General features: G+C 34.5%; 1 protein-coding gene across 1 annotated transcript; it reads left to right on the plus strand.

The window, feature by feature from the left end:
• Nucleotides 1–17,569: 17,569 nt before the first annotated feature.
• LOC135840355 (segmentation protein Runt-like) lies at nt 17,570–53,801 on the plus strand. The gene is made up of 4 exons (XM_065356841.1): nt 17,570–18,423; nt 26,771–26,884; nt 36,880–37,092; nt 51,832–53,801. Exons 1-4 carry the CDS (start codon nt 18,012–18,014, stop codon nt 52,302–52,304), a joined length of 1,212 nt encoding a protein of 403 aa, XP_065212913.1. The 5' UTR covers nt 17,570–18,011; the 3' UTR covers nt 52,305–53,801.
• The last annotated feature ends 18,288 nt before the right edge of the window (nt 53,802–72,089 follow it).

The raw sequence follows: 72,089 nt of genomic DNA on the forward strand, positions 1-72,089 counted from the left end.
AGGAGCTCAGGGTCTCTAAACTACCCGGCTAGCTCCAAGGTGCTTGTGTAGATGTCACTAGAAAGCAACGGGAAACTACTAGTGGAAGCTCGAAACAACGTCGATTCCCCAGAATAATCGCAGTGGCAATAGGCATTCGCCTCGCCCTGTTAGGGTACCACAAAAATGTGATTTCCAATGTCCTGTAAAGGACAAGGAACCACGACGACGACGAGAACTACACTATCTATGATCGAGGAGGGATAGTGACCTCTTCATGAATGCTTGAACATTATGAAATGCCAGAGAGTGCTGCAATTTGACTGTGTAAAGCTTTTCGCAGCAGTAGATAAACCTACTTTGATATTTCTGCGGGAAAACAAGTCTACTGCTAATCTTTGCAGGATGCAACTATTTGTTGACAAAATATATCGAGAAAGAATATCAACTTCAGCAGAAATTTCTCAAAACTTTCAGAAGTTCAGGGTTGCATGGTTGAACAGCAGTTGAAAGCTTTTTACTGAAACTCAAATCCCCTGAATCTAGTAGTCATAAGCTAGACACAATCTCATGATTGGAAACGACGACTTGTGCTCATGCAATTTTCATGGTGTAGAACTATGCTATCTATGATCGAGGAGGGATAGTGACCTCTTCATGAATGCTTGAACATTATGAAATGCCAGAGAGTGCTGCAATTTCACTGTGTAAGTGTGTAAAGCTTTTCACAGTGGTAGATAAACCTACTTCGATATTTCTGCAGAAAAACAAGCCTACTGCTAACCTTTGCGGGATGTAACTATTTGTTGACAAATATCGAGAAAGAATATCCACAGTGTGATAAACAGATTTGATGGGTGGATTGTAGATTTTCTGAACTTATGTCCTGTCAAGAGCATTTGTGCTCCTTTCAATTTTTGTTTCTGTCATTTCAAACCTATTTGAGACAGGGCTGTTAAATTACCATAATTTATTCGCTGGTAAAATACGGTAAAATACGGTATTTATGGTACTTTACTAATTTGGATATGAAGAGTTATTTTTTGTAGTTTGACTTCGAAGTTCTGAACTTCTGACCTGCCTCTGAAGTAAATTTTCATCTGTTTTAGGTGTTATTAAAGATTATAGAAAATTTTCCATGGCCTTTTTTTGAAAATTTATGGGGAAAATTTTTGGTAACTTTTAAATCATAAATTTCCATGGAAATTTGGAAATTTATGAAGGAAAGATGGAAAAAAAGTGTTAACTTGGCTTTTTGGTAAATTTTGGTAAAATTCCGGTAATAAACTTTTGGTAAAATACCGCCGTAATTTACCAACATAAATTACCTTACAGCCCTGATTCGAGAATATTTTCGTATTATGTACTCTGCGTATTCATGCTCGGTTTTTCAGTTTTTTTCCAAAATAAGTTTATCAATTTGTAAAAAAAAAACGCTCTGGTCCACCCTGCACACACCTTTCTTGATTTAATTTTGTGAAAGCTCATCCATCAATATGTTCATCCAAAAATGGAGCATGGGCCCCTGTGTTTTATCCCAACTTTTATCAATGTTTGCCCCCCCCCCCTGAAAAGGGGTGAGGTGTTCTTTGGAATTATGCTTTCACTCATTCATTAAATCTAATGAAACTATATCATTCAGTCCAAAGATTGACCCAATTGGATTTTTTCCTTCCTCGATTTTGGAGGATAATAAAATAAATAAGTCTATGATTTCCGAAGTGGCTTCAAGGGGCGGGGGGGAGTGAACTATGAGTAAAAGTGATACTTGTGATGATCTTATTCAGGAAATTGAAAGCATTTTTACATAACATCTCAGGATTTGCCTGGGCCTTCAAGGGTTAATGAAGTTTTCAAAAAAAAAAAACAATGTTTTGATTTAAAACATGAAAAAAAGTTTTGACTGGTGAAGTCGACCCATTGTTATAAAAGTTGAAAAACACTTTTAACTCGATGAAATACACTTATCCAAAAAATCAAAATTCAAAAAAATTCAATTTTCAATTCCAAATATCAAAAAAAAATTAAATTTATTCAGTTGTCTCATTTTGACCTCTTTCTGGCGTAATTTCATGAAAAAGTTGATGAAAAAACACTCTCATAGTAAAAAAACTAAAACTCGTTTATTTTTTGAATTTTTTCGAATTTTGATTTTTTTTTGTGATGAGTTTATTTCATCGAGTGAAAGGTGTTTTTCAAGTTTTTCAACAGATAAGTACGTAAAAATAAGGGTCAAATGGGTCGACTTCACCCGTCAAAACTTTTTTTCGTGTCTTAAATCAAAAAATCGCATTTTTTAAAAATTTTTATTTTTTTTAAAATTGACTTTACGACATAATGCCATCCGAATTTTTTTAATATGTTGTTCAGCATGAAAAGTTGTCCATAATATTTTTTTTTTCAGAATTTTTGAGAGTCGGAACGATATGAAAACTACGTTTTGAAACTTTTCGAGCTCATAGCTCATTTTTCGTACGAAAAAAAGTGGAAACACTGATTTTTATGATATCACCAAAAAGTCTTTCAAAACCCCTAACTATTGGAAAAAGCTCCATTTTGATAGGCATCGCGATTACCGAGTAATCCGCTGCTGAAATGGATGATATTTCACGTTCACTGAAAACTTTGACACCCCCTAGCAGTCTTTAAAAAAGAGCTAGAGGGCTGCGATTTGCGCCTTTGGACATCCCTTCAAAAGGTCTTTCCACAGGAAAAATTTCAACCTAAATTATATAATAAATCCAACCATAAACCGTCGTTTTCGACCCAGACTTTTCCAAGATATTCAGGTTTAAAATCCTGCCCCTTTAATTTTCATCTTTAATAATTATACCTGTTATCTTTATGTGATAAAGTTGTGAAAACTGAGCCAAATAAATGAAATTGATTGATTGAAAAAAAATTGTCAACCCCTCCCCCTTCCACTTCTTGGTCGAATTGACGTGAAATGACCCTGTATATTTTTTTCCACTTCTTATTGGCGATTTTTTTTTTGTTTTACTGATTTGTTGAGAATGTCGAAAATTTGTCACATTTTGTGATTATTTTCTCATCATTTTTAGCCAAATGTGTTCAGTTAGGAGCAAATGTAATATTGGACCCTCGTTCAAAATTCAAGAAACTTCAAAACTTCTGAAATTTTTGGCTCTTGCAATTCTGGAGAAAGGCTTGGCTATTTTGTTATTGAGCTTTTTTCCGACGTCTTCATCAATTTCCACATCGCTGTGATGACATATCGGAAGAGCTCGACGAATTGTTGCAGTACTTGCACGATACTCATCACCAATGCGAGATCCAAATTGAATTATGAAAGTATTTCAATTTACGCGTTGGCGAATCAACAGCGAGCGAACGAAGGTCAATACGAGGTAATTAGAGAACAAACGAATTTCGCTGTGCGCTATAACACATTGCATCAGCAATGCGGCCACCGCGCGTTTTCCCAAGTATGGGTAAGACTCGTGGTACCTACGTGTGTACGGTAGTATTAGTATTATGGAAACAGTATTCGAATTGGACTCGTATATATAAATAGCGCATCGTGTAAGAGTTAATGTGTACGTGTGTATAAATGAAAAGGGTACAAAAGAGCGGAAAATCGGCAGGAAGTCGATGAATTGCACTTCGGGCGGTGGTTGGATATACACGGGCACCATATTAATGACCGCACCATAGATGTGCGAAGCGCAATTAACAATTGCAAACATACATAAATGTATAGAGAGACAGAGAGAACGAAGAGGTTGATGGGAAAAGAGGCTACAAATTGAGATTGGGACCTCCCGGAGCTGACAAAACGTAGAGCAGTGCGCTGATGGAGATGGAGAATGGCGGTGATGGCGAGGTTTCCAGTAGTCTTTGGTTTTCGTGTGTGTTGTACGAGTATACGCAGGCTGAGGCAGCGCCGGCTACGGCTCCGGTTTCGCCGCTTGTAAATTCGCTACGTTTTGCCTTCCTTTCTCCATTCGCCGTGCTCCGGCTCGCGCGTTTGCATTGAAAATTAATGCAAACGCAATTACATCAATTTGTACGCGTTAAAAGGACTGCACGACCAAATTAATATTCGAGCACAGCGTTTGCTTTTGTGCCTGTGTAATACGACGTAGACATGGCGTTGGCATGTACTGACTGTGCTGCCAGTGTACATATTTTCCATGTCGTAACCGCAAAGCTGTAAACATATACACGTTCAAATTTATAATTTCGCTGATTAATCCTGCTTGATGCAAGTATATAAACAAAAGGGATCGAATATTTTGAGGAAAAAAAATTAGACTTTGGGTGCAGTTTGTTATTTGCTTGTTTGCAAATGTCCTTCTGCATGCCTTCTTTTTTATAGAATTACCAATTGCATTGAGTTTGTCTATGTCTGGAGAGGAGTTCCATTTAATTTTACTTTGCCCATACTGTTCAATCAGCATGTTAAAATTTATATATGGAGTAAAATTTGACCTTTCAACTTTATTTTGTAATATTTTGCGGGATTTTCAATTTTCAAAAATCTGCTGGAAGCTCAAGAACTGCACAAAATGGTTTGAAATCATATTTAGTCAATTTGGAAGGTCAAAAATGGAGCACAAGCCAAATGTCAGCTTTCTAGATCGATTTGGTAAATTGCTGAATTTTTAAGGATGTTTTTCTAGTATTGTTAATGGATGAATCTGGTTTAGAATTGGGCTGTTGTGCATTTAAATTTAAAAGATGTTGATTAACCACAGATGAAAATTTGACAGTTTTTTGAAGCTGGATTTACATTATTTTTCTGGCAGCAACAAATTTAATCTGATGTTGATATCTTTTTGAAAAACGAGTTGACATGGAATTTGGGAATTAGACCATTTTCGAGAGGTGCGATGCAATATTTTTGCAAAGTTTGAGTATGATCAGAATAATAATTGCTTGAAAAAGTTTTAAATCACTAATATCGATGCACAAATAAAAATACTTGGTTTTAAAACAAAACAAAACAAAATATAATGAAATGTAGGTAAAATAATGGCAAATTTTCCTAAAACTCGCTGAACTTTGGCTGTATTTATACGAAAAAAAAGTCATTGCAAATGAGGTAAATATTCATAGGTAAAACATTTACAAAAATATGTCTTGAAAAAAAAAAAAAGAGTCAAGTAATACCTAATGTTAAATATTTCAAAAACTGTCCAAAACATCAAAAAAGTTTCCAAAAATTGATGATATTATGTACTTAATTGCACATTTGAAAAAAAATCAAAATGAAAAGTAAAAACGAAAACAAAACTGAAACCCCTGAAAATAGAAACTGAAAACTAAAAACTAAAAACTAAAAGCAAAAAAAAAATGTTTAAAGAACCCTGAAAAAATGTTACTAAATTTACCAAAAAATTGGTGGAACTCATTTACCAAAAAAAAAAGATTATATTTTTCTGTCTGGCTTCTAACGGTCATTGACCTGTCTGGCTGGCCTCTCAAGGTCATCTGTATTCCTGTTTGGCCTCTTTAAGTCATTGACGGTTGTCTGGCTGGACTCTAAGGTCATTGACCTCTTTGTCTAGATTCCCAAGATCGTTTGTCTACATGTCTGGACTTTCAAGGTCATTGACCCGTGTGTGTCTGAACTCTCAAGGTCACTGATCTACCTATCAAGCCTCTTAAAAAGTAATCTGGCTGTCTGTCTGATCCTTCAAGGTGATTGATCCGTCAATATAGCTTCCCAAAATCATCTGTCTGCGTGTCTTGGATCTCAAGATCATTGGCTTCAGAGACTCTCAAGATCAATGACCTACGTGTCTAGCGTCTCAAGGTCATTGAACCACCATAATGACTTTTCAAGGTCGTCAGTCTGCCGGTCTCCTATCTTAAGGTCATTGACCAACCTGATCGGCCATTCAAAGTTGTCGTGAGGGTCCATCTGGATGTCCTAGGTCATCTGTCTGGCCTCTCAAGGTCATTGACCTGTGTCTCTGAATTCTAAAGGTCACTGACCTACCCGTCTAAAGTCCCAAAATTGCCTGTCTGTCTATTTGACCGGTCTATCAAGGTCATTGACCCGACAGTACGGCTTCTCCGGTTCGTCTGTTTCCTTGTCTGACTTCTTAAGGTCATTTACCTGTCTGATTGACCTCTTCAGGTCACTGACCTACTGTTCTAACTTCTTAAGGTCGTCTGTGTTGACATTGACCCAATTTCGAGGCTGTCTGAGCAGAGTGTAAGTATGCCTGTTCGTCATTTTGTTCCCTGTTTGATGAACTTACACAGATTGTTGCAATGTATGAGAATTCTTCGAACTTTAACCACGTACTTACTTATTAGGCTAGGTTTTTCTTCAATAATGATACACTTTTAGAACTTTTTCAAAATATTTTTTGAAGGAGAATTGAAAGAAAGTATTTCCAAATTTATAGGAACTTAGGTACATTTTTTCAATTTTCATTCATTTTACACATTTTTTAACTCTTTATTTTCAAGTTGAAAAAAGTTTGAAACTGTGTGAAATTCAACGAAAATGCTCTAATTAAATATTATATATCTCAGGATCTTCACCTTTATTCATGGGAGCTTTCAGAAAAGCGGGACTTACGCAAATTATCCGTTTTGTATTCTGCTGTCTATGACTCTGTAGTCTGTACGTCCGTACCTACACAAGAGAGAAACCTGAAAATTTTCAATCTGAATTCTTGCCTTTTTCTAAAATTGATGAAAAAAGTTGCACAATTTTGGAGATTTTCAAAAAACGAGAATAATTATTTTAAACTCGAAAATGCCACCTTGACTACCAGATTAGCAACCTACTCAAAGCGTTAAATTAGTATAGGTATAAATTTTTGGTTTGATTCACAGCCGTAAGGCCGAAACAAATGTGATATTTTCTACCTAACATTTCCCCCAATTGACGGAAATAAATTTCGCACACCATCGCATAAACGTTCAAGCCTCCCCTCTCTTACCAACACAAAAAAAAAGTCAAAATCTCAAAACTTTGAAAAAAAAATCAAGCTGCAAGAATCAACTTTCTCCGTACAAAAATTTCCCAACAACTATTCAATGCCATTCGATTACCTCATATTCAAATTTTAAAGTAATCAGAGCTGATATCTAGTGGTTATTTGCGAAAGTTCAAGCTGAAACTTTAACGTTACGGTATCCACCATAGTACATTTTTAATCACGTACTTCAAAGGCTACTTGGACCGATACCAAGCACACGTAACCTCGCAACCTTTCTTATACTCGTACATGTATCAACACACACATGCGAAACATTTTTCAAACCCCCCAATCAACCCAACATCGATACACCAACTATACCAACTTCCCAACTTCGAGTCCGCGAAACCCTCACAATGAAGACAAAATCGCCATCTGCATACGCCATTAAGTAAAAAATAAAATGAACAAACAAACTTACACGCTAATTTCATTCGGAAACGATATAAAACGCAGCTGAAAGGTAGAAAAAATATTATAACGTTTGGCAATTTATAATCTAAAAAGTTGCAGGGATACGCGGACATGAGTTTAGGCAAGATGGGGGTGCGGGGTCGAGCTTGTAAATGATTTCGAGTTCGCGTATAGTGTATGTATAGTATAGGCTATAAGGTTGGCTGGCGCGAGCTGTAGCATAGAGTGCAAGATGAAGTGGCGGAAAGTTCAGGGGATCCGCTATTTCCTCCGCACAAAAGGCTATTACTGTTATGTTAACAGCAGTTTGTAACACGCAATTAACTATCAACTATATTAGAAAGGGTTTGAAACGCGTAAAGGGTGAGATCGTGGCCGCCATTTTAACTATCCGGTGTCAGAACAAACTGACAAAATGTAATTAAGTGTTGGTGTAGAATTGGGCGCTGCTACTTCAGTTTCACTACCGTATTACTGTGCCGCGTTATAGTTACTCTATAATACGGTATAGGTAGGTGTATTATTAAGTATACTTATACTATATGTACAAGTAGGTATATGGGAAATTCGAGAATGCTCGTACACTTCTCCGATGACGTTAATAATTTATTTCTATATGCGCGATTTTTTCCCCCAACGTTGTAAAAGGGTATAACATATGAACGCCGAACAGCATCTGAAAGTTTTTTGTAGCGTAGGTATGAAAGTTCACCTAGGGTAAAAACATAAGGTCCAGACTGTTCGCGCGAAACTTTCAGTAACAAAGTTGAAGTTGCAAAATGAATATTACCCAACACGAGGTGTATTGCTTATAATATCTTGAATAACAGAAGAGAGTATTATATAAAGAGCACTCACCCTTATATAGTCAGCAACAACATTAAACGTGGAATCATCAGGAATTGACACCTATCTTGGACACTCCATACTTTTCATCCATAACCTGAAATCAATTTTCAAAAATTAAGTCCTAGGTACCCTATGGCATCAGTTTTCATTATTTATATCAAAATGAAAAATATAGGTCTATATAGAATACTCTAATTTAGGGAAGCCTGGGGTGGATTCGAACAAAAGCTATTTGGGAAACTTAAAATATTCAAAATTCGTCCATTTTCACAGTGAACTTTCATTATACGTTGTTATCTACCTATACATACTCATTTATGCAAAAACAAAAAACTTTTTAAAAGTCATTTATTACTGTATTTTTTTTTTTTACTCAATCACCAATATTCAATTCCCAAAAATGCAAATGTTTTCTAATTTCATGTAGAGATATTGAATCTAATCGATTTTCATTAGGTAGGTTGGGGCATTTGAGAACAAATAGGTAAAGTATTTTTTGTCGTTTCGGCTGATTGTCGCTTTATGTAGAAAAATTGTGAAAATAGTATGATGGGAGGATCCGGAAAATTCATTTTTAAACTCAGCAAACCTCCAAATTAGTATTAATCGCGGCTTTTTTGTGGGAGGAAAATAAAAGTTCACAAATATCAAAAAATTGTCATAAATGTCATAAAAACTAAAAAACTAAAAAAATTGAAAAAAAAAATTTGATTTTTTTTGTTTAGGTCAAAATTTTATTCAAATACAAAATCTATCAGGGTTGCCACATTGAAATTTTTGAATCATGGAACATTATTATGTATCTACTTATAAAGAGTAAAAAAAAGTGACCAAAATTTTCTATTTCAAAAAAATTGAATTGCGAAAAAGAGATTAGTGAAAATTTGGAAATTGCTCTAGGTAAATCTAAATTTAGCATAAATAAGTTTCCACCTATAGTAGTCTAGTACGTTAGTTACTTTATAGCCTACTTACTTGAATTGAAACAAAATTTACTTTTTTATATGTATTTCCAAAAATATTTTTTAAACAATGAAACACATAATTTAGGTAGGTAGGTACTTTGATTTTTTTGTCAAAACACAATAGCAGGGGAGATGAAAATTGGGGACTTGCAACTTCAATTTAGCGCCCCCCTCCCCTAAGGAAGAAAATACAAAAAAAAGTCCTGGTAATTGATATGTCAGCACTTGACCTTTAAAGTTTCCTCATATTTTCATCGAAATTAGGATTGATGACTACACTTCAACTCAAAATTAAGGGAATAAAAAACGGTTTTAGATGGTTTTTGACCACATCACATGAAAAAGGTACTACTAAAGTACCAAAATCAAAAAAAAAATCAATTTTTGGGCAATATTACGTCTTGTCGTCTTTTCCTAATCTTCCCCATAACTCATCCGAATTTTCTCCCCCCCCTTGCCACGCCAGGTCTCGGATTTGAAAAAAAAAACATAATTTTTGAAATGTTCTTTGTCATGGTTATAAGTGAGGTAAAAATGAGAAACGAAAATCATTTTAAATGTAAAAAAAAGTCTAAAATGTCCATGGTGTGATGCAATTATCAAAAACTTCATCATTTTCTCATATATAACAACAAAATGCAAAAACGGTTCGAATCCTCTCCAGTACAAAGTTTCCAACAAAATTTCAAATGAAAAAGCAAGAATTTCATTTTTCAAATAGTATCTTCATGACGACTTTCCTCTTTTTTACAAGGTCTGTAGGGAGGGAGGGAGGGAGTCAGAATTTTACGTAAATTTTTTATTTTTTCAATTTCGGTGTATTGAGACATTTCAAGATTTTTTTTAGAAGAGAGAGTGTCAAAAAAATGTACTTTCATCATTTCAATTCCTTATTAGTTAGTAGTTACCTATAACAAGGCATTTTTAAAACACTTCACGACATTTTCAGGGGGGGCGGTTGATGGTTGATGGGATCAAAATTTCACACGCCAGTTTTTCACCTTTTGAACGTCTTTGTACATTAGAACAATTCAGGGGGGAGGGTTCTGACAGACCCTTTGCCATTTCAACTTTTCGTTTCTCAAATTTTCGAACTTCTTTTTGAGCGTTTTCAGTGAAAATTTTATCATACTTTTTCAACAAATTTGGCCTAAAAATTACCTACTTTTGAATAAAGGAAATTTACGGTTTGCCATATCAAAACAAGCGCTTATATTATATTTTTTCGAAGGATTCATTTTCGAAAATATAATATTGTTTTTCTGAAATCACCCGTTACAAATTTTTTGAGAATTATCTGATTTTTCATTTGTTAAACGAGAAGCTCTGAAAAATTGAATACATTTATCGAAAAATTGGCAAAAATAGAGAATTTTGCAATAAATTGATTTCAAAATTCCACAAAGGAGAGATAGGAATTGAACAGTTTAAGATTGGATGGGAAAAAAACCAGGGACACAAAAATAAATAAATAAGCTGAACAAAAGCTGAACTTGCGAGATCAGCAAAACTGTCAAGTGTTATTAAGACACCCTATAAAAGGTTACCTATTCTTTTACAAGTTCCTTTCATTTATCTAGACATAAAATCACACAATCCTATCAGAGAAAACATTATTTTGCCCCGTTCGCATGCGCAAAACTGGACGTGTTTTTGAGCGCACGTAGGGGTTGTCGACTAAAAATTCTCCGACTAATATAAGAAAATTTGTTTTCGACTGATACCTACATTTTAGATTCTTGGAAGCTTCAAATACTTTTGGGCAATTTTTTATTTCGAAAAAGAGAGACAAACTAGGCTGAGCGAAGTGGGAACAAAAACTTTCGAAAATTTGTACTTTGAAGAGTATAAAAACGACATTTTTTAGGTGAGAAGTTTATTTTTTTGGCTTCATTTTATTGAGTTTGGTTGATGGTTAAAGTATCACTTTTTTCAAATAGAAATTTCAATTTTGTAAAAAAAAATCTAATAGGCCCTTCGAGTGAAGCGAAGGAAAAAGTTCTTGAAAATTCGTGCTTCGAAAAGTATATACCTAAACAATGATTCAATTTATTACAGGCTCGTTGGAAACTGTCCCCTTTGTCCCCCCTCCTCTCAACGGGCCTTGAGCTAACCTGTTTAACTGCTTTAACGAGAATAGATAGTGGGTTGAAAAAGAGTGTGCAATTCAAATTTGGAAAACCAAATTTCAGCATTCCAGATCAATTTGATGAAATCATAATTTTTTCGAAATCTGATTTTCAAATGCACTTTTGATTTAGCTTCGTCTGATTCAGAAATGTTCCTGCCCGTTCGGATCCCTCCATAACTACTTATCTCGGACTCCATCGAATATATTAGCTCATTTTTTTCAATTCAACATCAGTAAATCCCTTTTTCAAAACAAACGGAAAATGAAAATTTCTGTTTTGAGAAATTTACCCTGGCCACCCTTTCCGCACCATCACCCCACAACCAAACCAAGCAAACAAATGAAAACTCAAACTTCAATTCCGAAAATTAAATTTTACCTCTAAAATCTCTCAACACACTCTACATACCTACCATACAGAACAAAATGACCAAAAATTCACACAACGCGACGGCTACGTCGTCGTTCGATAAAACACACTTCAACCCCTCCATTCTCCAATCACAAAACACCATCTCCAGCACGGTGAAATTTACCTCCATCCACGGTGGTCGTTCGGTCCGCCTCGCCTGGACTGGAACACGAAAATGAAAATTTCGAGCGCAAAAAAGAGATCTCGTTACTCGTTAAAAGGAGCAAAAATATAGCCCACTAGACAACAGCAGTAGCAGGACTATAGCAGAAGCAGGGACCAGGGAGCACCGAGCAGACAGGCACAGCGACAACGCAGCGCGACGCAGAGAAAAGCTTCAAACCGCGTGACTGTGGCGTGTTGTGGTGCTGCGGTGCAAACGGTGAATTATTATATGCGGCTATACGAGAGGCGGCAGAAAGCGTCACATTATGACAAGCTTAATTTAGAACTATCCGTAGGAAACATGGTGTACTTTTTGTAAAAGTAGTTACCTAATACCTACGTCTATCTATGCGCATTCATTCAATACATATACCACTTACAAACTTGAATTCGCTGTTTTTGGTGACCATTTGGTCGATTTGGGCACAAATTTTCAAAAATTATTTTAAAAAGACCTTTTTAAAATCAGAAAGGGTGAGAAATGAAATACAATAAATTCGAGTTTATTGCGGAGTCGAGTTTCTTTTTGTGACCTTGTTTACAAATCTGCTGGAGGCTCCAAAACAGCTCGTTACCATAATCTAATTTACTAGGGAAAGTGAGGTAAAAAATAGGATACGAGAAACCAAATTTTAGATGTTCTTATTCACTCTTCAACTAACTGCGAATTTTTTCCTTTTTTCCAAAAACACCCCCTGGAGAAAATTTTGGATTCGAACTGGCACAAACGGATTTTCAAAATATGCGACACAACATCTCGAATAAACCATCACTAATTGATTTGAAAAGTCGAAAAATAAAAAATGCACCAAATTTTGGGACCAATTTTTCTCTCATGGGAAACAATGAGCCTTTGTAATTATGAAAATTCACCAAAAATCGAGAAACACAAATATTAGCAGTTGAAAATTTTGCTTAATATAGAGCACTTTGGGGCTCCGTTTGATTCCTCTTTATTCATGTTCCAATTTTTTTGGGGTTATTGGTTGAGATCTTATTGCTTTTAGGATCTGGAAATCTGTACCTTTTCACGAACTGCATAGACTAGGTAGATACAATCTTTTTGCAATTATTTTCCAAAAAAAATTTGAACGTCAGTGCTGAGAGCTTCAATACTAAAAAGATAAAGGATTTATATTTGAAATCAGCGTCACGAGATGTGCATTTTGAGGTGCCATATTATTATGCATATTTTGTAAATAGAGAAAATTTGAGAATATTTTCATTTTTGAAGTTGGAATATTTCGAGAAATTCCCTACCCAATAAGTACGTAGGAATATTTTCAACTGAGAATATTCTCATAACATCACTATGCATGTTCTACGATTTTTTTTCAAATTTTGCAATGATTCATCGACCATATTAGTCATTTTTATTGTGTTGATGGTGTTTTAACCTAGAATTACTTCTTTAATTAATTTTTTGATAGATTTCAGTGATGTAAAAAGATTAGATTCAAAATGATGTTGCTATGATACCTATGATTGGATTTGGATGTACAATTTGATATTTTCACGCAATTTGATTAAATCTCACCTTGACTTCTTTTGAGCATTGAAAAGTTTTCAGTTCAAATTTAGGCTTCGAGTTTGTTTTTCATGTATTCACTAACGCAAAATGTCGATTTGAGAATATTTTCATTTTTGAAGTTGGAATATTTCGAGAAATTCCCTACCCAATAAGTACGTAGGAATATTTTCAACTGAGAATATTCTCATAACATCAGTACTAGTAATTAGAATGCATTGGAGGAGTGCGGTGCGGCTACGTTTTCAAATGAAAGGAAAATAATTGCAATTTCGGCATCTCCGGTGAGGGGAGGGGGTGAGGATGATCTGTTAAATTTTTTAATTTTAAAAATAAAAATGAAAACAAAGAGGCTATTAACTTTGATAGATTTGAACATTTTTAAAAGATAGATTAATGTTTTCATTAAAAATGATTTTTTTTCTTCATTAGACATGTTTTGTTTTTGTATTTTATATGTAGGTATATTTTTTTTGAGTAGGTATTTGGTACCTACTGAATTGAAAATGATTGAAAAACGGATAACATGGTCCAAAAGTTTTTAAAAAAAACACTTAAGTTTACTATAGGATTCGTTAAAATAAAATACAGCCTAAGCTGTTGGTATTTTTTTTTTTTTTTTTTTTTTTTTCAGAATTATATGCCAGACACCGATCTCAAAGTAACTAATGAGAGTTGCCAAATAATTTATACTTACAGAAATACACAAATTAATGATCGATTCACACAATAATGTTGAATTTTTCTATTGATTTGGCTATGTTTCTGGAAGTTTGCATTCCTGGAAATTTTTGAAAATTTATGCAATAAAATTCAAATTGAATCAGCTCAAGCAAAGTGAGGCCAAAAGTTCTAAAAACTTGATCATTCGGAAAATGGAACAATACAGGGCTTCCATGTAACGTGCAGCTCCGCACATTTTGTGCAGCTCCAAAAAAAAGTTGTGCAGTTGGAAATTGGTTGATGCAGTTCCCTTTTTTTTTCAATTTTGAATTTTTTTCAAATCATTCGAATTTTGAAATTTTGAAGCAAAAATAATAAACTTCTTATTAGTAAATCATCACACTAAAAACATTGTTTTTTATGCCTCTTGAAAATCTGATTTTTGAGAGCTTTTGCTTTGGACTTGCTCCGGCCATTTGCTTTCGTTTCTCAATTTTTAGATTCCAAAAAAAAAAAAAACATTTAAATTCCATTTTTTATGCTTCCCAGAATACCTACCTATTTTCGAGAGCTTTTGCCCTCGCTTCGCTCAGGCCCGTTTGCTTTTTATATTCAATTTCGAGTTTTTCAAAAATAAATTAGGTATTATTTGAATTTCAAAATTTTGAAGCAAAATGATAAACTTCTTAGAAGTAACTCATCACACAAAAAAAACATCGAAAATTTCAAGGGAAAAAATCATGAGATTGATAGATATTTCCATGTTTTATCCCCCCCCCCCCATCCGAATAAAGTTTGATTGTAATCATAATCGAAAATTGCTTCAATTTATTTAAGTTTGTGCAGCTCCAAAATTAACTTACAGGAAGCCTTGGAACAATATTATTCTCAATACAAGGAATTGATTTTTATACGTCCTTAAAATTTTCAAATTCTAACCTTACTTTTCATGGAAATTCCGACGTGTTCGAAAATATGAGTAAATTTGGTCCTTACATGAAGCAAGGGAAAAGATTTCTCAAAATTAACATGTAAAAATACATTTCATCACCTCGACTTTTCAAAAATTTGAGTCAATTTTTTTGAACTTTTCGAAAAAAATGGGTTAATTGAACTTTAAAAATTTTCAAAAATCACTAACCCCGACGCTCAGGGTTTCCCACGGTGTTGTCGTGGGAATAAAATTCTGACCCACGCGCTTGCACAAAATGATTTCCTTCATTTTTCAATTCAACTAAATTTTTCATAAATTATTACAACTTTTAAGATTCGAAAATAAAGATTTTGAATAATCTTTGAAAAATATACCTACTCAACATGAAAACTCTACACGGGGTTTGAATGAAACGTTGGCAATATGTAGTTAATTTCACAATAGATGCAACTCGAGTAGACGAACAAAAAACGTTATTTATGATAAGTTGCCTATCTTGTAAAATGAAGGCGTTACGTGCTCCGTAAAACCGAAAATTAACCTATTTTGAAAAATTCATCAAAAATTGAATCATTCAAATGATGCCCCTAACCCATAGTACTCGAGTGGATGAACAGACACGTTATTATGACCAATTGCCTATCATCAAAATTGAAGGGGCAACCCTGATTCAAAATTTTCAAACTTCGAGTACCTCAAATTTGGATTTCTAACAATAAATTGTGTTTGCCCCTTCAATTTTGAAGATGGGCAATAGGTCATGATAACGTTTTTTGTTCGTCCACTCGAGTACTATGGGTTAGGGGAATCATTTAAATGATTCAAACATCTTATTTTTGATGAATTTTTCAAAATTGGTCAGTTTTAGTTCAAAAATGGAGAATTTTTTTCAACTTGCAGGCAGTAAGAAAATATTTGTATTATTTAAACAATGCCCCTAAACCATAGTACTTGAGTGGACGAACAGACACGTTATTATGACCAATTGCCTATCATCAAAATTGAAGGGGCAAACCTGATTCAAAATTTTCAAATTTCGAGTGCCTCAAATTTGGATTTCTAACAATAAATTGTGTTTGCCCCTTCAATTTTGAAGATAGGCAATTGGTCATGATAACGTTTTTTGTTCGTCCACTCGAGTACTATGGTATGAGTTAGGGGGATCATTTAAATGATTCAAACATATTATTTTTGATGAATTTTTCAAAATTGGTCAGTTTTAGTTCAAAAATGGAAAATTTTTTTTCAACTTGCAGGCAGTAAGAAAATATTTGTATTATTTAAACAATGCCCCTAAACCATAGTACTTGAGTGCTTGAACAAAAAATGTCATTATGACCAATTGCCTATCTTCGAAATTGAAGGGGCGAGCACAATTTCAAAATTCAAATTCGGGGCAACTTATCATAATAACGTTTTTTGTTCGTCTACTCGAGTTGCATCTATTGTCAAATTATTGCCCACGTTTTATAAAACACCCTGTAGTTGAAAGGGAAAATAAAACATTCCACTTGGTCAAGCGCGTGGGTCAAAATTTTCCCACGACGACACAGTGGAAAAAACCTGAGAGTCGGGGTAGCGGTTTTTGAAATTTTCCAAATTCAAAATTTTACTATGGGAGCTATAAACTCAAAACTGGCAGCTAAAATTTTGAAAGTGTGGTAGGTACTTGGTCCAAGGGCTACCACTGAGGCCACTTTCCATCCAAATCCCTGAGGGACACTTCATGAGATTCCTATAGTAGTAAGTATCAAAAAGAAACGCGCGACTTCTCCCCCAATTGGGACAAAGTGTGCCGGGCAAAAGTCCTGCAAAGGTACATTATTGATCCGCAAATTAACATTCTAAGGACCAGCCTAGTATACAAAACACTCCAACACCAAACCCATACAAAAATATATAACCTGTAGCATCGAAGGATATAAAGCACATAAGCGCAACCATAGGGCAGGGCAGGGTAAGTACTCGAGCAAAGGGCACAGACACAAACGCATACCCTCTCAGGCTGGTGGGCACCGTAGCAGCAACAAAAAAAGGGGCAAAGGCGATGCAAAAGGGCCAGCCAAAGCAGCGCGAAACGAAACAAAGTAAAAGTGTAAAAAGCAAAGCAAAACGAGCCATAGGTACGTATGAAAGAGAGACCAAGACGAAAAATAAAAATTTATTACCCTCTCGGTACACCGACTTCCTTCATCGACATATTCAACCGCGAAAAGTATATACCAGGACGTTTGAATGGGTGGGGTTTGAAGCCAGGCCCTCTTTGTCTGTTTCTTTTAAAAACCGGATATGGAGGACCGTTGTGGAGGGAGTGCAAAAAAAGATTTTTAGTTCGCCGGTTGGCCACAAAGCAAGCGGGTGGCCGCCGACACGACCGCCGAGAAGAAGGGGAATGCATCCGTCTTTGTCGCGCTCACCCACATTGGGGAAAAAACTACCCGCAATCTAACGCAGCGTCAAGGGTGGTGGTGCAGAGCGAAGCGAAAGAATAGTAGATATGAAAAAAGGGGGAAGGGTCGTTATTGGGAAAAAAGTAGAGAAATTTCTGTCGTTTGCTTTGAACGACAGTATCGTCCGCGTGGTGTACGATAACGAATCATCGTTTTAAATCTGCGAATCGCTACCTTTTTTTTTCCTTCTCACATTCAACTCGCATTCTTTCTCATTTCTATACTACGCTCGTCGTCGGCTTTTTTTTCTCTAATTTTTTCAATAATCGTGTATTATACGATGAGTGGTATGTCGTCGATGATATAATTCGTTAACGTATTAATTACCTCTACATGCCATACACATGTACGTTGTTTTTTTCACGACGAAAAAATTGATCAATTTTTAAATGATAAAGTGTTCATCGATGCAGTGTAAATTTTAATCGTATATTGGTATCAAACTAAACAATTTTCGTGAATCGTGTACTTAAATAACGTTTTAAAATTTTTAATTAATTAATTAACGTATAAGTTAATAAATATTCGCGAATTTGATGATATACGATGATATAGTTCCATGTGTTTAAATGAGCCTGTAATCGCCACCCCCTCTGACGCGATCAAATTTCATTTTGATATGGTGTGGAGGCAAGAGTGCACCCTGATGCCTCCCTCATCCGAAGACCAATTTAATAACGAACTCTACACCAGATGCTTGGAGTTATTGCAACAATACCACGGAAAATTGGTAACCACCGCGTGTCCTGTAATTTTATGCTCCGCTCTGCCCACTCACCATCGTTCCAACAAATCCTTAAGGAATCCGTTCAAAGTTATCGTTTTGGACGACGTCGCCGACGGCACGAAAGTCACCGTTAGTGCCGGCAACGACGAAAATTGTTGCGCCGAAATCAAAAACTACGTCGCTTATATCAAAGATCAAGTGGCCGTTTTTAACGATATCAGATTTATCGGAAGAAGTGGAAGAGGTAGGCTTTTTATTGCGTATTTTGTTATTTTAAGTATATTATTTTCATTGAGTGGTTCCTATACCTAAATAGATACATAATTATCTAAATGAGCAAAGCAAAGCTGCTGAAATTTGTTGCTCAGTTAATGCCCAATTAAGTATTCAGATACTTACTGGCAAAATGATCGATTTTTTTCGCCAACAGGGGTATCAAAAAATTGAGATATTATATGAAATTATTGATCAGAATATTTTTGAACCTAGAAATTTTGATTGGTTTGCTTATAAAAAGTGTGAAAAATTTTTTTCACATCATGTATAAATCCACGTCTTGGTTTCGAGCTCTCTGAAGAAATTGTTCAAAATTTTTAGAATCAAAGAAGTGAAAATCCCAGTTTATAATTTTTTTCTCTCAAATAGCAAATAATGGTTTTTTGTACGTAGAATTATTAATACCTACTTTGTTGAATTCTGACTTGAATACGAGCACAGATTTCAAAATGATCACAGAACAAAACTACCTAAATAATTTCTGAAAATGCTCCCAGTATCGATATGGCAGCTGATTTTTCTGCATGAGAAAATTGATCTCAAAATAAAATTCAAATTCTATTCAATTTGTTTGATTTTTTTCTACTTTAAAAATTTTTTTGAATGAATTTTTGGCTAGGATATTGAAATTATTAGAAATAATGTTTTTTTTTGTAGAATTATCAATAGGTACTTTGTTGAATTCTGACTTAAATACGAGCACAGACAGAATTTCAAAATGATCACACAGCAAAATTTGACAACTTCTGAAAACACTTCCATCAGTGTGGAAAAGGCAACTATGATTCTTCTTGCATTATGAGAAAATTGATCTCGAAATAAAATTAATAATTTATCACACTTTTGAATTATGTATTTTCAAAATCACTATTCAATTTGTCTGATTTTTACAATTATTTTTAAATTTTTTTGAATGAATTTTCGGCTGGGGTTTTGAAACTACTAGTGGTGGGAGGTCCTTATTGAGGTTTAAAAATCCTGTGATAGAATTTTCAGATACCTAGATCACGCTTAATCCCCAAAAATCGCGATGAAATTGGCATTTCTTTTTATACTCGTAAAAATTTCAACTTATGGTGGGGGCATTTTTTTCAAATTCGAATATAAACACATCAGATGAATAATTAGAACGACAAAGTTGATGATTTATAATTCTATTGGAATTGAGATATAAGATGTACTTCGAGTTGATACTTATCAGTCAAGAGACGTGAATTTGAACTCTGTAGATCACCCAAAAAAGGTGCCAGGGGTGGCCAAGATAACAGGATTTCATTTTTTTAAAATAAAAATCATGAAAAGTGGAAAAAATTGACGAATTTGGTCCAATTTTATGATTCATAGGTATTGTGAGAAAACAATTTTGATCAAAATTGACGACTTTAGATGGAATAAATCGTAAAAAAATCAGTTTCTTACATTTTGGAAGAAAAAGTATACCCATATAAAACATTCTGGAAAAATTTGTCTTTCCTCCAGTTTTGAGATTGCACCCCTGAAGAAAGTTACCAAACCAAAAGTGCCATTGAAAAACTAAAAATTTTCATTTCACTGGGAAGATAAATTTGGAAAAATTTCAAAAAAAAAATTCCACGAATTATACATTTGATAGTAAGTAGGTAGATATCTGGCATCTCAGCAAGTTTAAGAAAAATTGGTTAAAAAGTACCCAAAGATGGAATTTTTTGATAGAATATAGTGTCATTTGCACCTAGTTTTGAAGGATTAGAGGTGAAAATTTCATCAAAGAAATTTTGGTCCACAAATACTAACTTCAATGGGTCAATTTTAAAATCCCATCCGAAGGCCAATTCGCTCACTACAAAAATCCATCTCAGACGAAGTAAAATTATAAACTATAGATAAGTATTAAGTACTTTTCAAAACGCAATTTTTGCTAGTTTGGTTTTCCAATTTTCTTTAAATAATTTGGCCAACTCTGACATTGCATTATCAATTTTTTTATTTTTATTTTTTTGATCATGATTTTCATGAACTTGAAACAATCAATTTTCTACAAGTCAGTTTCAAAAATTAGTAATAGGTTTATCCAGGGCTGTATTTATGGGAAGGCGCAACATAAGCACGTGCCTATAGGGCGACAAATTTTGCCAAAAAAAATAATTATTTGAAAAAATGGGAAAAAATTTTAAAAATGATATATTTACTTGAAAAAAAATTGAAAAAAATTAAGACTGCAAATATTGGACGTTGACCAAAAAATGCGTCTATATCGACTGTCGAATATTATTAATGGTCGAATTCGATCGCCATTTGATTTTTTGTGACTTATATTGTGGAGTTGGGAAAAATCAAATTTTTCAAAAATATAATTTTTTTCGATTATTTTAGCCAAATTGATTGAAAATTGCCCAACATTTCAATTCAACACTTCGTTACTTATAAGTAATTGATACCTACCTAAATTGTGATGTATTTTTTCACTCACTTCATTAATTGATAGGTACCTACGTTTTCCATTAAAAAATTACCCTTTCACGATTGGCTCATTTTTAAAATTAAAATTTACCAGAAAATTGGGGATGAATAAAATGGGGGGGAGGGCAAATTTCCGACTGTTTAAGGGCGCAAAAATGCTAAATCCAGCCCTGGATTTACTTATATCTAATTCAACTTCATAAAATAACAGGGTAGCCTAACTTGAAATCTAATTGACAATTTGGCTAACATTTTGAGATTGCATTGTTTTTTCACTCAAATAAAATCGAGTTTTGGCTAATTACCTACTGAAAAAAAAATTTAGAAATTGAAATTTTGCTTTTTCAAAGTGTCATTGACTGAATTAATTTTTATGCAGTACCATTTTGAAAAAATGATCAAAATTAACTTTTCTGATAAAGTACCTACAAGTAAACTTTGATAAATTCTTGAAATTAATGAATTAGGTACTAAAGTGATGAAGCAATGAAACATCAGATGATGGGATTACACTTGAAAAAACGTACAGGGCTCTAAATCTCTTTTGGATCTTCCTCTCTTCCCGTCCCCTCCTCCAAAAAACCAGCAGAGCATGATTTTTTTTGGTTGAAAAAACGATAATTTGATATTTTCCAGCAATTAAATATAACAAGGTATTTGAAAGGAACGAATAGCAAGGGAATAAAATTCGATGCTGGTACAATTTTTTCAGAAACTAATATAATTAATTACTTATTCACTCAAAAATATTGTCCTTCTCTTCACCTGGATCAGCTTCAATTCGGGATCATAATCTCATTCGAATTCAAACCATCTACTCGTAAATCACAGAAACATCCTATTCACCCATCTGTGTTCACTAATGAATTTTCGAAACCAGTTTCTCTCGATTACAATATCGTTTACTAACCACAGCTACAAAACCTCACAATTCACATCGTCATCGCATCTACATATATATGAAAATTAACACTTCCTAATTTCATAATCCAAGACTATCCTCGTCCTCGATAAAACATTACAACCGTTTGAAAATACATTAGAAGGGCTATATCCCTTTTATCCATTAAACAATTTACCGATCAGCTCATTACCATAACAAAAGGCAATCCTTTAAAAAGCAATTCATTCATCATTGACTTCCTGTACCTACTAGTACACGATGAGCCAATACATAAATTGAGATTTCACTCTCACGTCTCGTCTACACTTATCTCTGTACTATTCGCAATCTTCCAAAAAAATGTCACTGTTGAAAAAAAAACTAAAACTGAATCGCGACGCGACGTTTCAACAACGATTAATAGAAAACGAAACTCAAAAATAACAAACAAACAAATCCAGCAAACAAAAAAGAAAGAAAGAAGAAAGAAAACGAAGAGGTAACGTGACAAAAATTACAAAAGAATACCATTCTTTAACTTTGAACGTCGAAACCCCTGCTGATTTGTAACGCATAAGAAGCGAAAAAAGAGGCAAAAAATCGTGTAAAACGTTATGTTTACTGTTTCTGTCGTTGTTTTTTTTTTTCACTTTTACTCGATAGAGTATAGTATAGTTAGAAGTGAAACGTTTAGAGGTTCGAGGATGCGTAGATAGATATTCGTATTTTACACATTATGGTGTACTGTGTATTATATGAGTAAGTTTTATAAATAAAGAAGAAGAAACATTGTATTTTGTGGAATTGGTTTAACGTCAGCAGCAATGAAACCAGTTTCGAATACTTAGTTACTTTATGGGCCTTAATTGGCAGAATATTATGCATTCGTCGACTGTAATTCATACTCTATTGGCTTTTAATATCAATTTAATGATTACAGGCGAGGTTGGAATTTTTTTATTCTATAATCGTTTTAATATTATAGGCTATGTCTGCTGTGGGTATTTTTTCCAATTTCATATAACGAATTGAATATTTTTTCGTTTCATAAAAATAGTTTTATACCTACACCTGGGTCACAATTTGATAATTTTTTCAATCGCAATGTGAAGTAAATTCATTATTTTTGGCAAATGAATTGATGCTTGGTATTTTTTAAAAAGGGCTTTAGGCGATTCATACTAAAATCTGTGCTCCTACTCTCATCCAAATTTTATTTTAAGAAAAATAAAAGCGAAATCGCTTTGCAGGTGCAACTCGTAAAATTCGAACCTTTTATTTGGCGAAAAAGATATGTTAGGAAAAATATTCAAAAAATGATCAAAATAACGAAAACCTAAATCCCCTCATTCACACTTTCAATTCTATTAGGTATCTAATTAATAAAAGTAGGGCTACTCTCTTTTAAAATCTCTCACGTGTGATAAAATTCTCACCCATCAACGCGGCTGCGGCACATCCCAAGACCCAAATTTATGCCCACACAATTACTAATCAAACTTCTACTCGGCGGCGAGCCGCGATCCGCGGCGTTTTCACGCACAAAATACGTACAACTAGATGCTCGAACTTGTTTTTTATTACGGCTATAAAAACTATAAACGAGTTATTAAGTTGAGCTGAAACTAAAACTTGTTATAAAAGTTTTAAGTACCAATATTTCGCCCAGATTTCACCAAACTTCACCATCATGCTCGCTTACCGGCTTCTTATAAATGGTTATCCTAGCCGGAGTTATGTTCAATTATTTGTTTTTAATGCTTTTGTACGTACACGTAGTGTGTTTTTTTTGTAGAATTGTGTATAAATCATTGTGGCGTGATTTTTGCATCTTGATGAGTGGTGGTGCATCAAAACTGAAAATATATGCACCATTCATAAGAAAAAAACTATTGTACTACAGCAACTGGTTTTTTTTCGAAATTTTGAATGGTGTTTTTAGGCATAAATATTTTTATATCAGACAAAGTTTGAGAAAAAAAGTTGATCGAATTTTCAAAATTTTTAAAACTGAAATTTCGGCAACGTTGCTTCAAGATTAAAGTATCAAACAATATTTGTACTCTGTCCTTTCTATTCAGTTTTTGGGAAAAGAGCAAAACAATCAGGGCCCTCGAAATCCGAAATGAAATCGGAGTAAAACGTCATCTCTCCTACCTCTCCACCGTGAAAATCAACTCGTAGAAAAATAATTAAATTTGAAAATAAAATTTCAATCAATTGTTTATAATATTTTTTTTTTTAAATGAAACACTGTTGAATTAATTACCAAGTATGAAAATATCTACAATGCCTGTGAAATTGACAATTTATTACTGGCCTTAGGTCTTTCTTTTTCTCAAGTTCTTGAGAATCGAGGCCTCGAGCAAATTACCCCTCCTCTCGATCCCTGATCTTTCACAGCTCTGTCCTCAAGGTCTACTATGAAAAAAACAAAAATAGGCAGTCATGTTTTTTTTCAGATCAAAAAATCTCATTTGTTTCTAAAATCGTTACCTATTCCCCTCCTCTCTTTTCACGATAAAAATGAGCATTTTTTCACCAATTTTCACGAAAAAATTATCTTTAATTTATACTCTCTTGTGGAGGTTCAATTCCACTGATATTTTCAAAGAATACAAATCTCAAATTTCAGATTGTTTGAAATTGATTAAAAAACAAAATCCTGCTCAAAAAACTTGAACTGGCAACTTCAAAATTTTTTTAATGAATTTCAGTTAAAATTGTTTATGCTTTTTTGATGAGTTTTTGCAGATTTTCAGAATTTAGAACAATAAGGAACATGTTCGAGGACTATACCTACTCAAATCGAACAATTTTCACTATATATTATGTATTCATTCGGAATGAAAATTTTAAGATTTGAAATCGTAATTTTTGAATTACAGTTCTTCCTTATTTCAAAATTTATATTTAATATCTTACCTATCACAAAACAAAAGACACGAGAAAATTTTCATAAAAATGACATAAATTTCTACAAAAGTGTTTCATGATGATGAGGGAACTATTCGAGGTGTCCACCTTCGATCTGAACGACGCCTCAATCTTCGGGAAGAGCATAGACTGAAACACCAATAACCATAATTTTAGCAGCTCAAATTGATTTTTCAATTTTTGAAGAATTTTTAAAAATCTAAAATTGTTTTTTTATTTTTGTATTTAGTAAAAATAACGAAAATTAATCCTGGCAATAATATCAACTCCTCCAAACCAAAATTCAGAATTCTGGGCAATTTTGAAGCATTCAGTGTGATTTTTGATTTCTCCAAAAATTTTATATGGCTTCAGAATGGCGTGGAAATAATTTGAATCGCCAAAAATCAAGTCGATAGCTTATTCTTAACCTGTTTAACGAGTTAATCTACATTTTGGACCTTCCCAAGCGGGCACCTCGGTCCTCGAGTGTACTTAGACTGACCTGCCTGGTGAAAAATACAAGTTATCAAAAAGCGCTGCTCAAAAAATACTCTCGAGGTGTTCGTCTAGAAATCGCCCCGAATTATAGAAGGATTTGTTGAAAACCCCGAGATTATGCAACTGTTAATCTCGATTTTTAGTCGTCCAAATTAATTTTCACGCTTTCTGCAGAAATTCTAGGATTCTGGAGAAATTAAAAGTCGCACCTGCATGATGCTTCAGAATGACTCAAAAAGATGAGAACCAGATCCAGGAGGGAGGATTGGCTTTATACAAGATGCAGTTATTCGCAAAATTTTCAAAAATTGCCATTCAAACAGAAACTCATTTTAATTACATGAATTTGTTTCCTTATAAATGAATGTGTTGGCCAAAGAAATAATACAAAATGTCCACCTGGAAATCAGCCTAAACGTGAATAGGCTCGTTGAACAGTTCGAGAATGAGCCACAATTCAATTTTTAGCAACCTAAACTAAGTAACTACATACATAATTTTCATGCCTTCTGGCTTCTGGAAATATGTATTAAAAAATTCTGGAGAAATTGAATATCTCGCTGGAGGCTCCAGAAAGACCACATATGGTGAAATTCGATTCGGAGAAAAAGGGGAATACTACTTTTAGAATTGATTTTTCATAATTTTCACTCAAATACCTACATTTTTCCAAAAAAAAAAAAAAAACATAACAAAACAAAACAAAACAAAAATATGAAAATTCTAGAAAATCAATTTTGAATTTTTAAAAATTATCAAAAAATCAATTTGGGCAGCAGGAATTTTGGTCATGTGAGTTTCAGACCATGCTCTTTCCAAAAATTTTGATTCCCTTCAAATCGAAGGCGGACACTTCAAGATTACCAATTTTTGTCCAAGTGCCGAAAAAATTTCATTTTTAGCCATAATTGTCAAAAAATGTTGTTTGTTTCCAAAATTGTCAAAAAATTTTGGAAAATCTTGAACTTGATCTTTTGCTAAAGCATTCAGAAATTCCTAGTTTTTGCCTCAAGTGCCAAAAAAGTTCAATTTTTTGCAACACCATAATTATCAAAGAACCCTGCTTATGGCCAGAACTTCCATAAAAAAAAGTCTTGCTCTTAACATCCAATAAAACCCCATTTTTGTCTCAATGGCGAAAAAAATTCATTTTTGGCCAAAATTTCTTCAAAGGCCTTGTTTCTGCTAAAATTATCAAAAATGTCCCATTTTTTACTTTGAAAAAATTTTGTTTTTTTTTTGCCAAAATGACAGAAAAAAGTCTTGTTTCAGCCAAAATTCTCCAAAAAAAAACTTTTTGCCAAAAATTCAAAATTGCAAAAAAAGTCCTGCTCTTCTCGATATTCCAAAAATGAGCAATTCTGTGTAAATATAATGGAATTACCTATTACTATAATGAACTAAAATTTTGCCAGCTACTAATTTATTACAAAATTTTTCCAATTTTCAACTACCCTACAAAATTTTTTTTAGATTATCCATCACATCCCTTCTCAGCTATTTCACCTCTAAAATTAAGTTCAATTCGTCGCAGATTTATAAACTAACTCGTGAAAAATTAATTGATATGTTACAGGCAAAACATTCAGCCTTTCAATCATCGTTCATTCGACTCCCCTTCAAATGGGAACCTACAGCAAAGCAATCAAAGTTACCGTAGATGGACCAAGAGAACCAAGATCTAAAAACAGTGAGTACTCGCACCTCTACCAACATTAAAAATACACATTTGCCATAAATAGGCTATCCATCACAAATATTCTCTATAGCCTTTACATTCGACCAAACAAACTGTACCTATACAGCACCGAGAAAAATGCACTTTTTCCAACATTTCACTCATCATATAGTCGATTGAAATGTCCGAATCAGTAAACCGAAACTACGAGAGAACATTCGATTAAAAAAAATTACCGCATGGGCGCGTAAAAGCATTCGATTAACGGCAATTCGAAAAAAAAAGCCAGAGACAGAGAGAGAGCGAGAGCGAGCTCGTAAAATGAAAAATCATTCCGTTGTTTGAAATCTTTTTCTAATTCGCTATTTATTTCTCTCTTACGTGCATACATATACAACGTCATATATAGGCTCGTATACGTACGTACTCGTATACTATCGAAACGAGTCGAAAAATTACATACACTTTAAACGCGCGCCATTTTAACCTGCATACAAAGCAAAAGCCTATTTCACAAAGTACTCGGCATCAGCAGCCAACTCTGACGCAAATACACAAAATGATAGAAAAAGAGAGAAAGAACGCGAGAGAGGTTAAAAAAAAAAATGCTCGAAAAAAAAACGAAACATAAAAGCAGTAAATTCCGAAAAAATCAAACATTTGTCAAATACCCTTGCTATATACAAAAAATCCTTTTAAATTGGCAACAGAAGGTTTTTCGAATGCAAATTTTCTCCCATCGAGAGTACTACCTACCTACACGTATACTCGTATATACGATTCCGGGGTAAAGAAGAAAAGAGAGAAAAAATAATGCTTTTATCAAAACTCACCGAGCATGCAACTGTGTAAAGGCTGTGTGTACAGCAGAGTGGAGAAAAAAGGACAGAGAGCCAGGCTAATCAGTGGATTTAGTGGCACAGCGCAGCGTTATACCCTTTCATATATATTTTTATCCGGTAATGTGATGTAAAGGGTAAAATTTTGATCCCTGCTGACGTACCGCGTACCTTACCTATTCTTTCAAGATAGTAATTAGAAAGGCACAAAAGCTAAAACCCCCCCGGGCACAAAGCGGTTACTAACGTGGTCTGCTACATCTATTCACCATATACCTACCTAGAGCTATATCGGCCACCGGCGCCTGTGAAAAACCATTTCCTCCTTTCTTCTCTCACCATGCCCAGTGCCCATCAGCGGCAATATAACCATACATAAAATCTACACGTATACCTCTACCTACATACTACATACATGGTCAAGCAGCATAGAATTTTCCTCCTTATCGTTTCTAACAATCGAGGCTTTCGTAGATTTCCAACTTTTTTATGCCAGCTCCTCCACCGCATCGTCGTCGTCGTCGTCATTTCCCTCGACCACTCCGGCAAAACCCTCTTTTTTCGTCTATACACGCGTAAAACCATCCGACTGCACTCTCTTTTTCTTTCTACACACATCCGTGATATTTAATTAGCTCGGTATTCGCACACCACCGACCGCCGCCGGACTGTAGGGCTGGGCGTTATTAAAAAACTTTCAAACTCCGATGTATATATATAGGTACCTACCCAGTACCCATAGCAGCTCCAGTCCCCCTTTTTTTTCTCTCGTTTCGCCTCCTTTGCCATACCATCTTTTCCTAATTTATTCTACACACGTGAAAGGATGCGAAAATTTAACGAAAAAAAAAAACAGCTCGAAAAAAAAACTGGATTATATTTTGCGGAAGTTGCGATGAAAAAAAGTTTGTTAATTACGAATATGCGCTAGGAAAACCGCAAAAGTTGGAGCTTTTTCACTCCCTCCCCCTCCCCTTTCTCTCCTCGATCCTCGAGTTCTATACTTTGGCTGTGTATATTTCTATGCATACATAGTTACAGGGATGCGAAGGAGAACGGAGAACGACGCGGCTTTTTCCTCATCGTCGGGTTGTGGGTTTTAGTTTTTCCTATATATTTCTCGCGGCCAAGTTATTTATAGTGTTGGCCAGAGCCAGAGCCACACTGCACGTGGAGCGCGATTCCAAGATGGAGGGTTTCGATTAAATTGAAATTTTGATATTAAAAAATGGTGTTGTGTTTGAAATTTAGAAAAAATTGCTAGAAATTTGAACAGTTTGGACATCACTATGTTCTTTCTGGAACAAAACAAAAAAAATCATCAAGTAGTCAAAAATACTAAGGTAATATTATTTTGTTTGGTTTTCGAGAACGATAACAATATTTCCATCAAATCAGAAAAAGGAAAATTTTTCGACCTTATGATTTAAAAAATCCATCGATTTTTGCAAATTATAATCTCACTTCCCTTCTCTTCGCATTCAATTTAAATACAGAAAGTTGAATGTGTGTTAACAGGTCTATTTTATTCTTCAAAACTCACAAATTTCGAGAAAACTTTCAAAAATTGTTGAATAAAAAATTTTAACAGCTCGATAAAAGCAAGGGCTTAAACAAAATAAAAGTAATATAATTTTTGAGAAATTTTCAAAGCAAAAAAATAAAATTTCAACACTTGTAGGTAGGTACTTACTTGGTAATTTTTGAACAAAATTTCAAGGAATTAGTCTATACAAAAAATACATCAATTTTTGCAAAATATATAGTACCTTCCTTTCCGAACATTGAAAAAAAAATATAGACTATTATTTGAGGGAGGAGAGGAGAGGGGGGCTAATCCCAATAAATTGATTTTATTTTTCAAAAAATTTTGAATTTTCATTCGAAGTTATTAGTTATACATACAAACAATAATTTTATAAGCCCTGGTAACAATTTTGATTTTTTGGATAGAGCAGAAAGGGGGGAGTTTTTTAAAAAATGACATTTATAAAATTTTTTATTTATTTATTAAGAGCCATTTACAGCAACTTAGGCTAGGGGCCCTATATTAAGACAAACTTATAATTAGGGTATATAAATACATATCTAGAAATAAAGTTACAATCAGTACAAAGAAATGGGCTACCTGGGTTTTTAAATTTTAAATTTTTTTATCTAATTTAGTAGAGTAAAGAAATTTGATGACATTGTCTATAGTATATGAGTGGGGTCATCAGAAAGGAGGACTTGAAGTTGGTTGGAATTTAGAAGTCTGGAGCGTTAATTTTGGTAGGAAGGACAGTCTATTAGTAGATGAGCAATGTTTAAAGGGATGTTGCATTCTGGGCATGATGGGGGAGGCTGTTTGAGGAATATGAATTGGTGAGTAAGAACAGAGTGACCAGTTCTGAGTCTGGTGAGAAGAACTTCAGATCTACGCTGAAGTTGTTCAGAAGTTTTCCACAAAGATGTAGTGTTTTTTATTCTTTTTAGTTTATTTGAGCTTGGGATTAGAGACCATGAAGATTGAAACACTTCATGCATTAGAGTTTTTGAATGGAGCTTTAGGTCTGATAGAGGGATTGGAATGTTGGCAAGGGGGAGGTGCAGGTGTGCTTGCTTAGCTATTTTATCAGCCAACTCATTACCATGAATCTGGAAATCAAACATGATTTTTCAAACATTTTCTTTTGAGTGAAAAATCTAAAACCTTGGCATTTTTTAAAGCTAAATTCTCGATTTTTCCTGAAAGTTACCAACTATTGGAGCTTTGTTCTTGAATTGACCAAAATATTGGCAAAATTCCATCTCAAATTTATTCATTACATCATCACTCTCAGTGATGTTTCATCGTTTCAAGAGGATTTCTCTTTTAAAAATACAAACCAATTGTATTTGTACAAGATTCTAATATTATTTTCCTGCAATTGAGGAAGTTCGTTTGAAAAATCACCAATCTTTTAAAAAAATCAAATATTGCTAGTTACAGTCTTCATGAGGTTAAATTTCGATCGAATTTGTAGGTAATAATTTGATTTTTTTTAACTACAGGTTGTTCACCAAATCGAGCTAAAGTTCAGAAAATTCAAAAAAATCATTTTTTTGGGATGTTTCCCTCGAAAACTTTGATTATGGTGTTTTTTATAAACAAATCCAGTGGAAATGCAAATTTTCAAACTTTGAAAAAAAAAACACGATTTTTATTTTATTTTATGGGTGCCATATACAGCTACTGAGGCTAGGGACACCACAACATTAAATTAGGCACAGTTACGTTACAAATTACAGATTATAGATTATTAATTACTGAACTGAGTAAGGTATTTGAAGAAGTAATTTCACAGTTAAATTTTGTTTAGAAAACAGCAAAAGAGAAAGTTTCATTTACTCATTTCCAAAAATTGCCCGAAAGTCTCATTTTCCTTCCAGAAATCGCCAAAAAGCCGCCATTTTGTTAAAATTATCAACGCTTGATCAACTTTAACTTCATCAAATTTTTTGCCAATAATTAGGCTACCAAAAAGTCCTGATTTTTGCCAAAAATTGACAAAAAATTCATAATTTTTCATCAAAATGGCTAAAAAGTAGTTTTTTTTCTCACCAAAAATGCTAAAAAAGTTTGCCTGTTACTAAAATCGCCAACTTCTCGCTTTCTGCCAAAACTGGCAAAAAACCTCGATTTTTGTAAAAATTGCCATAAAGTCGCATTATTTGCCAAAAGCTTTCCCAGAAGTCTCGTTTTTTTTTGCTAGAAGTTGACAAAAAGTCTTGATTTTATCATAAAATTGTCAAAATCTCGCGTGCTTTTAGCAAAAAATTGTCAAAAATTTTGCCCCTTTGCTGAAAAGATACAAAACAGTCAACAGACTCATTATTAGTTTTTTGACAAAGAACTTTACTACTTAGTAATTTTAGAATAACAAACACATTTGGAAATTTTGAATTTGGCCAAAAAAGAGGATTTTTTGGCATTTTTGACAGATAAATGGAACTTTTTAGGAGCTTTGAAAAAAACGTAGGATCATTTTGGCAATTTTAGCAGAAAAACGAGACATCACGAGTAGGAATCTTGTGGCGATTATGACAAAAAACATACGTTTTTTGGAGAATTTCGGCAGTCTTGGCAAAAAACAAAGAGGTAGGATAATTTTGGCAATTTTTTTCTCGACTTATGAATAGGCCAAAAATTAAACGTTTTCATCAATTTTCTTTCTTTTTTTTGAGACATTTGACCTTCACTGTACTGTACCTACCTACATATAATTAGTAGGTAATTTAGTTGAAACCGAAACCGAAACCAAAACTGAATGAGTAATAACGTCAATTTAACTCTTTATCAATTTTTTTCGGTTTTCCATCAAACTGCTTTTTCTTTTCATTTTTTTTCGTGACATAATTTTCATGACTTCCTCTTCTTTCTACCTTCTTCAAAGATCGATTTTCGTCGCTGAATTATTCTCAACTATTGTTCTAATTCTTATAATTAAGATCTGTACATAAAATGAAACCGTTTGAAATCATAATCGAATCGACACATCAGGAAAACATTGCAAAATATTTATCACTAATACCAATTTAATTGCAACGAACTACTTCTTCTCAGAATTTCTACTGGTAGGTCGAAAACACTCGTTCGAATAAGAATACCTACCCCTGCCAACTCATTACCTTCGCACAAAAAACCATTCGCGAGTTTCGAGTCAATTACGATCGTGCTCGTTTCTCTCTCACGACACGGATTTCCTTTGTTGGGTTATTTTTCGGAGCGTTTTTCCATTACCGCCACGTACACGAGGACGACGATGAGAAAAATTTCACCAATTTCACGCGACCCAAAATACCTCCGTTTGAAATTCCTTTTCGTTTTATTTAAACGTTTTTAAAATCACGCGATAAACACCGTTGTTAATTTCAATTTCAAGTTGTTTCTCGTTCATCATCTAATGACTGATCATACTCATTCGAGCTCATCATATAAATAACAAATAAGCAAATAAAAAGTTGATACAAACAAACAGACATCGATATTTGTATTTCAAATCTAAAATAGTCATAGGCGCGTAATCGTGTACACTTCTCTTGTAATTTAGATATAATCATCTCGTTTGCCAAACAATTTCTTCTTATTTTTTTTTTTCTTTGAAACGCTCGCGAGTATCTACACCAGTGTAAACATCAAATAAACCTTACTGCTTATTTTATGGCCATTTTCTATTTTTAGTTTTCAACTTTTTGACCAATGCCGTCTGTTTACAAAAGGCGCCTCATATGGTCGTTAAATCTTAATTAACCAATGGTAGAATTATACAGGACTACAGCTCGTGCCTTCTGTTATACAAGATGCCATAAAAATTTCTCGATTCTAATTCGCGTTTGTGTGCGTGTGTGTGGTGTGCTGCCTATATAACAATAAGTCTAATATAGTGTAAGCAGAAGAAGTATGGATAGATACATGATGCATGCGTAGAAGAGGGTAATCAACGTCACGGTGATGATTTCAAAATGGAGATTTTTCATATGAAGGGTAAACAAACGCCGCCGCGTAGTACCAATCGAAAAACTGCGTTTATCGAGTTTCAGCCACGCGAATGTAGAGTAACTGTTAAAAGAAATGGCTCGGTGATGAGATGAGGGATGATGGGGTGAAAAATATGAAAAGTGATTTTTCTCCCAACTTTATATCAAGTACCTACAAGAGTATACGTGGGTGTATGATTTTCTTCAGTGCGTAACTTTTCTTATTTTTCTTCCTTGATCGTTGATTTTTTTTTTTGTTTCTAGAAGAGCAATAATTTTTAAAAGCGTTTTTTTTCAATGTAGATATACCTACTCAATTTCTGATGTTATTTTAATATCTTCTATCTTTTTTTCTCAAAATTTAGCCACTGAAAGCTGAAATTAGACCTGAAGTATAGTTATTGGAAATTTTTAAAATGAAGAATTTGAATATTCAATCACCTTTTCTACAAGGAAATTTCTACTTGTAGGGAAAAGTATTAAGTTACAATAAGAAAACGACACGATAACGGAAAAATTTATGGAGTAATGACACCTCCACCTCAAAAAGCGACTTCTGGGCAACTAACGTTTCGAAATTTCTTATTTAAAAACTAATAAAAATGAAACTGTTTTGTGGGGATCTTTTTGGACAAAAACATGGACGTCTAAAAATTGACAATTTTTTGCTAAAAGGCACCCAAGATTTTGACAAATTAGCTAAAAGCAGGGATTTTTGTCAACTTCCAGCAAAAAAGTGAGACTTCTAGGGCAAACTTTTAGCAAAAAATAAGACTTCATGACAATTTTTACAAAAATTGAGACTTCTTGCCAGTTTTGGCAGAAAGTGAGACATTGGCAAGTTTAATAAAAAGCAAACTCTTTCAGCATTTTTTGGTGAATAAAAAGTACTTTTTAGCCATTTTCGTGAAAAATCATGAATTTTCTGTCATTTTTTCGCAAAAAGGCAAACTTTTTGGTAATTATTGGCAAAAAATTTGATGAACTGAAACTTGAGCAAGCGTTGATAATATTTTTAGCGAAATGTGGGGCTTTTTGGCGATTTCTGAAAAAAAACGAGACTTTTGGAAAAATTTTTAGAAATAGGTAAATCGCACTTTCTCTTTTGCTGTTTTCGAAACAAAATTCAGTTGTGAAATTTAAAAATGAGCATTTTCATTGGATTTGTTATTTTTAAAAAAACACCATAATCAAAGTTTTCAAATGGAACATTGCAGTAAATGACTTTTTTCGAATTTTCTGAACGTTAGCTCGATTTGGTGAACAACCTGTAGTCAAAAAAATCAAATTTTCCCCGAAGTATTCCATTTTAACCTCCTGAAGGCTGTAACCACCAAAATTTGATTTTTTTAAAAGAGTTGTGATTTTTTAAGGAATTTCCTCAATTGCAGGAAAATATTAGAATCTTACATTTGGTTTGGATTTTTAAAAGAGAAATCAAAAAAAAATTTCTATGAATCAATGTTGATAACTTTTAAAAAAACAGAGAATTTCGCTATAAAAAATTCCAAAGTTTAAGATTTTTCACACAACAGAAAATGTTTTGAACATCACGTTAAATTTTTATAAATCTCATTTTTTTTTAAAATTCCTGCCTCTCTCCTCAGTCCAAAAAAATTAAAATTGTGACCAGTGCTTCCAAAATTGTTTGTAACTTTGAATGAAAATTCGAAATTTTTTGAAAAATAAAATCAATTTATAGGTATTAGCCCCCTCCTCTCCATTACCCGAAATAATATATATTTTTTAATGTTTGAGAGGGAAGGTACCCTTTGGCAAAAATTAATAATTTTTTGTATAGACCGATTCCGTAAAATTTTGTTCAAAATTTACCACTACTTATACGACACGATGGACTTCATTTTTGAGTTTTGATGAAATAATAACAACTGATAACTTGACAAAACACGTTTTTGAAGAATTAAGATTCTATCCAATCACAAATCACCATTTCAAACTGTCAAAAAATAAATAAGTACCTAACAATAAGTATAACTACAATTTTTCAGTAGGCATTTCTACAAATTAAGGTCAGATGAATGTATCAAAAAGTGCTCAAAATTGAATTTTATTTTTTTCAAAATAACGGTGATTATATTCATTTCAATGATTTTTTTTTTTTCTTTTAAAGTAAATCGGAACGCAATTGAAGCTACTTAATGAGGTCTCCAATTCCTGGAACTTCTCAGTAGAAAAATCATTTTCAGAAATTCAAAAAACAGTCGAAAATTTTGAACAATTTTTTATTTAAATGGTTCCGAATCCGGAACATTGAAAAATCGCATCAACTAATTCTGAAAAATCAATGAAAATAGAGCCAATAAATATTGTGTAGACCTAATTCGTGATTTTTTTCTAGAAAAAAATGCGTTTTTTCAAGTTAAAAAAAAATGTTTCGTGAAATAGGTATTTTGCATTTTGATTATCACTAAATTGAAGACCCTTGAACTTTTCTCTGAAATTTACGCAAGTCCATTGAAAAAAAGTAACTCTATCAAAAATACGAAAAAAATGAGCCTTCAAAATATAAATCCATATTTTACCACCTTAATATTTTTAATCTGAAAAAAAATCAAAAAATTACATCTCAAATGCTCATAACAGGACATGGGTCAATTTGAATCAATTCGAACTTTTCGAGCATATTTCGAAATTCAGTTCCAAATAATAAAGAAAACATCTCAAATTTCCAAAAAACTTGGCGTATCTTCACTTCTCAACCCTTCTCTATGCCCCTTTCTTTCGATTACGATGAAAACGCACACCAACACCCAGACTTCATTACCCTCCATCCGCATTTTCAATTCAACACGCATCGAACTATATAATTCTAAAATCCAAATAATCCTTTTATCGTACATAAGCACAAAATTCCGAATCAATCACGGCGCTACACATAAGTATAAAAGTCTGCACTCTGCAACAGCAACTCCTCCCCAAGTTGTACGCATATCCCATCTAAGTAGGTATACCGTCACAAAACGCAGACGACCCACCACGGCGCGCGCGAATAAAACATTTACAACCGACTCGAATCGATCTAAAAATACAACTATTTTTATTTAAACCGACTAAAGACCTTCTTTACTATCAATTAATTTCAATCATGAAAATCGAATCGCCAAACATACGCTGGTATTTATATTAAAACTCATGTTTATACTATAACCGATAACTGCGTTCATGGTGATGAGATGATGGTGAAGAATTCTGTTTACCTTGTTTATATTTGTAGAAAAAAGAACAGCACGTATTTCTTATACTCGTATTCAAAAGGTAGATATATGAGGATGGCATGGCGCCTGGCTATTGTATACGTAATAAAAAAATTTTTATATTATTTACCTCGTTAAAATAATTTTAGTGTTAGGCGCTACCATAACCGGGTGGTATGGGGCAAACCACGCATATTACCTTCACGATCCATAAAAAAGCGCCATCATCAGCGCCATACCCATACCATTGCCAGCACCAGCAAACAGTAGCATCATCAGTCGTCAGCAGACCCCTACCTATTGGTTAAATTGCTGGTGCTCGCAAACAAAACAAATGCATACCTATCTATATTTATACACCCAAAAGTGCATCATGCTGCATTTTACGATAACCTATTAGTCGATGTGCTCACACTATTTATATTTTTGTTTCTCTTATGTTTTGGTGATACAGGTTTCGCGTACTATCCGGGACAACATCCGTTGCTATTCGGAGCATATCCTATGTCACATTTACAATGGCTGGACCCGTCCTACGTGAACGCAATATCAGCCGAGTACTTAATGAATAATCATTTAATGGCGTTTAGTAATCATCAACCAACGCCTGCACCGCAATTTGGTTTACATAATGGTTATTCGCAATATCCAACCGCAGCCTTTCCAGGTAAGCTCAACGTCAACCTAACGTAAATTGCACATTTATGTACGTACTACTCGTATTTATGGTACCGTACCATAATGCCTAATTATATGCACCATTTCCCATCGTCGTCGTTGGTATAGGATGTGCAAGTGCATGCATCGCCTTGTAGTGTAGTATGTTGTGGTACACGCAACTAGGTCGTATCCGGTACTTCCGTCGGTATTTTTCAAAGTCATAGACCCGTAAAGGATACTCCATCCAGTTATCAATGCATTTTATTATCGCATTGTTGAATTTGAGCCATTTCAAAAGTCGAGTTTTTTAGCAAAAAATTATAGAAATTTGGCTTCGGTTGTGAAAACTAAAAAAATATTTCAATATTTACATCAGAGACGAAACTTAAGGTTTTGTTTTCCAGGGGTGGGGGGATGCAACCGAAAATTTGCCAAGTGATATGAGTAAAAAAAAAGACCAATTCGGCCAAATAAAACGACATACAGAGGAGAAAACAATATTCTGCCAGTTGAAATTACAGGTAGATCTTCTTATTAGCTTATTGATGACTTGAGGTCATTCCACGTCATTTCGACCATGAAGTGGTGAGGGGGTCGGCGATTTTTTTGAAATTTTTCCTGTGGAAAGACCTTTTGAAGGGATGACCAATGGCGCAAATCGCAGCCTTCTAGCCCTTTTTAAAAGACTGCTAGGGGGTGTCAAAGTTTTCAGTGAACTTAGAATATCACCCGTTTCAGAAGTGGATTACACGATAGCCGCGATACCTACCAAAATGGGACTTTTTCCAATAGTTAGGGGTTTTAAAAAGCTTTTTGATGATATCATAAAAATCAGTGTTGCCACTTTTTTTCGTACGAAAAATTAGCCCAAAAAGTTTCAAAACGTATTTTTCATATCGTTCCGACTCTCAACAATTCTGAAAAAAAATATATTATGGACAAATTTTCATGCTAAACAACATATTAAAAAATTGAGATGGCGTTACTTCGCAAAGTCGATTTTAAAAAATTGAAAGTTTGTGAAAAATACTTACAATTTTTTGATTTAAAACGTAAAAAAAAGTTTTGATAGTTGAAATTGACCCATTTGATCCCTATTTTTACGTATCCGTTTAAAAAGTTGAAAACCCCCTTTCACTCGATGAAATGAACTCATCACAAAAAAATCAAAATTCGAAAAAATTCAATTTTCAATTCCAAACATCAAAAAAAGTTTAAATTTATTTAGTTGTGTTACCTATTTTGATTTTTTTCTGACGTATTTCATGAGAAAAGTTGATAAAAATTACACTCATAGCGAAAAAAATGAAATTCGTTTATTGTTTCAATCTACTCAGTATGAAGTAAGGGTAAGGGCACCAATTATGGACCAGTCCGCAATATGGACCAGCGCCCGTTCTCGTTGGTAATTAGGGCAATCTGTCAGGAAAAAATGTATTCTGATGTATTTTTCATCAAAAAAACGAATGAGACAAAAATTACAACTGTAAAGTCAAAACTCGCTGAGAAATTCACAAAAAACTGTTTTGAGACACTGAAAAATTTTTTTAGTGTGTTTTTCAACTTTTATTAAAATATATAGGTGGTGTAATTTTCTAAATGTCATTGATGTTTATAATATCAAAAAAGGATGTAGTTTCTGCTGGAGTGATCAGTTTTTGCTAAAAATGAGGGTATGTACAGAAATTTTTGGTGCAAAGTTTTTTTTATGGGGTGCGCTAATATGGACCACCTGTGATATTGAATTTTTTACTCATTTTTTACAGCCGCTGAAAAGGGGAATGCTTGAAATACTTTGTTTTTGTTCATTTCTACTGATAAATATGATGTTTTGAAACGTAAAAATAATTATGTTTATTTTGAAATTATTCTTTAGGTGGTCCATATTAGGCGTCCAAAATTTCGAACTGTCATTTTGACACTGGTCATTTAACAATTTGAAAAAAAAAATAAATATTCAAAATTAACCTGAACTGCTTAGAATAAGTTTTTTTGTTCATTTTACAAATAAATATGACCTTTTGAAAAATGTGAAAGTATGTTTATTTTGAAATTTTATGGGTGGTCCACATTAGGCGTCCAAAATTTCGAACTGTCATTTTGACACTCATCACTCAACAATAAAAAAAACATACTTAAAGTTGACCTTCACCCCTACAGTTTTGTACAGTGTTAGTGGAAGGATGGAACTTCATTTTAAGCCTTTGTGGAGGTTTCTACCTCCTATAGTTTTCAAGTGGCAATCCTCCAAAAACAAGTGGTCGATATTTGGTGCCTCTACCCTTAAACAGGGTGTCTACTGGATTTTAAAAATCAAATTCCTTGCTATTTCCTTGTTTTTCCTTACCATTTTCCTTGCTTCAAATTTGAGTTTAAAAAGACAACCCCCTCCCCCTTGTGTGTAGGTACTCGCTTTGTAGGAAATTTCTTGACCTTCATGCTGATGGAACATTACGAAGAATTAAAAATGTATAATACCACGAAGACAATTAAAGATGAGCTTCACAACAATTCGACTTGAAATTGTCGTTTGATGTATGTAGAAGAAAAATATCAATTTCACCCATTGATATAACTTTCATAAGTATGACTAATGATTTTTATAATTTTTTGGATTTTTGGAGCCCTCATATGTGAAATTTGTTCATTTTAAAACAAGAAACAATTCGCCCGAGCGAAGGGAGAGCGAGAGCTTTCGCGAATTGTTATTTTGAGATACCTAAAATGAGACTTTTTTTAATGCGAGGAGTTTATTTTGGAAAGAAAACCGACTCGACAAAACGTTCTGATAATTTGCACTTCGAGAGGCGTAAAAACGATGTTTTTTTACAACGAGTTCATTTTTTGGCTTTTAGAATGTTAGTATTTGAATGATGTTTTTTTGAAGGAATTTGGAAATTTGCATTTCGGTGAGGAATAAAAACGATTTTTTGGGGGGGGAGTTCATTTTTTGCTTATAAAACTTGACTTTTTCTTTAAAATGCTCACCTTGGACTTCTTGGTACTGAAAAAGTAAAGAAAACAAGCCCAAGCGAAGTGAGGGCAGAAGATTTTGGAAATTTGTGCTTCGGAAAGTAAAAAAAAATTGGCTTTTCTTTCATCATAGGCCCTTATTCGAAATTTTGCCGAATTTTACGCAACTTGCCGAATTGCCGAATTGCCGAATGAAATTCGGCTGGAGAGATGTTCTCCCTCGCCTAAGCGACGCCTCATACAACCCTGAAATTCTAGAACTTTCGATTTCAAAGCAAAGTGAGGGCAAACGCTTTGGAAAATTGATAATAATTCAAGAAGTATAAGACCATTATTTTCTATTTGAATGTTTTTTTTTTTCAATTTTCACTCTGTTTTCACTTTTGACTTGTTTAATTAAAGATTTGTCAAACAAAATAATTCAGCCCGAGCGAAGCGAGGGCAAAAGCTTTTGAAAATTTATGATTCAAAAAGTAGAAATCATTAATTTTTAATGAGAAAAATTACAAGAACAAAAATGGAAAATGCATTATGAAATTGAAAATTCAAGAGGAACTTTTTTGAAAAATCCTTGCTATTACACAGAAATTGTCAAAATCCCTGCTATTTCCCTGCTTCCTTGCTACCTCTAGTGAAATCCTTGCTATTTCCTTGTTTTCCTTGTTTTCCTTGCCAGTAGACACCCTGTTAAATTTCCAGAGTATCTAACAGGTAGTGAAAGTAGTGAAAAAGTGAATTTAGTCAAAAAGGTAAAGGGTCTGTGATGATGGGAAAACATAATTTTTTACTTCTCAAACCACAAATTTTCGAAAGCTTTTTCCCTCGCTTCACTCGGGCTTATTTTTTTTTTTTTTTGATAAGGGTAAGGGCACCAATTATGGACCAGTCCGCAATATGGACCAGCGCCCGTTCTCGTTGGCTCGCAATCTGTTAGGAAAAAATGTATTCTGATGTATTTTTCATCAAAAAAACGAATGAGACAAAAATGACAACTGTAAAGTCAAAACTCCCTGAGAAATTTACAAAAAACTGTTTTGAGACACAAAAAAAATTTTTTAGTGTGTTTTTCAACTTTTATTAAAATATATATGTGGTATAATTTTCTAAATGTCATTGATGTTTATAATATCAAAAAAAAAAATCCAAAAAAGGAAAGAAAAATTTTCATAGTCATAATTGTGAATATTGTATCAAATTGTCTTATTGTACGTTCATACTTATTCTTAGTTCTGCGAGTCAAAATTATTCTCCATTTTTAGTTTTTCATTCGGCATTTTTGTATTCAACCCATCCCCGCCCTCCCGCTCAGAAAATTTGGAGCGCGACGCCACTGCTTGCATGTTTAAAAAAATTTTCTAATCAAAAGAGTTGGTAATGAATCAAGCTTCAAATGTTTTTTTTTTTTTACATACATATATCCGAAGAACAAACGAACGAACGAATTCAGGTATAGGTAGATAGGTATTTATGATCAGCATCCGAAATTGCAAAAATACATATAATGGAAAAGTCAGAGAAAATGACTTGTCAAAAATACGTTATGGACACCCTGAAAAACCTTCAAATCATTGAAAAAAAAAACATTTTTTAAAAATAACTTCAGTAGGTATGCAAATTTTTTTCCAATTTCATTTTTTTGACAATTTTCCTGTGAAAAATTTGACTTTATTAATTTTTTGTGTATGGGAGGGGGGAGGGGGGAGAGCGGATAGCTTTCTGAAAATTTGGTTGAAAAAAGGTAGCGAAAAAGTAGTGTTTTTTTTGAAGAAAAATTCCGTTAGATACCATGATTTCAGTTTTCAATCTTCATTGGTTAGGTATTAAATTTTTTTGAAAATATATCAACTTTCAAAAATCTACTGGAAGCTTCAGAACTGCTCAAAACAGTTCGGAATTTTTTTCAATGGATTCGAGGGGTCGAAAATGGAGTACACACCAAATTTCAGCTTTCTAGGTTGATTTAGTAAGATTTTGAATTTTTTTTCAAATTTTTAGTCTTTGATTTTCAACATTTACCAAAAATTTCGTAGGATTCAGATAGGTAGATATATGGAAATGAAGAACAAAATACGGTGTTGATTGAAAAGGACCATCCCTAGATCCAAAAAAAAAAAAAAAAAAAAAAGTCAAAACTCCCAATTCTGATCATTTGTGTGGATTTCACCTCCATCATTGATCGGATATAAATCAAAGTGAATCGCTATAACATGACGTAGGTATTAGGTAATTTAGGCCGATCAATTTCTTAGAAAACCGCAAACCAGCTCGCCAAATGTGAGATTCTGTCCATAAATAGGTGACAAAATATTGCACAGGAAATTTTGTCAGTGGGTGACCATAATATAGTATACTTGGGTATTCGTCAAAGGCATCTCTCACTACCTTAGATAGGTACATCTATATTCGGTGAAAATGCACGCCGCGTCTTTATGTAAAGAGAGCTCATCTAACCAGGCCAAAAAGTTTCGCAACAATAAGCCTCAAAGTAGACCGCCATCTTGGCTGCCATTGTGGGTACACACTGACTCACCGCTTTGATTTGATTTACCCTTCGGGTTAAGGGTTATTATTAGAAGGGTCAGATAAGGGCGAGACAAAAGAGAATAATATATTCGACACTACTGGTGATAGTGAACCTACTGTGCATGATATAAGCATCGACGCCGCGGACGCCTGCAGTCGGCCTCTCTTCTATATGCTACGTGAAGTATAAGGGTGAATTTATACACAGTATCCTCGCCACCCTTGTCTCGCTCCTCCGCCGCGCCGTCGCTGCTGCTGCTGCTGCCGCGAATATCATCTTAACATAATGTTGCTATATTTTGCTAACTTATATACATTTTATAACAGCAAAACAAACATGGCTGATTTGTAATTTACTTTTATTGTGCTGTAATTCCGCGTCTCTACCTACCACCCTCGCAGTCTTCACTACCGCATTCATTCATATAGTTTTTAGCACGTAGAATAGATACTATTTCGCGCTTAGCAACGTATACATAGTAGTCTAATTGGGTATACTAAAAAGAGAATAGGTACATACCTACCTACGTAGATAATTTGAGTACAACAAGGTGTCTGATGGGATTGGAATTGTGTGCTTATAGAGTTGTCCACACGCCTGATTTTTTTGATTTCATTTTTACCCTCTTGAATATTACACCAAATGGATAAAGCTGGGGGAAGGATGCGGTATGGCGGTGTCGTCGCAGAGGTTTAATCAAATATGCCAGATTTATTTTATGATTTTTCATCGCGGCGCTGAGCGCGTCTAAAATTATCTAATCGGGATATGTGCGTCTTGAGGGTTGAATAATTTTATAAATTATTTTCACAGGACGTTCATTTTTACTCCGATGCGAGTGCATATGTCGTCATACTCGCTTACTTACTTACAGCTGCGCCATTTTTTTTTTCTTTATGCCTCATATGCAATTTGATATTTTGTACGGTCGAATTTCTGATTGAATTAAATTCATTGTTCTTTTTGAAACCGAAGCTTTATCGAAGTGAACCAATACAAGAGAGAGATGGGGTACCAAGAGTGTCATAGTATATTTAAAAAGGGAAAAGCGAGTTACGTACTTGCCCCGTGTATCGGAAATGTTCGAATTGTAAAAATCGAATCAGTCGAATAAAATCATACCAATCTAGACTTTGAAAATTCCAAATTCAATTTAAAACTAAAATTTTTCAGTTTAATCGTATACTTCGGACGCGACGTTTCAATTTTGACTATATGATCAATCAGAGTTTACATATTTCTAAATAATAAGTCAAATTTCGGAAGGAAATTGAAAGATTCGACTCAAATTAAGGCCTTCAAATTTCGATTCGATACTTGGGGTACTATTAATGAGGAAGGTATCCCAACAGACGAAAAAATTTGAAGTCGGACAGAGCTGAATCGAAAGAACAAGCAAATATATCACCACACAAAATTTCAGGTGCTACAAAAGATTTTTTGATTTTTGGTGAATTAGCAAGAATCAAAAGTCCAAAAATGTGAAAAATCGAAATTACTACACTGAATGACCTGCAAAGCTGAACTTTGGCATGTACATTATCCTAAATTCGCCCTTCCCCCTCCCCAATTGATTGGGGACGGCTTCAAACGGTTTTAAGCAGTTTCAAGACTCGAGAAAATCTTTGAAAATTCCAGTTTATCAAAAAAACGCCTTCAAATCTGACCAATTCAACTTTATCCAGAACCATATAAACGCGATTAGGGCTCGTTAGAGACCTACTTGACTAATTATCTATGGATGCCATTTTTTTTAAATCGGTTTTTGCTGGTTCAAAATCGTGTATTTTCCTGTGCCTATATGTTTCAAATTCTCAATCATGAAATCGCTGCAGAAATAAATGGCGAGGTTTCAAAACAGCAGAAACCAAGCTTAGAAAAATGGTGTATAATCGGTCAAGAGGGTCACATAATAAGATCCAATCATTTGGACGGTTTTTACAGTACTTTTTAAAAATCTGGAATTTCCAAAATATGGCTGGAGACTTCAGAACAACTTTTAAATTATGTGCCTCAGATCGACTTGGCACGTTGAACTTCAAAAATGATCCAAAAAGTTGACAGAAACATTCGATTTCGAGACAAAATTTCAACCAATGACAACTTTTTCAAAAATTCCGAAAATTCTGACTTGCTTTTGGGGCTGAAAAATCCTCAAAATCGCGAGAAAAAATATTTTTGTCAAAATATTTGAATATTCGAGTGATCGAATGACACTTTCTCAGATTCACAAAAATCTTGATCCAATTTCTATAGCTCAACAATTCTTCAAAATTGTTCAGAAAACATTTTCGTCGAGATATTTGAATTTTTTGAACAATTTCAACTCTTTTAATAAGTCCCATGACACTTTTTCACATTTTCAACATTTTTGACCCAATTTAAATCTGAAAATTCTTCAAAATCGCTAAGAAAATATTTTCATTTTTTTAATAAAAATTTTCATTCATTTTATGTAAAAGAAGGAGAAAAGTCCTCAAAAATCTTGGCTTTATTCTGAGCTCAAAAATTCTTCAAAATTGTTCAGAAAACATTTTCGTAGAGATATTTGAATTATTTTTTGAACAATGTCAACACCAAACAAAACCCTTAGTTTTGTCTCTAGTGTAAAATACTGGACATTTATATTGCTGACATGCTGAGGCATTGAAACGAGTTTTGTCTTAGCCCCCCCCCCCCCAAAGAATTTTTCGATTGGCTGGGGTATATTTTTTTTCAACTTTTAGAGGTGATTTTTGACATTTTTTCTGCCTTTGAAATTTTTACCTACATAAACTAACTATTCTGATAATTTGATTTTTGAAAAAAAAAGTTGGAACGTGACGAAAAAATCGTTTAAAAATAGATGATTCAAGAAGCAAAACAACATTTCTTTTGCACCGCGACGGAAAAATCAAACTGCCTCGAGCGACGCATAAGAGCAAAAGTTAACAAAAATTATTTTATTTTTTATTCTGAATGTTGAAAAATAAACGAAAGATTCGAAAGTACTGAAAATATCAGCTAAGTTTTGGATAAAATCAGTAAAATATTCGAAAAAGATTTATAAATCTTAAGATTCAGTTTAGGATTTGACTTTATCATCAACATTGTGTTTGCTTGAGATTTTCAAAATTTTTTCATGGTTGACATGATCATAAAGCACTTTTTCATGGTCTACAAAGCTCAGATTTTTCCTGCCAATAAGCAGTAAAAAAGTTGAAAAATATTTTCACAAATCATCAAGGGTGATAAATTGGCCCAAAATTATTTGTTTGCTCCATTTTTCCAGCATGTTTAATCACTGTACGAGTATTAAGCCTTTCAATTCCTCGTATTCTTTTATATTTTCTTCATACCTATGTTCCTATTTGTATCTACATTTATTAGGCGAATGTGCAATGTTCTAACTCTTGACTCTTACCTGTATAGTGTATGGTTTTAGTCTTTTGGATTTTTGATTTCACTGGAAAAGTGCCTTTGAGCTGAATTCTCAGAGAGTTGAAAGTCAGCAGGAATACGTCCATTGAGTCTGCAAAATACAAAATATAGACAGACACATAATTACTTCTTAGATATCAAACATTTAATTCATTTCAGAATTTTTTTATTATGCTACAATATCTAATAGAAATTTCAAAATGATTTCCATTAATTCAGAAACGCGAACGTCCACTCTACTTTTAAATATCCCACTAACCCCATTCAAACCCCCGAAAAATCCAATCCATCGCCATTCATCTCTCAAAAAGCTCTTTCCAATCCACTTCACTTCCCAAATCCTCTTTTAGACTAACACAAAAATCACCTAATCGACCCTAAAAATCACCTCGTACCGTAATCCCGAAACGTACCCAAAACTGGCAAAATAATACGTAATTTAGTCCTACACACGACCCAAATTACCTACATTAGCTCCCACAGCCCCCTCTTAATATTCATCCGAACCGCCTATATTTTTTTTGTCGATACTCCGTCGGTAACTGGGGCCTCTCTATAACGTATCAATTGCAGATGTACACATATAGTATACACACATTAACAATTGGCTTTTGAAACGGCTAATGTCGCTAATATGACGACTGTATAAAAGATCCAACTGTAATACTGCTTTTATACATATAAGGCGTAGTCGCACCGTGTGTGTATGATTTTTTCCCCTAATACTTTGGTATTGGTTCGTCCCCACTTCAAGTACCTACTGTACAGTATATAGTTTATAGTATACTCGTAAGTATAGTACACATTTAGCTCATTTTTAGTTCGAGAGGCTTATCGTTTTTCTATAATAAAAACAGGGGGCGGTGTTTACGCTTCTAAAAGGAGCACACAGAGTAGGAAAAAAATAAACAAACAATTCGCTGGTCGCGATATAGTTACACCAAGAGTGAGAAGGGAGGGGGGAATGCAGCAGCAGGCTTTTCTACAGGATTAAATCAGGCTAATTTGATACCAGGCTGAAAGTATACATTGCATATGCGACGACGATGGATAGGTACAGTGATATTCGATATTTTACAAAATGGTGCCCTAAAAAAGAAAAAGCACACCATGCTTGAGAATGTTGCATAAGAATACTAAAATAGTAAGATGTGGGATTGCAGTAGGTTCGTAAATGCTTCGAATGGTGGAATCCGAAGTATGAAATTTTTCCAAGCAACCGACGCAGGCAGACCTCAGATAATAAACCATTTTGAGTCTAAATATAGGTAAAAGTTTGCGGATCATTTGCTGCCGAGTAACTTTTAACCGGCCATACCGAACGTACCCACAAAGGAAATCCTATAACACGCGGTCGTTTAAAACTACGACTATTTGTATATTCGGCCAATTGGTCGTTAGTTTAATTTCACTTCTCTGTGGGGCTTCTCGCAGCCTTAATCTATCCCTCGTAAGGGGTAATTTCTCCGAATCTCCTAAGCCATTCGATATTATCCAAGAAATAGCGAAATTCTTGACTCTCGGTAGCACCGGATGCTTTTATGTAGGTATATAGTAGACCAATTCGAGACTATTCCAATGATTACGACCAAAGAACGATACATAGTGTAGGAAACATACCACTTTGATAATAAAAGTCGCCTCAGCTACCGTTCCCAATACTACACATTGGCACGTTCTCGAGCTACCTGATTCCCTGGTTTACCTAAATCTCCAACTCTATTGTCGCCTAATACACGGTATAAAATACCGCGATAATGTTGACGTTTGTGAATCAGCATCTCCCACAGTTGAAAGTGAGTGGAAAATGCGTGCGCGTTCGATAAGAAAATACAAAGTAAATTTTGACAATTTCCAGCACACAGCACAGCACAAACGTGTCAGAAATGTAAACAAACGAAAGAATAGGTGTCTTGTTTACAGCGTTGTCAATCAGAATACTACATAAGGTGTATATAGGGGTAAATGCACATAGTGAAGAAAGGTCGTATACGTGGGAGATAGTTTGATGCTGTCGAAAGAGCGAGAGAAAGAGTATACTGCAGAAGTACCTATATACTCTCTACAGAATATCTACGTGGAGAATTCCCCTTTTATGAATTAGCCTCGAGGGGGTGTCGTCACTCGTACTCTGTATTTTGGCTTCTTTCTACGGTATTGCTGCGCGCTTCTGTGTAGATAATCCGATTTGCAATTTTAAGCCACCCTTTTCTCCAGCAATCCTTCGCCAAGCAGCCAGCATCTATACTATATCTACGCATCAATGCCGAATCCGGCATTTCTACTACCGCCTACCTCGCTATATACCCATAATCTTTCTTCCTGTATATTTACCGCCGTTTCGCCAATATAAATAAACCGTTTATATTGCTTTAATATCGCATTAAACTATTCCTTTTTCGCCCCCATCTCAGCTACGGCGTGGCGCGGCGACGTCTTGTTAAATGTACAATCTACCTATATACTCGTAACATCGCCAAGATGCACCTAGATTTTTAAATTTGAGGCTCCCTTACCCCTTTACAGATTGCATTTTTGTTTTTTTTCCTTCTTCTTCAACGTGAATATGCGGCGTAAAAAGACTCTCGAGTATGTTTACATTTTTTTCAATCTTTTCGCAGCAGCAACGAAAATAAGCTCGATGAAAATGAAAAATTTAGGGATACGGAGGAGATATTGTAATAGGGAACTTCGCACTATAAGATTTTTTTCACCAGAGTATAAGTATACAGTTCTGGATATAGTATATTTTTTTCCTCTTTTCTTTTTCATTACGTACAAAGACGTCGGTATTCTTGTCGAATGGTTTCTTCATCGTGCGCGGGTAATAATGTAGTTAGATTATCGTTGCAATTTAATAGGAATACCCAAGGGAGGGGGTGATGACTGAATTTATGCAGAAATTAATGCGCCAATGTATCATCCATGTATCAATTTTGTAGCGAACTTTATAAATTTTAATGAAGGAATACGTACAAGATTTCGTTTTGGGGAGGGGAATGCACTAAAAGGGACTATCATTTAACAGGGAAAACATTACAATACGTCGAGTCCAATTTAGCTGAAATTTGGCTCTCTGAAAGAGCATGTCACCCAGATCTCAGAACTAAATTTTGAGCTGCCGAAGTTGATTTTTCGATTTTTAGCGAATTTTTGAAAATTTCGGAAATATCTGCTTACGATTAGTCTTTTGGTTGAAAAAATTTCAAAATTGTCAATTTTTGCGACAAATTGCTCAGAATTTCATTAATATATTGTCGAAATTATAACAAGTTTGAATTTTCAAGTTTCCAAGTTTATCACAACACCTTCTAGAGAAATATGAAATACCTGGAGAAAAGTCAACTTTTGCTGGAGACTCCAGATTTGATCAAAAATGGCAGCAGGCGATCAGGTGGACCGACTTTATAGGGGGGTAGAAGAAGTTTCAAATAATTTGTTGAGAGAATTGACGATTTTGATTTTTTTGCTTTTTGAAATTTGAGATTTCCAATCTGCAAAAGATGGACTTTTTCACTCATCACCTCAGATTTGCGATTCGCTTGTCCTAATCGATTCGGAATGTCGAACTTATGACAGGATTAAATTTTCAGTTGGCTGAGACGATCATAACACCTTCTGGAGAAAAGTCAGCTTTCGCTGGAGACTCCAGATTTGATCGAAAATGGCAGCAGGCGTTCAGGGGGACCAACTTTAGAGGGTAGAAAAAGTTTCAAATAATTTATTGCGCAAAATAACGATTTTGATTTTTTTTTTTTGAAAATTGAGATTTCCAACTTGCAAAAAATAGACTTTTTCACTCATCACCTGCGATTTCCTTGCCCTAATCGATTCGAAATGTCGAACTTACGACAAGATTACATTTTCAGGAGGCTGAGACGATCACAACACATTCTAGAACAATTTGAAAAAAATTTGGGAGAAATCAACTTTTGCTGGAGGCTCCAAATTGGCCCAAAAATGGCGGCAATTGATTAGGGAAGGCTGAATTTGGGAGATGGAAGAAGTTTTAAGTAAATTTATTGCAAAAATTGACAATTTTGATTTTTTTTGAAATTTAAAATTTTTAACTTGAAAAAAAAATACACTTTTCCACTTGTCCCTTCGATTTTTGATTGAATGGCCCTAATTCATTTGGTATGTCGAACTTGGACAAAATATACTAAATTTTCAGATGTTTGAGACGATCACAACCCCTTCTGGAGCAATTCGAAAATAACTGGGGAAAAATCAATTTTTGTTGAATTGTGGAAATCGATTACGAGGTCGATTTCAGAAGTTTCGAGTAACTTATTGCAAAAATTGACGTTTTCGATTTTTTTTTCTCAAATTTTCATGATTTTCAACTTGCGAAAAAATGCTCTTTTCTACTCGTGACCTTGGATTTTCATCTCGCCTGCGTTAATTGATTCCAAATGCCTAACTTATAATAGGACTGAATTTTTAACTACCCAAGTTGATCTCAACACCTTCTGGAGCGATTGGAAATTGCTGCTGGAGAAAAATCAGCTCTTTCTGGAGGCTCCAGACTGACTTGAAAATTCTTGAAATCGATTATGGGAGTCGATTTTAGAAAGTAAAATGAGGTTTTGAATAAATCATTGCAAAAATTAATGAGTTTGATTTTTTTTTTCAACTTCGAGATTTTTTTTGCCACCTCAAATTTGCAATTCACTTGTTCTAATCAATTTGGAATATCGAATTGAAGACAGGGTCAAATTTTAAAAGTAGAATTTACAAAGTCTTCTAGAGCGCTTTGAAATTGCTGTAAATCGATTACCCGGGTGGGGGGGGGGGTCGTCTTTAGTGCATTCACTAATTTTCTAATTTGTATCTTGAATTATTGTTTTGGTGGATTTTGAGATTTTTTCAAAAATTATTTGGAGATAATTTTAAAGACTGTTGATTTTTAAAAACATTTTTCATTTTTGGTTAATTTCTTCACACTTTTTGTAGTTTTTAAATGAATTTTCAATCAGATGATTTTGTTATTATTTTTTTTAGGAGATTTCGCGATGTTTATTTTTTATCTCCGATTGATTTTAAAACAGATTTTCATTTGTGCTGAATTTTTTCAAGAAGTAGTGATTTTAAAAGACTTCTTATTTTTCGATGATTTTTATGACGATTTTGTAATTTTTTTGGGAGGGAGAGGACTTTTGTTAAATTTTTAGAGAAATTTTCGTTTTTTTTCATGGATTTTTTTCACAATTCTGAGGCTTTTAAATTTTTTTTCAGCCGATTAGAATTTATTTTTTTAAAAAGATTTTACACAAATTTTTCGGATTTATTTGAAGATTTTGAGTTGGTTGTTCGTCATTAAGTAGCAATTTTCAGGTATTGGTTGATTTTCAGATTCAGACGTTCCTCATTTAAGATAGGTAAACTTTTTCGCAATTTTGTGGTTTTTGAATGACTTTTCAGTCAATTGAAGTTTGAAATTAATTTTTCAATCATTTTTATGGCAATTTTGACATTATTAAAGAAAATGTTCGATGACATTTGTCTATCTAGTGACATTATTCCAAAACAAATTATTCATTTTTTATGATTTTTTTGCAATTACATATTTTTGCTGTTTTTGTAGAAAATTAATTTTTCAGCATTTTCAAAAATTTGCCAAAAATCAAAAAATCAATTTTGGCAGCTCAAAATATGATTCTAAGTCTGGATGGCATGCTTTTTCAGGGAGCCAAATTTCAGTCCAATCGAGGTTGACATCCTCCCTGCATGATATTAATTTACTAATAATTATGTACATTTAGAATACATAAACGAAAGTTTTGGAAAAAACTCAATCTCACCTTCTTTTTCTTTTTCTGTTCACAGGCAACGTACCACCATCAGTGAATCACAGCCTACACGAGCTTCGTTTACCGTTACCACCGCCTCCGCCTTTGACGTCAAACACGACGCCAGCCAATTTCCACCCTTTGGACGCCCTATCTACCAGATACCTGTTACCATTTAGCAAATCATCGCCTGTCTCCACCGTAACCAGCGACGAAACCAGCGAAACGGACGAGCACGCGGTGCAAAGCTCCGAAGACACCATATCGGTGAAATCAGCCTTCCAACAGGTCAAATCATCCAAAGATCATTTATCTGGCGAGAAACGCAGCATATGCAGTATCGATAATAAACCACCACTCGAGAAACGTATCCGTCTAGAGACTTGCGACTCTACCAGAACTAGTCCGGTTGATCTCAGATCAGAATCTTCGACTCCGTCGCCATCTCGCGATAGGCATACCACAGAGAAACAGATCAAAGCTAAACCGAAAGTTTGGCGGCCATATTGAAAGCTTGTGCGATGCTGCTGGCTATGGAAATCAAACGAATGTACTACCGGTGCTATAATTTACTATGTACAAGAGACAACTCTAATGCTGTTCTTATATTAGAGGAGAACTTCGTGGTGGAGAGTCTGTTGTCCCTTTGCCAAAGGGTGAAATGATGTCGAAAGTCTCAAACTTAGAGAGGATGCTTTTCACGTGAAATCAGATGTATACTTACTATACAGGTCAGAAAATGCGTAGTTGTGTTTTTTATATGCGATTATAACGAGTAGATGAGTCGTCTTCGTAAATTCTTTTTTCTCTACTTTTGTTCTTTTGTATTACGAATGATTTTTTTTCTGTTGGTTCTTTTATGGTAATTTTTTTGTAACTATTTGATACGCGAGAATTTCGGTGTGTTTGAGGCTTTAATATTATAGAGGTTAGAATTTGTATGGGTAATGTGTTTTAGGCCTATTATAATTTTTTTTTGATGAGCTCACTTTTCAAAAATTCACTATTTGTTAACATTGAACTTCTGCGTTTGCTTATCTATTAAAATTCAGATGAAAAGATTTAAAATTCTGATATCACCTCTCTAAAAACTAAATCAATTAATCAATAGAATTGAACAAGAATATAGACAACCGAACTACACGTATTATCACCCACCTTCAAAATTATCAAAATTCCAATACAAATATTTCCTTCAGAGCAGAAAAGAACCTATGTTATTGGTGGGAAAGAGGAGAGGAGTAGAAATTACTAATGGTAAACCTTGAATTCCTCGCAAAAAAAATCAATTTTTCAAAACAAAATATTTGTTTAATCACTGAGCAATTTTTTCAAAAATTTGATACTTTAAAACCAATTTTATTTCAATTCGAAAATCAATTTCGCCAACACCGAAAAAACACGTCCCTTAATTTCGTTAGGTTCGATTCTGTCTCTTGAAAAATGATCGATTTGCATCAACACTAATTTTCTCAACCCTCGAATTATTTTTCTGAATAATATGATAAAAATGAGAGACAATTTTTGGCTCGAATATTTTGAATCTTAATCATTGCTTTTTTGATTTAATATGATTATAGGTTTTTTCATTTATAGACTAGGCCTATTTAAAAAAGAATTATGAGCATTTTAAATTTTTCTCGTGTTTATTTTTCTATTTATGTCGTATGTAGACCTAATACGTACCTATAGACCTGAACACACGTTTTTTTAGTCGTTTTCTTTTTTCATTCGTTTACTCGTGTACTTTTTTCATCCAATTTTATTTTTTCTTCCTTATCTTTCTTGTACTTCTTTTTTATGTATTTTTTTTTCTTTCTTTTCTCCCACCTAACATAAAATCAAATCTATGTCCATTTTTTTCTTTTTTTCTTTTAAAGTTTACCAATGATTGTATAAGATGATTTTTTTCCTATTTCTCTATATAATGATTTTGTTAATTAGTTTTTAAAATTTTAGATGGCGTAAGCGTGCAAAATACCAATTGTGATAATGTTATTAAGTAAATTTGTAGTAAAATTTTTTATAATAAAATTTTTACATTGATTTGAGGTGTTTTAAAAAACAAAACATTTTAAATTCATTTTAATGACTTATAAAATAATAACTCTGGTTACATACAATAGCTATTCAGGTAGAAGAGAAAAAAAATAATGTAGTAACCTGCTGAACCTTTTCATGATTTGAAAATTTTAGTGATTCGATGATAAAGTTTTTTGCAAACTAATACCTACTTAAATTCTTTTTAAAAAACTGCAGGATTTTAAAAGTTTTTGAAATCTTCAGAAATTGATTTGTTTACATAAAAATAGGTAATGAGATAAACCATCACCAGAAAGAAAAAAAAAATCACTTCATCTGTACATGTTTTGACCTTTCAACTTCGTAAAGCTCCAAAAAGTCACTCTCAAATGGGTCAAAAAAACACGGATAGACCAGTTTTGGATTTTGGAGTCTCAATTCTATACAAACAATATGCAAAATGAGTGTCCAGCTGCACATTTAGACATTTCCTCTAAAAATATTTCTCCAAAGACATCGGATTTCAAAGAACATTTTTGCTTATAAAAATGTATTTCAGAGCTGAAATTTGACTGAAAAAATTTCATCAAGCTACAAAAATTGATTGGAAATTGAAAAATTCTCAAGGCCTTTAATTCTAAGATATACTTAGGTAAGTCTATTTTTTTGGACAGAAAAATTGTCTGAAATTGATCTGAAGTACTGTACCTAAAAAATGGAATATTTTGAAATGCAGTGGTGCCAATTTTTTGGTAATTAAATTATTGCCAATTTCAAGAATAACAGTCAAAAAATAAGGTTAATAAGGACAAAAAATTACAAATTTTTTCAGAAATTTTGAAGCTGACAAATTTCTAAAAATTGGAAGAACCAATGAAAGTGTAAAAAAAAAAAAAACAAGCTGATAATCAGAAATCGCAGTTCTTCCAAAATCTAACGAACCTGGTCACATGATTTCTTCAATTTTCAGGAATGGAGAAGCTGATTCAAAAATAAAGTTCATAATTTTGTATTCAAAGCACCCAAACCCTAATACGACCTGCTTAAGTATCCTTACGGTTTTCGATTTCCAGAAAATTTGGAGACCCTCACAAGTAAGTATTGGAGGAGTTGAATCAAAAATATGAGTCAGTATATTGTATTCAGCGCTCTTTTTACATTTTGACCACAATTTTGGAGTTTTCGTCCCCCTCCTCTCACCCCTTTTCCCATTTTTCCATGATTTTGTGGATCCTATCACGAAAAATTCATAAATGTACGAGTAACTGAAACATAAATAGTAAATCATGTCTCCTGGATTTTTTCCAAAAATTTTAAACATGAACAAATAATTATTTAGATTTTCAAAACAGAACTCCCCCCCCCCCCAAAAAAAAAACTCAACTTCAAACTTTTGACATTTTTGAGACTACTTGGAAGTAGGTACTTTTAAAATTTCAAAACTCAAAAATAGATTTTTTCCAAGTTGCAGCAGTCTTAACTCTCGAGCAATTATAAACTTAAGGTTGAAGCAAGGATAATTTTAAATAAAATAAAGTTTACATAATGGCAAAAAATTTCAACTCTTGTAAAAAAACACCACCCCTTCTGATGGAGGGAGGGGGGTAGGATTTGGTGGCCAATGGTTACAATTTTCCTTCTCTCTGGACATGAGGAATTTTTCAACAAAAATTGAGAAAAGTCAGAGGACCTGAACCGAAAACTGGACCGATTGACGTACGTACAATGGCCCTTCTGGGTGGGTAATCTTGAGAAATGCCATTTTAGTAGCTGCAAACTTTGAGAACCATTTGATTCATTTTCTGATTACCATCAAGTTTTGAAGTTCACTCTCCAACACCATTGGAGAATATGGTGATTTTTCTCAAAAATTTAGCCCCCCCCCCACTCACGTCGAAAGTGGACCTCAAAACTAGCTGATATTTGGAATATGATTAAGCAGCACCTCAATTGCACTTTTTGAAAAATTTGACCTTCCAAAAATAGTAATTTTCCAACTAGTATTAACATTTGTGCCTGAAAACTTCACGTATTGCGATAGAAATGTCACCAGTAACGATTTCTCAGCTTGATTTGCTTATCAAAGTCAATTTTTGCAAATTCTAGGTTACTTTGGAAAATCCGAGCTCCTGAAGGATCCTCATTTTTTTGATCAGATAGCTAAATTTTCTCATGAGCCACCCTAAAAGTTCTAATGCTCTGGCGAGTGACAGTCAATAACTGAGTGACAGAAAAGAAGATCAAATCATCAAAAAATAATAATAAAATCGTCCTCCATACGATCGAAAGCTCCACTGCAATCTCCTCTAATGTACAAAAAAATCCTAAGCACATATCCACCCTCAAATCTTGAAACCTTCGGACCCCTCACTTCACTGGGAAAAAACCTCCCTGTAAGCTTTCAAATACACCCGTTTCAATCTGAAAAAAAAGCCATAATCGTCACACATAAGTCAATACCGCGAGCTACGCGGAGAAGCATTCGGAATAATAAATATCGAAAAACCACACTCGTTCTGCTCGTACATACTATAAGGCACACAATGATAAAAGTGGCCGTGGCCGGCGGTGTGGTGCACTCTACACGACTATTCGCTCACAATCAGCTCATTCCACACCCACTTGCGTAATATCACGATATACTCGACCCCAGGCCCAGGCCATCATAATAATTCACTATACATACGCGAATACGATATGTAATACTCCACAATGGCGTGCTTATATAACTCTGTAACCGTGTAGGAATTCTTTTATGTGTACTACTCGTAGTATAAGTATAAGTACAACGCGGTGGTGGTGGTGGATCAATCTTGTTATTTCATTTCAAGTACGAGAAGCAACAGCAGAAGCATATTTCCACAGAGGGACAATTCAATCGCGGGCGCGCTTTTCATAATTGGAAACTCGACCGGAAGCTGAGAGGTTCAAAGGAGAGGCGAACTTCTTTAGGGTGGTATGTGGATGTGCTTGTGCTTCATTTCCCTTTCTCTCTCTCTTTCACTCTATGTATAGACGTGCTCGACATATATTCGGCGTACGCCACCACCGAATCCTATACTTCATCTATTTAAGTCTGCCCATTCAACTTATCCTTTATATAAATCTTTATCATCTTCAATAAACTAAGCACACATCGCCTTATTAATATTTAATCGCTGCTTCCAAACCAAAAGACCCGAAGTTGGCAAAATATAATACTTCGTATTTCGTTGAAAAATCTCTCTCAATGTGTCAATCTTTTCGTTAATTATCGAGTCTAATTAACGAACAAGAACAAGTGACATTAGAAAACACTCTGTACCCTTACCCATCAATAAGGGCTATTCGAGTCTTACATTTCTGCATTAATACCTCTCTCTAAATAGAGTTTAAACGATGGATATAAGATTTAGAGAACGAAGCAAGCGCATTAGGGTAATTAAGACGACACTGCGATGCCATCAACACCAACCAGCGTCACATAATGCACAATACGACACCCCTAATCAACTCACTGCTGTACAGTAAAATGCATCGTCGTCGTATCATTGAAACAAAACCCATCGTATTGTTTTTAAAACTTGGCAAATTTCTCCATTCATCCGCATCTAATCAGAAGCTACAGCCTAGAAAAAAAAACTGTTTCCTTCGTTTAACTCATCTTTTCGCCAGCTTCTGGTTTGTTTTCGACTTGCCTGGCATCTCGCATTCGAACACCCCTCTATGTATATGGCCATGTAATCGTCTCACAAAAGAATTCAATTTCGAAAACAAACCTTCCCTATATATTTAATTACGCTCTAATTACGCATTCCTTCGACGTTAAAAACATTAAAAGAATTTACAATTAAAAATAGTATATCGCAAGTGGCTCCATGCAGCACACCCCATCATGGGCCATCAGTCAGAAATTGTATGTACAAGTAGAGGAAGGAAAAAAAACGCGAAAATATGTTTCCTAGGTCGAGTGTTTAAAACGGTAATAACGAAAATGAGGCAGTGCGCGATTTAAAAGCGCGTTTTCTATCAATGAGATCGAGGGGTTGGCTAAATTTCATCGTATTTCTCGCGTCAGCGACTCTTTTGTGAGCTAGCTGCGGGGTTTTCGATGGCGAGGGTAAACACATCTGGCCTGTCAATACGTCATATAACGTTTCAATTATTATTTGTTTTCATCGCGTTGCGCTACCTCTCTGTGCTTCTTCTTCATCTTCGCGTCTCTTTCTATTCCAATATATAGATATAGTAAACCTATAGTCTCTTCAATAAACCTACATGGTAGGATATATGTACATTATGAAAAATCAGTACAGACCTACACACTCCTATATAAGTGTATATGAGTTAGACAGAGAGAAAGAGCACGCATTATAAGACCTGTAGAAATTTTCGAATCTCCTTTTGTGTATCATCTGTCGACTCGGTTGTTAACGATAAATCACCGTTAAAGTTATTCGCGCATATCGCTCTTCTCACCTCTGTGTACATTTACCTTTACCTTTACCTTTTACCTCGTATAAACGAGTATGTCATACCATCAAAATACCTACTCTTTCGATATAGACGTCTTATATTCAATTAAGTCTAGTTCCTTTTCTTTTCCTGTGTCACCTCTCGCGACGACGACTTCTGGTGAATCGTGAACGCTTATAGACAGAAAGAGAGAGAGAGAGAGAGAAAAAAAAAGACACAGGAAAGAATAAAAGACACCAGTTTTTAAATGACTTTACAAGACCCTCTCTCGTGTCGATACATCAACTCAACCGCCACCACGTCGTATAGATTTCTCCTTGTTTTGATTTCTGCCACAAATGAATGACGTTTGATACGCGATATAATATAATTCCCCTGTTCGGTCTGTTTGGTGTTTTCCCGCGCGACGACGACTGGCGACGGACGTGTCCCATATACTTACCTTCCCCAATTCGAGTTCAACGTGTCCGAGAAACAATTAGCACATATGAGTGATTGTGTGCAGTACGCTCGAGAGAAAGATATTCATCGAAATGTGGCACTGTGGCCATGGCCACCCTTCAGATGCTCGTGAGATTTCGAATTAAGATATCGGATCCCTGTATCGCCTACCGCGTTACGATATTATCACTGTTTAGGTAACACGTCTTTAAAGGTGACTCGAGTCTAGTTTTGCAATTTTTGAACAAATCTTAATGATCGAGGCTCTTGAAACCGATAAGTAGGTAGATGTGATAGGCTATCGGTTTCATCTTTGCTTCTGGTTTCGGTTTTCCGATGTGTTTAAGTAATTGGTATCGTTTTTCAGTTTTGATTTCATTTTTTGTCATTTTAATATGTTATAGTCGGAGAGCCCGCATGAGGATCTACTGCAACCCCTCCCCCGGCGATCCTCCGAGACAACTTTTTTTCTTAAAGGGGGAGTCTTAACCCTTTCGGCTATGAGACAAACTGACGGATAACATTTGAAGTGCTTTAAACTGAGTGAGGTCGGTTGCTGCCTAGAACTCAAAATTTGCTGGAAATCGCACATTCAGAAAGTATTCATGTCACAAATGGCAATAAACCTTAAATTGTTCATTATTCCATTCATGACACCGGATATCATTATCAATCAAAATCAAGCCTTCTGAGGCATCTGATATTTCAAGATGAAAATATTGATAACAAGCATTTTTGAAAATAGAAAAAAAGATGAGCTAAAATAAAATAAGTTTGTGTAAAAAAAGAAATTTTTGAAGAAAAACAAGGCATGGGACTTCAAATGGTTATTCAAACTGCAAATGTTTGAAGGCGATTGCTTGTGGGAGGATTAAAATTGATGGAAAAATCTTTGTGTTATAGAGAGCATTTTTTGAAATTTTGAAAACTCGTGTCACAATTCAACCTGAAAAGTATGACGTCATTTTCATTTTCTGACATATACATCTCTCTTGAGGTGATTTGCTTGGGTGAGTAAGTTACCTCAGAAGATGACTAGGTGAACTTTTGCGAGCATTTGGATTTTATGATAGATACTGTGTCATAATACAGCCCTTAATCTGTTTGTCATAAGGAGATAATATGTAAAAATAAAATACGTACGTCATGTTGTGGAATTACTGAAATTACTTTTTAGAAGTCATCTTACAGATAATGAATTGATTCAGTGCAGTCTTTATGACACAGTATCCATCATAAAATTCAAATGCTTGCAAAAGTTTACCCAGTCATCTTCTGAGGCAACTTACTCACCCAAGCAAATTATCTCAAGAGAGATGTATGTGTCAGAAGATGAAAATGATACATATTTTTCACAATTTCATTGAAAATTAGCGTTGAATTGTGACATGGGTTTCCAAAATTTCAAAAAATGCTCTCTATATAACACAAAGATTTTTCCATCAATTTTAATCTACCCACAAGCAAACACCTTCAAACATTTGCAGTTTGAATAACTATCTGAAGTCGCATGCCTTGTTTTTCTTCAATAATTTCTTTTTTTTACTCAAACTAATTTTATTTTAGTTCATCTTTTTTTCCATTTTCAAAAATGCTTGTTACCAATACTTTCATCTTGAAATATCAGATGCCCCAGAAGGCTTGATTTTGATTTATAATGCTATTCGGTGTCATGAATGGAATAATGAACAATTTAAGGTTTATTGCCATTTGTGACATGAATACTTTCTGAATGTGCGATTTCCAGCAAATTTTGAGTTCTAGGCAGCAACCGACCTTACTCAGTTTAAAGCACTTCGAATTTTATCCGTCAGTTTGTCTCGTAGCCGAAAGGGTTAAGGAACATTTCTACCCCTTGTCCTCAAAAAAAAAGTGGCCCTACTCACAAAATGACGGCCATTTTGATTAACAGGTCTACCGAAATCGCAGATTTTGCGTTCCAACATAGGACTTGCACGAAATTTTTGAAACCGTACAAAGGTAGATCGAAAGATCAGGCAAAAATTTATCACCTGTCAAAATTTCAAGTGCTAAAGTGCCTTTTTCGATTTTTGGTGAATTTTTAAAAATCAAATTTAGGCCAAAAATGAGGGAAAAATCAAAATTTTACCAAATTGACCAAGAAAGCTGAAATTTGAGATATACCCTATTTTCGACATGCAAAATCAATTGGAAACTGTTACAAACTGTTTCGAACAGTTCCGAAGCCTCCAGCAAATTTTTGAAACTCGAAATTCCCACAAAATTTCTTCAAATGGGAGTGGAAAGCCAAAATTTATTCCGCAAACTAATTTCAACACGATACGAAGACGACTTCAGGTGAATTTCAAGTCGTTTTAAAGCACACAGCAACTTTTTGAAAATTATTGGTGCCTCCAGTAGATTTTTGAAACTCGAAATTCCCACAAAATTTCATCAAAATGGAGTTGGAAAGCCGAAATTCATCCAGCAAACTAGTTTCAATACGCTACGAAGTCGACTGCTGGTGGATTTCAAGTCGTTTTGGAGCCTCCAGCGACTTTTTAAAAGGTTTCATGGCGTTTTTAGGAAAATTGAAATTTCCAAAAAGGAGCTGGAAGCTTCAAAACTATTCGAAACCACCATGCAGTCAACTTTCATATGGTATTGAAATTAGTTTAATAAAGTGTTGTGGGAATTTCAAGTTTCAAAAATCTGGTGGAGACTCCAGTAATGTTCAAAAAGTCGCTGGAGGCTCCAAAATGACTTGAACCCACCTGAAGTCGTCTTCGAAGGTGTTAAAACTGGAGTGCAGAGTAAATTTTGGCTTTTCATCTCCATTTTAAAAAATTTTGGGGAAATTTCAAGTTTCAAAAATCTACTGGAGGCTCCAAAACGGCTTGAAATACACCAGCAGTCGACTTTGTTGCGTATTGAAATTATGTAGTTTGCAGAATGAATTTCGGCTTTCCAACTCCATTTGATGAAATGTTGTGGGAATTTCGAGTTTCAAAAATCTACTGGAGGAACTAGTAATGTTCAAAAAGTCGCTGGAGGCTCCAAAATGACTTGAACCCACCTGAAGTCGTCTTCAAAGGGTGTTAAGACTGGAGTGCAGAGTAAATTTTGGCTTTCCATCTTCATTTGATAAAATTTTGGGGAAATTTCAAGTTTCAAAAATCTACTGGAGGCTCCAGTAATTTTCAAAAAGTCGCTGGAGGCTCCAAAACGACTTAAAATCCACCTGCAGTCGACTTCGTAGCGTGTTGAAATTAGTTTGCAGAATAAATTTCGGCTTTCCATCTCCATTTGATGAAATTTTGCAGGTAAATTTCAAGTTTCAAAAATCTTCTGGAGGCTCCAGAACTGCTCTAAACGGTCTGAAACGGTTTCCAATCGATTTGGCAGGTCAAAAATAGGGTATATCTCAAATTTCAGCTCTCTAGGTCAATTCGGTAAGATTTCGATTTTTTTCCTCATTTTTGGCCTAAATTTGATTTTCAAAAATTCACCAAAAATCGAAAAAGGCACTTTAGCACTTGCAATTTTGACAGGTGATAAATTTTTGCCTTATCTTTCGATCTACCTTTGTACGGTTTAAAAAATTTCGTGCTTGTCCTATGTTGGAACGCAAAATCTGCGATTTCGGTTGACCTATCAATCAAAATGGCAGCCATTTTGTAAGTAGGGCCACTTTTTTTTTTTGAGGACAAGGGCTAGAAATGTTCCTTAGGACTTTCCCTTTAAGATAAAAGCTGTCCCGGAGGATCAACCGGGGGGGGGGGGGGGGGGGTGCCATAGATCCTTAATATGCGGGCTCTCCGACTATAAGTTTTGGTTTCGGTTTTCGTTTTTTGACATGTAGATATTTAAAAAACTAAAAATTTTATCATTTTTTATTTTTTGCGAGGGAGGAGGGGATAACAGTCTTAAAAATTGTTACATTCAGAAATCCTCCGTTTTCATTCAAGTTTCTCTGATCGAAGTTCTAAATGGAAAATCTTTGAAATTTTTTCCCCAAGTTTTGTAATATTTTATCGATTTTCAGTCATTTTTGAATGTTTTTATCGCATTTAATAAATTTTTCAAGCAATTACCAAGTTTTCCTTTACCAATTTTTGGTATGTAATTTAGGCAGTGTTTATGATTTTTTAATGATAATTCATGCAATTTAAGCAATAAGCAAGCAGGGATCAATCCATTCCGATAATATTTGATCAATTTTTGACTCAAATTTTGCAATATTTCATCAACTATTATACCTAGTAGTTATTTTTATGGCACTTGAACAAATTTTCAAGTAATTTTTATCAAGTTTTGTTTCATTTTACTGAAATTTTGTCAATTTCCGATCATTTATGCAGTTTTTACAATATTTTAACGATAATTTATGCAATTTATAGTTGAGGAAAATTTCAACGCATTTTAGAATAATATTGAATTTTTGACAATTTTCAACTCAAATTAAGTAATTCGTTGAAATCATGAAAACGTGATTTTGGCTTTTTTTCTAAGAGTAAAATATCAGAATTTGGTCCAAAAAAGCTTAATTTTGAATGTTGCAGGAGAAATCAAATGAAAAATTATCGAGCACTTGCTAGTGCGATTCAAATGTAAATTCTTCAATTTATTTGAAAAAATGTGAACACCTTTTTTAGGGGTGCCTAAAGTGGGGACTCTAAAAAAGGGTTCTAAATTACGAATACCTATACACGGAGCTCAATTAAACTTTTTCATCAAGATAGTTGAATATATACCTCAAAACGTTACGTTGGGCGCAAATCGTACGTTTCTAGTTTTCCAGAGGTTCCCAAAATTTCGAAATTGCAAAAAAATGGAAAACTGGTTTTTTGAGTACCAGCGGAAAATTCTATTGAGTTAGAAATTTAGTAGTATGAAGGTCTTTCAGATACTAATAAACTGTAAAAAGCTTTTTAGCGAGGCTCAAAGGGGTATGTTCAAAATGGTGGTTACAAAATTTTCTAAAAATCAACCCCCCCAATTTCTGCCCCTGAGGGTCGAAAATAGGAAAATCACCCCGCATAACGTTTATCGAGTTCAAACAGATATTTTAAGCTAAAAAAGTTTTTGAAAATAATACTCGGTGGTTCCTAAAATTCTTTGTGTAATCACAACTTTGGGAACCCCTGGAGCCCAAAAAATGGACATTTTGGGTTAACCAACCACCGATTCGTATTTTGGATATTTAAACACGCGAGTAACAGCAACATTTTGATGTAATTAGTCACAAAATTAGGGGAAAAAAGAGGAGTAAGGAGTTTTGATTTGACAACACTCCAACTCCACTCCTACTCCTTTCAAAAATTCTCACTCCTTGCACTCCTTACTCCTACTCTTACTCCACTCTTGCAACACAATCAACAACATTTTAGGAGTGGTCTAGTCGATAACTGGCAGGGGGCCAAAAAATGGCCTTATCAGGACTCCTCCTTTTTTTTGTAATTTTTCGGAGAAAATAATAAGTGTTTTTATACTCGTATACGTACTTACCTACTTAATAAATAAAAAATAAAAATATATGAAAATTTAAAAAAATCAGACATGCGAAATATTGATGGATTTGGATTCCTGGGGTCCTAAAACGGATTTTGTGATTGCCCCCCTTCCTCACATCTAGGAATCATGATAACTGTGTAAGCCTTATTTTTCCTTTAAAAATCTGCGAATAAAATTCTGTTCCTTTCAATATAAGTCCACGATGTTCTGGATCTCACGTACGTATAAAATAACGTCGGATATCCTGTCAAAGGCCTCAATGACCTATAAATAAGGAACGAAGTACACCACGAGCAAATTACTCCATCGGATTATGTCCACGTGGAGTACACCAAACGGAGAGGATCGTCACTCTAATAAAGTAAAATAAATACGAAAAAGAAAAAAAGGTGTCGAGCGGTAAACACGTTTAAAGGCGTATAATTGCGAAATTCTGTCAAGAGATGAGGGTTCGACGACACACGTAGGTAGTTGTATGTGAGTCTTCACATACGCAGAAGAGAGAAAGGAAAACGAATCTTATGTTTGTAAAAAGTATTAAAAGAACCAAGACATCATTAATGGGGAAATTATAGATACGCCAAGTACATATAAAGATCGAAAGCTCGATGTGCGATGCATTGTCGTAACGAATGGGGCGAAACCGAGGATATGGCCATGCTGCGGATCATCATGTTGACAATAGGAGTTGGTAATATAACATAGGAGGCTTGACGAGCAATAAACAATTATTTGTATTATACATTAAGAGGTCCAGGGTGTCCTGAATGTAGTAAATTCGCACCATTGTCGCGTAACCTAATGAACATTTTCGCATATTCACGTAAGCTATTATACGTAGAGAGGTCTACATTTGAGAAAATGCGCACACGGTGCACGACAATCTCATCTCTTTTTTTCCCATCATCGTGTGTGTGTAAACTTGTGTACTGAGATGGTGAGATGAAGCCTACGCATAGTGGTAGATGAATATCTCGTGGTATATTATGTCGATTGAACGAACGATATACACTCGTATAAGTAACGCAGCAGCGTCGCAGATATTAATCATTTTGACTCGACCTGTTCTCGAGTCAAAACTTAGCCCCTGTTTGTACACAACATAACAATACCCATATCGGGCTTTTCTTCAGGCAGTTTTCATTCAGAGTAAATTATCTAAAAAGTCTATTCTGGTACTTAATGATTGCCAGCTACTCGTGTTCTACTCTGGGACTGGCGCAGACACATCTTCATTAATCTTCCAACAACCATTTAGCCTTCGTTTCGCTATTTCGCCTTTGTAGCTGAGCAAAAGCAGCGCAGCTCGCTGACCGATTGAACGCATTAATATTACTTGTGTATTATAAAGACACACAATATAACGCTAGTATACCCACGATCGTCGTCAATTTTACTTTCGCGAAAAATAGCCCGCATTCCATACTCTTTAAAATGCTGCAGATAGTAGTCGCAAAGTGCGGTGGCGCGGGCGTGACGCTGACGTGGCCCGCAAACCGAACGCGAAGAGGTGTTGTAATCTGAAAAACATTTTAACGACCTTCCTTAAAGTATATAAAATCGAGAAAATACCAAGAAAAGTACCCACGCCGTATCCTTTACACTATAAAATGCCACCCCCTCTTCACCGATCTGCGCACCCATCCTTGCATTTACCATGTTTTACTACGCCTATATAACGTTAACGTAGACCCGAAAAACATCGCTTTTTCTTACCTACCTTAATGTAATCCCGGTGAAAATGGCGGAAACTTTTCTCTTCCGTTTAAAGAATGGACGCCTAAGATGCCACTTGTTGCATTTTTTCGCCTCTTTTCTCCCTTTTTGCGCAACTTTATGTACGCTTGTGAATCCGCGCGACTCGAGACCGAGATCCCATTTTCTCGTACAAAAAGCGATTTTCCCTACGTCTACGTTTAATTTTTCGAATTTTCTTATTTATATAAACACCCCTTGAGCGCGTGGTAAAGAACAGTCCTACGCGTGTTTTAATGGCACATGAAATTACTCGTTCTCGTTGTCTGAAAAGTTTCACTTCGCGAAAGCCGAAAGGGGCAGAGAAAATGTGAAAAGTTGACGGCGCCGAAGGTTCGGTGCGTGTTAATTTTCGGCTTCTTATGTGAATTTTAAACGCGCTGTTTCTTTACGTCGAGATTTATACGCCGAAAGTGTTGTTTTTATTGTGTGGTTTGACGAGTTGAGAAAAATTACACGTATAATTTATACGTAAGAGGGTGAATTTAAAGCATATGCGATGAAGATAGCGTATAATGAGCTATTTTATCTTGTTAATGTAAACTTGTGCGTGGTGGTATATAATGGTGCAATTTGAAGAAAAATTCTCAAGGGAGGGGAGGGGAGGGGAAAAGTATATGTGTAGGAAGAAAATTATTATTCAACATACGAGTTGAAGAAAAAAAACATTAACGCATTATGCGCAAGAAGATCGACTGTTATTCAAATAAAAATCTTTTACGAACGAATTGATTCATTTTTTTTTGAAACATTTGAATAGCAATTGATCTGTTTACAATCGAATCGAATCATTTACCAGCAATTATTGGTTAAATAGATTGATTTTTTGGTGAATCGTTCGCAAACCGATTAATTAATTTATTACAATTGATTCGGTTTTTGTGCAATTATTGTATAGGAATTGATCTGTTTTCAAGCGAAGTGAATCGAATCGAATCGAATCGAATCGAATCGAATCATTCACAACCGATTGGCAATTGAACAAATTGTTTGATTTCTAGGGGAATCATTTGCGAACAAATTGATTAAAGTTTGTGAATAATTCGCGAACGACTTGAATTTTTCAGTGAATCATTCGCGAACGAATTGAATAATTGTTGGTGAATCATTCGCGAACGAATTGAATAATTTTTGGTGAATCATTTGCGAACGACTTGAATTTTTTAGTGAATCATTCGGGAACGAATTGAATAATGGTTGGTGAATCATTCGCGAACGATTTGATTAGTATAAGTGACTCGTTCGCGAACAAATCGAATAATTTACTTAATTTTTGGTGAATCATTCGCGAACAAATTGAATAATTTTTAGCGAATCATTTGCGAACGTATTGAATTTTTTAGTGAATCATTCGGGAACGAATTGAATAATGATTGGTGAATCATTCGCGAACGATATGATTAGTATAAGTGACTCGTTCGCGAACGAATCGATTCATTTGCTTAATTTTTGGTGAATCATTCGCGAACAAATTGAATAATTTTTGGTGAATCATTCGCGAACGACTTGAATTTTTTAGTGAATCATTCGCGAATCGATTCATTCACCTAATTTTTGATGAATCATTCGCGAACGATTTGATTATTATAAGTGACTCGTTCGCGAACGAATCGATTCATTTACTTGATTTTTGGTGAATCATTCGTGAACGAATCGATTCATTTGCTTAATTTTTGGTGAATCATTCGCGAACAAATTGAATAATTTTTGGTGAATCATTCGCGAACGACTTGAATTTTTTAGTGAATCATTCGCGAATCGATTCATTCACCTAATTTTTGATGAATCATTCGCGAACGATTTGATTAGTATAAGTGACTCGTTCGCGAACGAATCGATTCATTTACTTGATTTTTGGTGAATCATTCGTGAACGAATCGATTCATTTACTTAATTTTTGGTGAATCATTCGCGAACGAATTGAATAATTTTTGGTGAATCATTCGCGAACGAATTGAATAATTTTAGATGAATCATTCGGGAACGAATTGAATAATGGTTGGTGAATCATTCGCGAACGATTTGATTAGTATAAGTGACTCGTTCACGAACGAATCGATTCATTTACTTAACTTTTGGTGAATCATTCGCGAACAAATTGAATAATTTTTGGTGAATCATTCGCGAACGACTTTAATTTTTTAGTGAATCATTCCCGAACGAATTGAATAATTTTTGGTGAATCATTCGCGAACGAATTGTATAATTGTAGGTGAATCATTCGCGAACGAATTGTATAATTTTTGGTGAATCATTCGCGAACGAATTAAATAATTTTTGGTGAATCATTCGCGAACGAATTGATTCATAAATTGAAGAATTGACCAATTCGTTCGCGAATGGTTCATTAAAAAAATTAATCAATTCGTTCGTGAATGATTCCCTTAAATGAATTAATACTATTATGAACAATTCACTGAGAATCATTTTATTGTTTGAATGTTTTAAAACGCTTCAATTTTGAGACTAAATTTGTCATGGAAAATTAAAATTGGCTAAATCATCGCAAAAAACAAGAAAAATTGTGGTAATTTGTCCATTTGAATCCAAAAAACTCATCGTTGAGATCACATCACTCTGAAGGGTGCTAGGATTGAGATGATTGTTTTTAAAAAATCATTTTTTACCAACACTAATGTAATGAGGGAACTTCTCAAGATGTCTGTCTCCGATTCAAACGGGACCACGACTTTCAGGAAGAGCATAGTTTGAAACCCCCGAATCCAAGCCCAAGTTGATTTTTTGGGAAATTTTTGGAAATCCAAATTTTACTTATTCAGGCGATTTATGCTTTAAAAAAATGAACAAATGAATATTTATTATTAGTAAAAATGATGAAAATTAATCCTGATACTGATATTAATACTTCTCTCTCCAAATCCGAATTTCACAGTTTCGAGCCGATTTATGGAGCCTCCAGCATGATTTTCGATGCCTCCAGAATTTTGAAATGGCTGCAGAATGGCTAGGAACTGTGAAATTCGAATTCGGTGGATTGGTTTTAGTCTAAAAATAGAAATTCTACAATTTTAAAAATTTTCTGGCAAACGAAAATTTTTCATTTTTTTACTTTCCTCCTTAAAAATTCATGGTCAAAAAAATGTACTTGAGGCGTCCGCCTGGGAATCGGCCCAAATGTGGATAACATCGGTAAAAAGATTGAGTGTAAGCCATAACTCGATTTATTCTAGCTGCTCAAATTAATTTCCGCACCTATTGGAGAAATTTCAAAATTCTGGAGAAATCGGAAATCGCGCTCGAGGCTCCAGAATGGTTCCAAAATGATGAAATTCGCATTCGTGGGCAGAGGGGATGGAGTGGTTCAAGTCTAAAAGCAGCACTGATTCGAATTTAAAAATTTTTCTTGCAGGAAGAAAATTAGTATTTTTCTACTTTTTTCCTTGCAAAAATTCTGGTAAAAAAAACACACTTGAGATGTCCATTCGGAAATTAGTCCAAATATGAATATTTTTAAAATCGTGAAAGAGGTCGATATAAGCCACAACTCCATTTTTATGCTACTAAAGTTCATTTCCACGCATTCTGGAGAAATTTCAAAATTCTGGGGAAATTGAAAATCGCATTGAAGACTCCAAAATGGTATGAAAGTGTGAAATTTGGATTCGAGAATTGTTTCTTTAAATTTTGAAGCATCAATCGCCTTAATTAATCAAATTTGTATTTTGAAAAATTTTCCAAAATGCAAGAAATCAACTTGGGTACCTGAAATTTCGGTTAGAGAGGTTTCAGACCATGCTCTTTCTAAAAATCACGGTCTCTTTTCGAGAGGTTCTCTCATGGGAAAATATGAAGCCTCAGAAAAATCTGAAAAAAATTAGCAGATCCACTATCAGCTTGTTACAGCCTTTGGCCTTTGCTCACTCAATTCGACGTTCATTTAAAAATTTATTTTAGTATAGGTAATTTTAATGAAACAAACAGGCACAAAAAAAAGTTCCACCAATTGTATCCTTTTCCATCGTTTGAAACTGGCAAAAAAAAATCGAACAGCTTATTAACAACTATAGCTACTCGAAACTCGGACTTCCGACTGCGAAAGGTGGCAGATATTTACACGGTAGAAAGCCCACCCTCGTAAACCCAGCAGTAGTAATTTTTTTTCCAACACAAACAGAACGCGAAATCAGGTTAACAAAACTCCGTCCGAATCTCGAACGAACCCACCCCCACGACTTGAGGCTGCTGGTTTACACAAAACAAAACAACAAAAAAAAGTACCTACTAGGAAAAAAATCATCACGATGGGAAAATCGGACTAAAAAAAAGTTGCTCGTTGGCGTTCTCGTATCACACCTATTGCAAATGCGTCAATTAAGATAAAAAAAATCCATCTATTGGCAATGTGCAATTTCGTCACTTCTCGTTCATCGACGCTGAAAAATAAATTTCATTCGTAATAAACTCATTCACCATTCAATAAGCGTGAAACATGATTTTCCGCTTCTGTTAATTTATTGTAACGATGGAATTCTAATTTCTACACGTCTGCGAGAGTAAAAAAAAAAAAGAGCAGAGAGATCGACCGACTGCGACGCGCGAAGAGCACGGTAGAAAAAAAAGGGTCGAACAGGTGAAGCCGACTGAAAGGGTCGAAGCTTATAACGAAAGGGTTCTCGTCTCACATAATTAAACTCAATACTAACATAATCGTTTCCTGAACTTAACGAATTGAACGACACTTGAAAAGTGAAAAGTTTACGACATGCAAACTTGTATAAAAGTGACCGGAGGCCGGAGATGGAATATTCAACGCCAACCTTATTCCAACTTCCATATCCGGCCCCAAAGGCCGACTTTGACGAGCCTTATGTACGTAGGCTGCCTTATATATATAGTAAAACGCGCTCTGTACAAAATCAACCGGCACGGCCATCAGCTTTTAAAGTTAATTTACCGCGCTTGCCTCTTTTACCATAAAAAGGACGTGTCTCTTTCTCTCTCTCTCACTCTTATATGTATAAGTTCATTACGATTCGATCTAAACACTGTGTGTTGTAATTCAGCAGGTTTCCCACCGCCTAAACCTGCCATTCTGTGTATTGGATTGGTACGAGTCAACTGTATTCTCTGTATACAAGCCAAAGGGCTTTTCGATACGTTTGTTTAATAATACAACCTACCTACATACACGCAGAATTGCAGATAGGCAAACTACATCACCTATAAACGTATAAGAAACACAACTATCATCATTATTGTAGTACGATTCGCGAATACACGACTATAACTATTTGCAATGCCAATGGCAATGGCAATGGCGAAAACCAACACGTTAATTTAGTCGTACGATATGTGCGACTGATGGTGACGAGATGCTCTCTCTAATCAACTCGGCCATCCGCATGCTTTATATACGTACATTATAGCGTTGCTATTTTCTTCCACATTACGCTCAAATAAACACATCTCTTTCTCTCTGGTCTTTGACACGGTGGTTATCGTTGAATGCGAAGCTGAGGCAAAATTTCCCTGAAAAATATCCTCTGCGATGAGATTTATCTTATAGACGTGTTGTGTATAGTATATAGAGTACTTATCTCTATGCACATCTACTGCTGTTGACTATTATTCGAAAAATGTTAAAACCCGAATAAATTACCCGAATAGTCGTCATTAAAGCCAACCGCACCAGTCCACAGAAAACCATCTTGGCATTATTTCCACATTTAACGTCTCAACTTTACGCGCGTTTAAATTCCCAAATAATATATAATACACACTACGAACGAATAATTAAAAATCCTCTTTAGTCAGCCATCCAACCCGACCAACGCAGAGCACACAGATGTGTATAGATAAATGGCCGAATTTTCCAAAAATGATATTTCAATTTTCAAATCAATCGATGGGGATTCAAATTTAGTCTGAAGCATTAGGTAAATTTTTGAGTTTTTAGTTTTTGAAAAATATCACCAAAGTGAACGGAACATACTTAGATTTAACCGTATTATGAAAACTTTTGAAAAATGATAAATCCAAAAATTTGCTGATGAAAGCTGCAACGACTTGAAACCATCATCAATCGACTAGAGCATTAACTGAAATAAACCAAATTTCAGTGGTATAGGTTAGATACCTTAAACCTATCCCAGGATGATAAAATTTTGATTTTTTCGAAATGAATAC

Source organism: Planococcus citri, chromosome 3 (assembly GCF_950023065.1).
Source record: "Planococcus citri chromosome 3, ihPlaCitr1.1, whole genome shotgun sequence".
Classification (NCBI taxonomy): Eukaryota; Metazoa; Arthropoda; class Insecta; order Hemiptera; family Pseudococcidae; genus Planococcus; species Planococcus citri.

Bases quoted from the DNA above. Each gene is read 5' to 3' on its own strand.
- LOC135840355 (XM_065356841.1), top strand. From the start codon at position 18,012: ATGTGTTTAAATGAGCCTGTAATCGCCACCCCCTCTGACGCGATCAAA. The intron at 26,885-36,879 runs GTGAGTACTCGC...TTGGTGATACAG, and splicing joins AGAACCAAGATCTAAAAACA to GTTTCGCGTACTATCCGGGA. The intron at 37,093-51,831 runs GTAAGCTCAACG...TTCTGTTCACAG, and splicing joins TCCAACCGCAGCCTTTCCAG to GCAACGTACCACCATCAGTG.